General features: G+C 43.2%; 2 protein-coding genes and 1 non-coding gene across 3 annotated transcripts; 1 reads left to right on the plus strand and 2 right to left on the minus strand.

Annotated features, from left to right (window-relative positions):
* Window positions 1-27,217: 27,217 nt before the first annotated feature.
* On the plus strand, window positions 27,218-27,352 carry LOC116899820. The gene has a single exon (XR_004387820.1). It is a non-coding gene; the product is annotated as a small nucleolar RNA SNORA13 (small nucleolar RNA).
* A 4,355-nt stretch (window positions 27,353-31,707) lies between these two features.
* On the minus strand, window positions 31,708-56,462 carry Parl (presenilin associated rhomboid like). Its single transcript, XM_032899947.1, has 10 exons — window positions 56,292-56,462; window positions 52,148-52,343; window positions 51,616-51,756; window positions 47,499-47,547; window positions 42,200-42,295; window positions 41,240-41,389; window positions 40,279-40,349; window positions 36,957-37,058; window positions 36,756-36,853; window positions 31,708-31,969 (listed from the first exon to the last, which is right to left on the minus strand). The coding sequence occupies exons 1-10, from the start codon at window positions 56,408-56,410 to the stop codon at window positions 31,858-31,860; spliced, it is 1,134 nt and encodes a 377-aa protein (XP_032755838.1). The 5' UTR covers window positions 56,411-56,462; the 3' UTR covers window positions 31,708-31,857.
* Window positions 56,463-60,486: 4,024 nt separating this feature from the next.
* Window positions 60,487-65,044, minus strand: LOC116897799 (cytochrome P450 2J2-like). Its single transcript, XM_032899218.1, has 5 exons — window positions 64,880-65,044; window positions 64,397-64,538; window positions 63,528-63,718; window positions 60,787-60,928; window positions 60,487-60,692 (listed from the first exon to the last, which is right to left on the minus strand). The coding sequence occupies exons 1-5, from the start codon at window positions 65,042-65,044 to the stop codon at window positions 60,487-60,489; spliced, it is 846 nt and encodes a 281-aa protein (XP_032755109.1).
* Window positions 65,045-71,742: the final 6,698 nt, after the last annotated feature.

Here is a 71,742-nt window from a genome sequence, read left to right on the forward strand (position 1 = left end):
CGCGTAGCCCATTTTTGCCATCATATCCTTGACTTGCAGGGAGTACTCATTAGTCAGTCTCATGTCTAGACTTATCAAAACATCTCTGCCCCACAGTGTCACAGGAATGTCTATAACATAGGGAGTAATCTTTCCTGATCTCCCTTCTGTATCCTTCCATGTCAATTCTTTGGAGCTTATTAAAGGAGCCATTGCATTACCCTAGACCACGTGGGGCCTGAGATGATGTTTGCGTAGGGCCACCTAGGGTGGCCAGTCATGAACAGAGATGATACTACGATCTGCTCTAGTGTCCAATAGGCCAAGGAATGATTGTCCCTCCACAGTCAATGTTAACATTGGACGATCACCCAGTTCCAATGAGATAAAGGCAAATCGGGAGCTTGTAGATCCTAAGCCCCTGTCCCCTCTGATTCTATTTTCAGCAGGAAAGCGCTTATGCAAGCTAGGCAGAAGCAGCATTTGAGCGATTCTGTCTCCAGGGGAAATGGCAGTGATTCCCTGGGGAGAGGCTACCAGGACTTTTACTGTGCCTAAATAATCAGGGTCAATTACTCTGGGCACAATCTGTAAACCTTTCAGAGCAGAGGAGGAGCGTCCCAACAATAGCCCAACTGTATTTTTAGGGAGGGGTCCTCTAAAATCTGTGTCTACAGGCTGCACTCCCATTTGAGGGGTCAGTACAAGTCTGGTGGTGGAGTGAAGGTCCAGTTCTGCAGAGCCTTTAGTGGCTCTCCTCAGTCCTTTGGGTGGCAAAGGAAAGGCCAAGGCCTCTGTCCTGTCCCTGTCTGTCGCCCTGCAGAGCCCCATATATTTGAGGGCCCTGGGGATGTGGGCCCCGTTGTCCATTTTTTGGCCGTGCACCACCATATCCTGTCGATAGGGGTCGGCCATCCAAGTCCTTCACAGATCGACACTCATTTGCCCAGTGGTTTCCCTTCTTACACCGTGGACATAGTCCAGGCTGCTTGGGTCTATCGCTAATTTCCCCCTTACTCCTTTCAGGACACTGTCTTTGATAATGTCGGTTACGGCCACATTTGAAACAGGTATCCAAGGTGGCAGTTTTCCCTAATGGCACCACAGCTGCCACTAGGCCAGCATTAGTCAATGGCCCTCCCATTTTCCTGCAGACTTTCATCCAAATTTCTAAACCTTTATGTTTGTATGGTGTTATAGCAGTCCTACATTCTTTTGTACATTGCTCATACACTAGCTGTTTAATGAGAGGCATGGCTGTATCAGGATCTCTGAAGATCTTGGTAGCAGCCTCTACCATGCGGGCTACAAACTCTGAAAAAAGGCTCTGTGGGCCCTTGAAGAACCTTGGTAAGGTTCCCGGAGACTGCGCCCCTATTAGGCAGTGCTTTCCATGCCTTGATGGCTATTTCATTAATTTGGCTATAGACTTGTTCTGGATAACCAGTCTGGCCCAGAGTGAATCTCCCTAGACCCAATAGCATGTCCACGTCCCAATGTCTCTGAGGGTCTACTCCTGAGTCCAAATTAATGGCGGCCTGAGTATTAGCATATTCATAAAGGTAAGATTTCCAATCCAAGTATTGACCTGAGGAGAGGCAGGCTTTAGCCAGACTCCCCCAATCCCCAGGGGTGAGGCAATATCTAGCAATAGCCTCAACTTGAGCCACAACAAAAGCTGCAGTGACCCCATAGGTTCTGACAGATTCTGCCAATTGCTTTATAGTCTTAAAATCAACGGGTTCATGATATCGATGCCCATTAGCATCCAGAAATACTGGAAAACTTAATCCCATTTCTTTCCACACCTCTGGGCAAAACGAAGTACCTTTTGCAGGCTTCACCATGCTTTTATGTTGAGCGTTATACGGAGGTGCTGTTGGTATAACCGCTTTCTTGCCTAATTGTCTCGTTGCCACGTGGCGTTAGCATGTGGCCAGTCTGGATCATATCTCTCTCTCTCTCTCTCTCATACTGAGCAGCCTCTTCCTCGAGATTAGCCTCCTCATCCTCACCAAGCTCTGAATCATCTGACATTCCTAAGGTCAAGGCTTTTAAAGAGGGATATATCTTATTTGTTTCCTGGTCCTGATTATCCCCCCCCCTTTTTTTTTTTATCTCTGCCTTCTCTCTGTTCCTTTTGTCTCCTTTTCTTTTCTTTCTTCGGGATGTTTTCTCCCTCCGACATACTTTCTTATTGCTCTGCAAGGATTTTCTGACCTATCCTAATGGCTTCCTCACATCGTCTATCCTCTAAGCAGGCACAGACCATTCGCCAAAGAGGTTTTGATCCAGGCTTAAGCTTGCCCTCTGTGGCTTCTTTATCCAGATATTTTCCCAATTTGTCCCATGCTCGCAAGATAAGAGATCCAGATACTATAAACCACGGAGCACAACGGTCGCATTCATCAAGAAAGCTTGACAGGATTTTCCTTTCGATTTTGAGCTTACGCTGACTGAGAAGTTCCTGGAGAGCTGTCAGGACTTGGCTGGAATGCGAGTTTCCCATACTCAATGCACTTATTTACGAGCAGTTTTACGAGCAGGGTGGGCTGGCCTGTTTGTTTACACACGACTTCGTAGCCTGGCACTAGCTGGCTATTCCCAGCAAATGCACTCATGTCCGGGACGGTGGCAATTCAAAAGAAAACAAATCCACCACACAAAGAAGAAAAGAAACAAAATTATAAGTCCTACCCACAAGGGATCAATTGGAGAAAACAACATTGCTGTAGTTCACAGACTTTATAGCCTCTATACCAAGGCTTTCATAGTCTCTGCTTACCTCCAAAGAACTTTATCTTCCCTTACCCGGGAACTTACCGCCATCGCTGTCCTGGATCTAAAGAGTTCTGAATCCACGAGGATGTCCTCGGGACTCCGTACGTGCCACCAGTTGTCCCGCCCACCTCGGCCAGCAAGGAAGACACAACACGGTCGGATTCTTCTCAACAGCCTTTATTGCAGGACCACCTCATTGCTGATACCAGGGACATCGAGCGGCAAAGGCGCACGCCTCTTTTTTTTTTTTTTTTTTCGGAGCTGGGGACCGAACCCAGGGCCTTGCGCTTCCTAGGCAAGCGCTCTACCACTGAGCTAAATCCCCAACCCCTAGGCGCACGCCTCATATATACAACAGGCTGTGGTCATGCTACTTGTCCTTCAGGGATTGGCGGAGCACGAATCACATCATTAGCATGGTACCACCCCGGCCAGATTGGCACCAGGGGCAAACCCCCACATGCACATTGGCGCCAGGGGCAAACCCGCACGTGCGCAGTACTGTTGTTTACCACCAGACGGGACCGGATGTCGGCGCCATCTTTGTTTTACCGTGCCGCTCCCTACAAATGTATATTTTTGGCTTGTCAAAGATCAAGTGTCCATAAGTGTATGGTTTTATTTCTCGGTCTTCAATTCTATTACATTGATCTACTTGTCAGTCTCTATACCAAGACCATGCAGTTTTTATCACTATTTCTCTGTAATACAGCTTGAGGTCTGGGATGGTGATTCCCCCAGAAGTTTTTTCATTGTGAAGAATTGTTTTCCCTATCCTGGGTTTTTTGTTTTTACACATAAAATTAATAATTGTTCTTTCCATGTCTTTGAAGAATTGTGTTGGAATTTTGATGGGGATTGCATTGAATCTGTAGATTATTTTTGGTAGGATGGCCATTTTTACTATGTTAGTCCTGCCAATCTATGAGCATGAAACATCTCTCCATTTTCTGAGGTCTTTGATTTTGATTTCTTTCTTAAGAGACTTGAAGTTCTTGTCGTATAGATCTTCCACTTATTTGGTGAGAGTTACCCCAAGGTATTTTATATTATTTATAACTATTGTAAAGGGTGTTGTTTCCCTATTTTCTTTCTCACCATTTATCATTTGTATACTGATTTGAGTTAATTTCATATCTGGCCACTTCGTTGAAGTTGTTTATCAGCTGTAGAATTTTGAAGTTGTTTGTCAGCTGTAGAATTCTCTGTGAAATTTTGGGGTTGTGTATATATATATATATATATATATATATATATATATATATATATATATATATAATCTGCCCTGGCTAGAATCTTGAGTAGTATATTGACTAGATGTGGGGAGAGTGGGCATCCTTGTCTTGTCCGCTTGGGATTGTTTCAAATATCTCTCCATTTAATTTGATATTGGGTATTGGTTTGCAGTATATTGCTTTTATTATGTTTAGGTATGGGTCTTGGATTCCTGATCTCTCCAAAACTTTTAACATTTGCTGTCACCTGAGTTTTTGACCTTAGCCATTCTCACTGGTGTGAGGTGAAATCTCGGGGTTGTTTTGATTTGCATTTCCCTTATGACTAAAGATGTTGAACATTTCTTTAGGTGTTTCTCAGCCATTCAGCATTCCTCAGCTGTGAATTCTTTGTTTAGTTCTGAACCCCATTTTTTAGTAGGGTTATTTGTCTCCCTGCAGTCAAACTTCTTGAGTTCTTTGTATATTTTGGATATAAGGCCTCTATCTGTTGTAGGATTGGTAAAGATCTTTTCCCAATCTGTGGTTGCCGTTTTGTCCTAACAACAGTGTCCTTTCCCTTACAGAAGCTTTGTAGTTTTATGAGGTCCCATTTGTCGATTCTTGATCTTAGAGCATAAGCCATTGGTGTTTTGTTCAGGAAATTTTCTCCAGTGCCCATGTGTTTGAGATTCTTCCCCACTTTTCTTCTATTAGTCTGAGTGTATCTGGTTTGATGTGGAGGTCCTTGATCCACTTGAACTTAAGCTTTGTACAGGGTGATAAGAATGGGTCAATCTGCGTTCCTCTACATGCTGACCTCCAGTTGAACCAGCACCATTTGCTGAAAATGCTGTCTTTTTTCCATTGGGTGGTTTTAGCTCCTTTGTCAAAAATCAAGTGACCATAGGTGTGTGGGTTCGTTTTTGGCTCTTCAATTCTATTCCACTGTCTGTCTCTGTACCAATACCAGCAGTTTTTATCACTATTGCTCGGTAATACTGCTTGAATTCAGAGATAGTGATTCCCCTGGAAGTCCTTTTATTGTTGAGGATAGTTTTAGGTATACTGGGTTTTTTGTTATTCCAGATGAATTTGCAAATTGTTCTGTCTACCTCTCTGAAGAATTGGATTGGAATTTTGATGGGGATTGCATTGAATCTGTAGATCGCTTTTGGTAAAATGGCCATTTGTACTATATAATCCTGCCAATCCATGAGTATGGGAGTGTTGCAGTTTTCTCTCCAACCCGAATCGGCCTGTACAAAGAAAACTGGCTCAACTGTCGCCAACTGTCTTCTCACTCTGCTCAATCTCTTTTGTCCACCAACTGCCCTCTCTTCTTTCCTCCTGCGCCAACTGTCTGCTCTAACCCTATTCTCTGAATCTAATCCCCCTCTCAGGAACTTCTCCTGAGTTTTTCTATCTTCCCCTCTCGCTCCCGACTCCTCCCTCTGCCCAAATCTCGCGCTCTTGCCTTTATTTTACAAATTCAGAGAGAACTCCAAGGCAAACCACAACTCCTCCTTTTTGTCCAGTTAAAAAACCTTTTCCCTATACATATGTGAACTAAGTATTATTATTACCATTCTGCAATTTATAAAACCAACAATACACTCATCACCCAGTCCATCAATTTTGTTCATTAACCATGTCATCTATACTGAACTATACCTGACTATATCCTGGTTCTAGATCCTATGCCACCTGAAAACCACCCTAACAGATTTATCTTTCTCAATACTAAACCGCTTGGGTTGTCTATGAGACTACCAGTCTCCAACCACATCAAAAATCCAAGAATGATTAATATTACCTGAAAATATTGGAAGCACAAAACATGGCTTCCAAGCTTAGCCAATTTATAGAGACTGCTGATCACCTGGACAGTCCCCCTATTCCTTAATATGTCGGAGCATCAGTCTTCAGCCTTCTGGCCCAGGATCATCTGACAGACCTTTGTAATGCAGATTTTGAAGGGCTGATCACCCTGCCTTGGCAGAGATTATCAGTCGACTATTCTGCATAATTTGTCCTTTTCTGGACAGTGTTTTGTCTGTAGATGAATTGAAGCAATTTTGCTCAGTGGCTGTGTCACCACGATTTGAGCAACTCCATTGATGCTCAATTTCTTCTTCGAGTCTAAGGGGTCCTGTCAGGGGCAGACAGGTCTCTAGTCAAATGATCTAGACGAAGAAATGTCCATAAACGGGTTATTTTGTGGACTTCTGACGCCCTTGAAAATTTCCTATCTACATAGGCGTTTCTGAACTGTTAAGCATAGAATACCGTTGGCCTTCTCTAATCGAAGTATTTCCAAAACCCATCTAAACTGACTCAGAACCATGACTTTGCTATCTGGCCTTTAGCTGGTACTGGTTAATCAACTAAAAATAATGTATAATAGCAGTTATAGGACTGGGTCTAAGACTTGTATTCTTAGATGCATAGTGGAGGCACAATGCTTATGTTAAAGTAGCAATATCAATCTCAATTATAAATCAATAAAGTATACCAATGAAAACCTTGCATTTGTGTAAAATGCATTCTATACCAATGAAAAGATTGCAGCTTCAACTTTGTACCAATTACAAACATTTCTATCAATGTAAGATATAGCTGTAAAATTTTAAGAGTAAGTTTGCTAATCTATCCCTGTTTGTCTATTTCTCTAACTTCTATGTATTACTATATCACCCCCCCTTTTTTTTAACTAAGAAGGATAGAAAAGAGGAAAGGAAAGGTAGCAATCCCTGAGTTTAAATTCTCTAGTTCCCCCTGCCCAAAGCTACATTTGTATAGTATCCCTTAAAAGAAAACATATCTACAGTTCTTAGAATAACCAGAACCATCCACCCCAACAAAAGGAACTGGGATGATCTTCCTCATCTGCTTCCAGCTGAATTGGGGCGAAGAATTCCCTTCTGGGGCCCAAGGGGAATTAGGAAAAGTTGGCTTTGTCGAAGTAGAGCTAGCTGGGATTTGCCTGCCAGTCACTCTGTGCTGAGAAAGTTCATCACTTAGCTGACATCTTGACTATGACAGTCTGAAGGGCTGGATAAGTAAGCTGGCCATTCTGGAAAAGTTCTGAAAGCAAGACTTTAAATGAAGCAGCTTCAGTGTATTTGAGGGAGAATCAAACACGAAGTTGGACTGGAAGGTCCTGGAATCTCAGCATCCCAGAGTGTGGATCATTTCAGGGCTGTCTTTCTCTTCTTTCATCCTGCAGCACACAAAACTTTACAAGCATCATATAGTTCTGTAAGCACATTCACATGGAGTAAGCAGGGTGCACAGCTTAGTTAATAAAGATCAACAAAGAAAGGTGACTGTCTTTTTTCAGGTTAGTTTGATCATATAATCAAACCGTAACACAATTTTGTAATACATGTCATTTTACAGGATGCATGTAATAACAAGTTATGAGAAATTCGTACTCAAAATGTTACTGTTTATAGACATTTTAGTCCCAGCCAGTTCATACACGGAGACCTAAACATCCTCATATATACATTACCTATTTGTTGATTGTCTTAGTCTCCCTTTTCTTCTGTGTTGCCAAGGACTTCAGGAGGTCTCCCCTTGTCATGTCTGATCTTTATCAGCTTGGAAGGAACCCACAGCTTTTCTTTTCCTGAAGAAACATAGGCATAACCCCTTCCCCAGCGTAACACATTTCCCATTTTCCATTCTGACGTCAGAATATCCTTAATATAAGCAGGCTGGTTTAGTTCAGTAGTCTTTTCCACAATCCAATGTCTTTCAGCAGCTGTGCTGTTTTGTTCATCAGCATTTAAAAAAATTTAAGGTTAATAAAGCACTATGTAGCCTATCTCTGGCAGTTTTTGTTGCCCCTTTTTGCCTGTTAAGCATCTCCTTTAGACTTCGATTAGATCTCTCCACAATCGCTTGTCCTGTAGGATTGTGTGGTATGCCTGTAACATGTTTTATATTATAATATTCAAAGAAGCGCTTAATCTTGTTAGAGATATATGCTGGACCATTGTCTGTTTTAATTTGTATGGGTATTCCCATTATAGCCATAACTTCTAACAAATGTGTAATTACAGAATCGGCCTTTTCTGACGCTAAGGCAGTTGCCCATTGAAATCCTGAATATGTATCTATAGTATGGTGTATGTATTTCAACTTACCAAACTCTGTAAAATGGAGAACATCCATTTGCCAAATTTCATTTCTTTGGGTGCCCTTAGGGTTAGTTCCTGTAGGCAATGGAGTTTGATTATATAACGAGCAAGTAGGACATTGCCTCACAATCTCCTTGGCTTGTTGCCAAGTGATAGAGAATTCTTTCTTTAAGCCTTTGCTGTTAACATGGTGTTTTTCATGGAATTCTGAAGCCTCTAGTACACTTCCTATCAGTAGCTGGTTATTTCATTATTACCTTGTGCCAGAGGGCCTGGCAGACCTGTATGGGATCTTATGTGTGGGTAACTCCTATTTCTGATCTTTTGTTGTAGCTGAATAAATAGTGATGTCAATTCAGAATAATCCTAAATAAGTTCAGCAGTCTCTATGTGTAAAACAACCCTTTCTGCATATTGAGAGTCAGTTATTATATTAAGAGGCTCTTGAAAATCTCACAACACCATGAGTATTGCATACAATTCAGATTTTTGAACTGACTCATAGGGACTCTCAGTCACCTTGCTTACATTTTCTGATTTATATCCTGCCTTTCCTGACTTACTGGCATCAGTGTAAAATGTAGGGGCTCCAGATATTGGAGTTCCCTTTATTATACGAGGGAGGATCCAGTTAGTTCGTTTTATGAACTGAAGTTGTTTTTAGGGTATCTGTTGTTAATCTCTCCTAAGAAGTTACTGCATACTCTTTGCCAATGTTCATTTTGTACCCACAAAGAGGCAATTTGTGCATTAGTAAAAGGTACCACAATTTCAGCCGGATCCATTCCAACTAATTGTCGAAGTCTCAATTTTCCTTTAAGTATCAATTCAGAGACCTTCTCAATGTAGGTTTTCAGTTTCTTACTCTGTTTATGTGCTAAAAATATCCATTCTAAGATATAATCTTCCCTCTGCATGAGAATTCCTGTAGGGGAATGAGTAGAGGGTAAGATGACTAATATGCAGGCCATCTTTGGATCAATACGATCTAGATGTGTGTCCTGCAATTTCCTTTCTACCAAAGCTAGCTCTTTCTCAGCCTCAGCTGATAGTTTCCTTGGGCTATTTAAATCTTTATCGCCTTGTAACATTTGAAATAAATTGCTCAACTCTTGAGTGGTCAAGCCAATCACAGGCCTCAACCAGTTAATATCTCCCAGTAGTTTCTGAAAATCATTAAGTGTCCTTAATTGATTTCTTTTGATTTGCACCTTTTGTGGCCTAATCCTTTGTAGACTTAGTTTATACCCTAGATAATTAATAGAATTCCCTCTTTGTATTTTCTCAGGGGCGATTCGTAATCCCCAGCAAGGTAAGGTTTTTTTCACTTCATCAAACATTCTTTCCAGGATATTTATATCTGAATCAGACAATAAAATGTCATCCATGTAATGATAAATAATAGATTGGGGAAATTGTTTGCGAATCATCTCCAATGGCTGCTGTACAAAATATTGACACAAGGTAGGGCTATTCAACATTCCTTGTGGCAGGACTTTCCATTGATATCTTTTTATGGGGCGACCTCTATTGAGGGTAGGCACTGAAAAGGCAAACCTTTCCTTATCGCCTTCATGTAGAGGAATAGTGAAAAAACAATCTTTTAAGTCAATCACTATAATAGGCCACTCCTTAGGCAACAAAGAAGGCAGTGGGATCCCAGGCTGCAGGGAACCCATCGGCTGAATAATCTTATTAATTGCTCTGAGATCTGTCAACACCCTCCATTTGCCAGACCTTTTTTTAATGACAAATACTGGAGAATTCCAAGGGCTGGTGGACTCCTCTATATGCTGAGCCTCCAGCTGCTCCTGGACTAGCTGTTCTAATGCCTGTAGTTTTTCTTTTGTCATAGACCACTGATCAATCCAGATGGGTTGGTCAGTCAGCCACCTTAGTGGCAAGGCTGTTGTTGTCTTAACAGCAGTGGCTCCTTGGGGTAGCACTAAATTGTCAGCCTCTGCTGTATCTTGTTTATGGACAGCTTGGACATTCCCTGACTGATTTAAAGTTTTTATTAGGAGCCTGATGAATTTCAGGGCCAGACCCTGAAACTGAGGGGATATTAATTTGAGTTTTCCACTGCTGTAGTAGATCCCTTCCCCATAAGTTAATGACTATATCAGCCACGTATGGCCTTAATTTTCCTACCTGACCTTCTGGTCCTATACATTTAAGCCACCTGGTGCTTTGTTTTATTTGGGATAAAGTGCCAACACCTTGAAACTGCATATCCACTCCTTGAAGTGGTCAACTAGTGGGCCAAGATTTTGGAGAGATGATGGTAACATCTGCTCCAGTGTCAACCATTCCTTCAATTTCAATATTGTTTACCAGTATTTTTAGTTTTGGCCTTTGGTCCTCTATAGCTGTTTGCCAAAATATTCATTTTTCGCTCCCTTTGAGGCTTTTGGAATTGTCCATAGGACTTCCCTCAGCCTCCTCTGGTCCCAGAACATGTATTTTTGAAGTCGTGACGTTTAATTGTTCTGAGGAAGAGAACTCTCCCTGCCTGGCATTGGGGCCTGCAAGAGGCCCCCCTGGGGTTTTTGGCAGGATGCGGCCCCATCTGTCTGTTATTGCTCTACACATTCCTTAGTCAAATGTCCACCTCTGCCACATCTTTGACACATTCCAGGAGGCATAGTCCCCCTTTTGGTATTACTTTGGTTTTTCTTGCAGTAATATCGGAGATGACCCTGCTCACCACAATTAAAACATTTGAAATCTTGGGTCATCTCTAGCTGTCCAGTGGCAGCTTCTCCTATCACAGTCGTATCAGGAGAACAAGATCCAACATCAACTGTATATCTAATCCACTCATCTATTGGCGCGGACCTCGCCTTCAGTGGTCTGATTACTTCCCTGCATTCGGTATTTGCATTTTCAAAGGCTAAAGACTCAATTATCGCCTTTCTTGCTGCTGAATCTGATACACTCCTATCCACAGCTGAGGTAAGCCTTTGTAAAAAGTCAGGGAAGGTTTCTTTAGGACCTTGTATGACTTGAGTGAATGTTTCAAGTCTTTTCCCTGATTCTGCGACTTTGTCCCAGGCCTTTAAGGCTGACAATCGACACCATGCCAGAGTTTCTTCATCATATACAGCCTGCACCTCTACTTCAGCAAAGCGACCTTCACCAAGCAGTTGATCTGTGGAAATCTCTCTGCCCCCTAGCTCTATTTTGTCGTGCTATCTCCCTCACTTCTTCTCTCCACCACAAAATCCATTGTAAATTTTCAGCAGGCTCTAGAATTGCTCTTACCATATCTTTCCAGTCTTGGGGGATTACTCTATTTTTAATAGCCCAAGAAATCAAGATTTGTTTTACAAATGGTGAATGCATTCCAAAATTAGTTACGCTTTCCTTAAATTTCCTCAATTCTAACACATCCATGGGTTGCCATTCAAATTCTTCATAACCCTGTGGATGATCATCGTCTGGAGGCCTTTGTTGTACACTAACTGGATAGACTAAAGTTTGTTTCCTAATAACCTTAGGTTGGCTTTCCCTAATTTTATCTTCTGTCTCTACCTGAGTTTTTTCTTTAGTTGTAATTTTAAATTCCTCTCTTAAAGTCTGTACCCATGCTTCATATCTCTCCTTCTGTCTTTCCCCCTGTTCCTTGAGTTCCTGAATTCTCTGTTCAAGGCTTTGCTTCCACACTTTGAATTTTTCTTTATATTGTACTTCTAATAATCTGCTATCCATTATCTTTTGATTGATTAATTTTAAAAAGTTATTCTCCAAGTCTTGCTTCCAAACCTCATTACTTTCTCTCTGCTGTTCAGTATGACCTGTGAGCTGTTGTATGTTCTGTTCTAACATCCTTTCTAGTTCCTGTCTACCACCTTCATTTTCATCTTTCTGTCTCTTATTCTGATCTATAATTTCCTGTGTCTTCAATTCTAGTGTTCCTTCTAGGCTACATTGCCAGGACTTAATTTTCTCTTTCTGTTGTTCATGTTGTTCCATAATTACCTGTATCTTCTGTTCTAAGCCCTGCTTCCATAATCTTAGCTTCTTTTATGTTGTAATTCTGATATTGCAGCCTCTGCCTTATTTTGACTTGCTAGTTTTAGTAAGTTATCCTCTAGACTTTGCTTCCAGATTCTATCTCTATCTCCCTGCTGTTCAATTTGATCTATGAGTTGTCGAATTCTTTTTTCTAGCGTCTCTTCTAGCTCCTGTTGCCAAGACTTAAGCTTATCTCTCTGTTGTTCAGAGTCATCTATAAATTTCAGAAATTTCTGTTCTAGCATTACTTGTAATTTCTTTTCTAAGGCTAGAAATTTGCTATTTAGGGCCCTGTCTTTGGGAAGATATAGTAAATCAGAAGAATGAATATTGCAATACTGGTAAATGATAAAGTGTCTATTTCCTCAAAATTCACAACCGTCAGACCATTCAAAATATCATTCCATAAGGCCCAAAAGATATTCATTGTGTTTCTCATCTTTAAGTATCAAAAGGTTATATATCTCTCTCACATCAAAGTAGTACCTGATCCGAAGCCCTTTATACCTTTTTTTCCTCCTGCCTCAGAACACGTGCAGTCCCTCTCGATTCTAGATTCTTTGTTCCCAGGGAGGGAGGGGCCTCTTTGGGTTGTCTCCGGCTTTGCTTCTTGGTGGGAGGTGGTTATCTCAAGAATCCTGTTCAATGTGCCGCCAGAAAACTCCCCTCACAGGCAGTTGTGCTCTAGGTTCTCCTATCCCTTTCCTCGATTCTAGATGATGCCCTCGGCTGTAGCTCTCTGTCTGGGGTTTGGGGCAGGGAGCCTCTCTGCAGTTCTCCGGGCCTCTCTTCTTTTCCCCCTCAGACCCAGTCAACTCCCAATCCACCAGTACTCCTGCCTAGATCTCTATCAGACTTCTTCCTTTCAATCTTTCTCTATCCATTTTGATTTCTTCTCAACTTGTTTCTCTTTTTGTGTGTCTAATTTATTTGATTTTTTGAAGGTGTTTATCAGGGCTGGACTTTTGAGAACTCCCAAATAGTGATATTTTGATCCCTTTAAGTTTGGCTAGGACTTTGAGAAACTCTAAGAGAGGGCAGCCTTGTCTAGTCCCTGATTTTAGTGGGATTGCTTCAAGTTTCTCTCCATTTAGTTTAATATTAGCTACTGCTTTGCTGTATATGGCTTTTACTATGTTAGGTGTGGGCCTTGAATTCCTGTTCTTTCCAGGACTTTTATTATGAAGGGGTGCTGAATTTTGTCAAATGCTTTCTCAGCATCTAATGAAATGATCATGTGGTTTTTATCTTTCAGTTTGTTTATATAGTGGATTACATTGATGGTTTTCCGTATATTAAACCATCCCTGCATATCTGGGATGAAGCCTACTTGATCATGATGGATGATTGTTTTGATGTGCTCTTGGATTCAGTTTGCAAAAATTTTATTGAGTATTTTTGCATCGATATTCATAAGGGAAATTGGTCTGAAATTCTCTTTCTTTGTTGGGTCTTTGTGTGGTTTTGGTATAAGAGTAATTGTGGCTTCATAGAAGGAATTCGGCAGTGCTCTGTTTCTATGTTGTGGAATAGTTTGGATAGTATTGGTATGAGGTCTTCTATGAAGGTCTGATAGAATTTTGCACTGAACCCATCTGGACATGGGCTCTTTTTGGTTGGGAGACATTTAATGACTGCTTCTACTTCTTTAGGAGTTATGGGGTTGTTTAAATGGTTTATCTGTTCCTGATTTAACTTCAGTACCTGGTATCTATCTAGGAAATTATCCATTTCCTCCAGATTTTCAAGTTTTGTTGAATATAGGCTTTTGTATTAGGATCTGATGATCTTTTTCATTTCTTCAGATTCCATTGTTATATCTCCCTTTTCATTTCTGTTTTTGTTAATTTGGATACACTCTCTGTGACCTCTGGTTAGTCTAGCTAAGGGTTTATCTATCTTGTTGATTTTCTCAAAGAACCAGCTTTTGGTTCTGTTGATTCTTTGTATAGTCCTTTTTATTTCTACTTGATTTCAGCTCTGAGTTTGATTATTTCTTGCCTTCTACTCCTCTTGGGTTTATTTATTTCTTTTTGTTCTAGAGCTTTTAGGTGTGCTGTCAAGCTGGTGACATATGCTCTCTCCTGTTTCTTTTTGCAGGCACTCAGAGCTATGAGTTTTCCTCTTAGTACCGCTTTTGTTGTGTCCCATAAGTTTGGGAATGTTTTGTCCTAATTTTCATTAAATTCTAAGAAGTCTTTAATTTCTTTATTTCTTCCTTGACCAAGTTATCATTGAATAGAGCATTGTTTAACTTCCATGTATATGTGGGCTTTCTGTCATTGTTATTGAAGACCAATCTTAGTGTGTGGTGATCTGATAAGATGCATGGGGTTATTTCTATCTTCCTGTACCTGTTGAGGCCACCTTTGTGACCGATTATATGGTCAATTTTAGAGAAGGTTCTATGAGGTCCTGAGAAGGTATATCCTTTTGTTTTAGGATGGAATGTTCTATAAATATCTGTTAAATCCATTTGGTTCATAACTTCTGTTTCTCTACATCTCTGTTTCTGTTCCCATGATCTATTCATTGATGAGAGTGGAGTGTTGAAATTTCCTACTATTATCATATGAGGTGCAATGTGTCCTTTGAGCTTTAGTAAGGTTTCTTTTATCTATGTAGGTGCCCTTGCATTTGGAGCATAGATATTTAGGATTGAGAGTTCATCTTGGTGGATTTTTCCTTTGATGAATATGAAGTGTCCTTCCTTATTTTTAATGATTTTTGGTTGAAAGTCAATTTTATTTGATATTAGAATGGCAACTCCATCTTGTTTCTTCGGGCCATTTGCTTGGGAAGTTATTTTCCAGCCATTTACTCTGAGGTAGTGTCTGTCTTTGTCTTTGAGGTGTGTTCCCTGCATGCAGCAAAATGCTGGGTCCTCTTTACATATCCATTCTGTTAGTCTATGTCTTTTTATTGGGGAATTGAGTCCATTGATGTTGAGAGATATTAAGAAATAGTGATTGTAACTTCCTGTTATTTTTGTTGTTAGAGGTAGAATTATACTTCTCTCTTTTAGTTTCATTGCAAGGAAATTATATTCTTCCTTTCTATACGATGTAGTTTCTCTCCTTGTGTTGGAGTTTTCCATTTATTATCCTTTGTAGGGCTGGATTTGTAGAAAGATATTGCGGAAATTTGGTTTTGTCATGGAATATCTTGGTTTCTCCATCTATGTTAATTGAAAGTTTTGCCTGATACAGTAACTTGGGCTGGCACCTTTGTTCTCTTAGGGTTTGTATGACATCTGTCGAGGATCTTTTGGCTTTCCTAGTCTCTTGTGAGAAGTCTGGTGTAATTCTTATAGGTCGGCCTTTATATGTCACTTGACCTTTTTCCCTTAGTGCGTTTAATAGTCTTTCTATGTTTTGTGCATTTCTTGTTATAACTATTATGTGACAGGAAGAATTTCTCTTCTGGTCCAATCTATTTGGAGTTCTATAGTCTTCTTGTATGTTTATGGGCATCTCTTTTAGATTAGGGCAGTTTTCTATAATTTTGTTGAATATATTTACTGGTCCTTTAAGTTGAGAGTCTTCACTTTCTTCTATACCTTTTATTCTTAGGTTTGATCTTCTCATTGTGTCCTGGATTTCCTGTGTGCTTTGGGCTAGGAGCTTTTTTCGTTTTACATTATCTTTGACAGTTGTGTCGATGTTTTCTATGGAATCTTCTGCTCCTGAGATTCTCTCTTCTATCTCTTGTATTGTGTTGGTGATGCTTTTATCTACAGCTCCTTGTCTCTTCCTTTGGTTTTCTATATCCAGGGTTGTTTCCCTGTGTTCTTTCTTTATTGCTTCTATTTCCATTTTCAATTCCTTCACCTGTTTGGTTGTGTTTTCCTGTAATTCTTTCAGGGATTTTTGTGTTTCCACTCTAAGGGCTTCTACTTGTTTGTGTTTTCCTCCATTTCTCTAAGGGAGTTCTTTATGTCTTTCTTAAAGTCCTCCATCATTATCAAAAAATGTGATTTTAGGAGTGACTTCAGGCCCGAGACCAGAGGTAAGACCAACTTTTCTGCTCCAAGTAGCCTGTCTGGTGGACTCAGGACACACAAAGGCAAAATTCCTCTGGGATTGGACACTTCTGGTTTCTAGCTGGAGCCCGAATCTCGCTGATCCCTGCCCACAGCCCCCTGCTCCCAAAACCTGTGGGAGAGAGAGCTCATCGCCCAGACAGGTGGGCACTCCTGAGACTGCAGGGCAGGAGAGACTTCCAGTACTGCCCACCCTTGCCCACATTCCCTGGCCCAAGAGGAAACTGTATAGGGCCTCTGGGAAAAGGAAAATAGGGGCACTCAAGCTGCAGGTGCCCTGCGGTCCAGACTGCACTCGGATCTGAAGGGACCCGGTCAAACAGCTCCCTGCACCCAAATCCTATGGGAGGGAGAGCTAGCCCTTCAGAGGGGCAGCCATGCCTAGGAAGCCAGAGGAGTCTACTCTCTAACCACATTTCTGACTCTAGAGGAAAACGCCTAGCACCATCTGGGCCCCCTGTGCACAGGGACCCAAGAGAAGGCAGGGCAGGTTCATAACTTCTGTTTCTCTACATCTCTGTTTCTGTTCCCATGATCTATTCATTGATGAGAGTGGAGTGTTGAAATTTCCTACTATTATCATATGAGGTGATGAGAGGTCACGGAGAGCTCAAAAGCAGCCCCTCAGGAGCAACTTCAGTCATGGGACTACAGGTAAGACCAACTTTTCTGCTCCAAGTGATCTGCCTGGTGGACTCAGGACACACGCCCACAGGAACAGCTGAAGACAAGTAGATAGGAATGACTACACACCTGAAAGCAGAACACTCTGTTCCCAAAACTGGCTGAAAGAAAACAGGAAAACCGGTCTATAGCACTCCTGACACACAGGCATATAGGACAGTCTAGCCACTGTCAGAAATAGCAGAAAAAGGTAACACTAGAGACAACCTGATGGCGAGAGGTAAGTGCAGGAACCCAAGCAACAGAAACCAAGACTACATGGCATCATTGGAGCCCAATTCTCCCACCAAAGCAAACATTGAATATCCAAACACACCAGAAAAGCAAGATCTAGATTTTAAATCACATTTGATCATGATGATGGAGGACTTCAAGAAAGACATAAAGAACTCCTTTAGAGAAATGCAGGAAAACACAAACAAGTAGAAGTCTATAGAGAGGAAACACAAAATCCCTGGAAGAATTACAGGAAAACACAACCAAACAAGTGAAGGAATTAAAAATGGAAATGGAAGCAATAAAGAAAGCACAAAGGAGGACAACCCTGGATATAGAAAACCAAAGGAAGAGACAAGGAGCCGTAGATACAAGCATCACCAACAGAATACAAGAAATAGAAGAGAGAATCTAAGGAGCAGAAGATTTCATAGAAATGATCAACACAACTGTCAAAGATAATGTAAAATGCAAAAAGCTACTGGCCCAAAACATACAGGAAATCCAGGACACAATGAGAAGATCAAACCTAAGGATAATAGGTATAGAGGAGAGTGAAGACTCCCAGCTCAAAGGACCAGTAAATATTTTCAACAAAATTATAGAAAACTTCCCTAACCTAAAGAAAGAGATGTCCATAAACATACAAGAAGCCTACAGAACTCCAAATAGATTGGACCAGAAAAGAAACTCCTCCCATCACATAATAGTCAAAACACCCAATGCACAAAACAAAGAAAAATATTAAAAGCAGTAAGGGAAAAAAAGTCAAATAACATATAAAGGCAGACCTATCCGAATAACACCACACTTCTCACCAGAGACTATGAAAGCCAGAAGATGCTGGACAGATGTCATTCAGCCCCTAAGAGAACACAAATGCCAGCCCAGGTTACTGTATCCAGCAAAACTCTCAACATAGATGGAGAAACCAATATATTCCATGACAAATCCATACTTACACAATATCTTTCTACAAATCCAGCCCTACAAAGGTTAATAAATGGTAAAGCCCAACACAAAGAGGCAAGCTACACACTAGAAAAAGCAAGAAACTAATCGTTTTGCAACAAAACAAGACAAGCACACAGACACATTCAAATACGAAGATAACAGGAAGGAACAATCACTATAACTTAATAGCTCTTAACATCAATGGACTCAATTCCCCAATAAAAAGACACAGATTAACGAACTGGATCTGTAATGAGGACCCAGCATTTTGCTGCCTACAGGAAACACACCTCAGAGACAAAAACAAAATCATATCATCTGCAAATAGTGATATTTTGACTCCTTCCTTTCCAATTTATATCACTTTGATGTCTTTTTGTTGTCTAACTACTCTGCCTAAGACTTCAAGTACTGTATTGAATAGGTAGGGAGAGAGTGGGCAGCCTTGTCAAGTCCCTGATTTTAGTGGGATTGTTTAAGTTTCTCTCCATTTAGCTTCATGTTTGATAGTGGTCTCCTGTATATTGCTTTTACTATGTTTAGGTATTGGCTTTGAATTCCTGTTCTTTCCAAGACATTTAACATGTATTGAATTTTGTCAAATGCTATCTCAGCATCTAATGAGATGATCATGTGGGGTTTTTGTGTTTTTTTTGAGTTTATATAGTGGATTACGTTCATGAATTTCTATATATTGAACCATCATTGCATCCCTGGGATGAAGCCTTCTTGATCATGATGGGATGATCATTTTGGTGTGTTCTTGTTTTCAGTTTGTAAGAATTTTATTGAGTATTTTTGCACCGATATTCATGAGGAAAATTAGTCTGAAGTTCTCTTTCTTTGCAGGGACTTTGTGTGGTTTAGGTATAAGCATAATTGTGGCTTCATAGAATGAATTCGAATTGTTCCTTCTGTTTCTATTTTGTGGAATAGCTTGAAGAGTATTGGTATTAGGTGTTCTTTGAAGGTCTGAAAGAATTCTGCATTAAATCCATCTGGTCCTAGGCTGTTTTCAATTGGGAAACTTTTTAGCTGCTTCTATTTCTTTAGGGGTTATGAGACTGTTTAGATAGCTTATCTGATCCTAATTTAACTTTGATACCTGGTATCTATCTAGAAAATTGAAAATTTCATCCAGATTTTCCAGTATTGTCGAGAATAGGCTTTTGTAGTAGGATCTGATGATTTTTTTTAATTTCCTCGGTTTCTGTTATATCTCCCTTTCATTTCTGATTTTGTTAATTTGGATACTGTCTCTCTGTCCTCTGGCTAGTCTGGCTAAGGGTTTATCTATCTTGTTGACTTTCTCAAAGAACCAGCTCCTGGTTTTGTTTCTTTGTATAGTCCTTTTTGTTTCTATTTGGTTGATTTCAGCTCTGTGTTTGATTATTTCCTGCTGTCTACTCCTCTTGGGTGAATTTGCTTTTTGTTCTAGAGCTTTCAGGTGTGCTGCCAAGCTGCTAGTGTGTGCTCTCTTCAGTTTCTTTTTGGAGGCACTCAGTGCTATGAGTTTTCCTCTTAGTACCACTTTCATTGTGTCTCATAAGTTTGAGTATGTTGTGCCTTCATTCTCATTAAATTCTAAAAAGTCTTTAATTTCTTTCTTTACTTCTTCCTTGACCAAGTTGTCATTGAGTAGAGCATTTTTCAGCTTCCATGTATATGTGGGTTTTCTGTTGTCTTTGTTGTTATTGAAGACTAGCCTTGGTCCATCGTGATCTGTTAGAATGCATGAGATTATTTCAATCTCCTTGTATCTATTGAGGCCTGTTTTGTGACCAATTATATGGTCAATTTTTGAGAAGGTACCATGAAGTGCTGAGAAGAAGATATATTCTTTTGTTTTAGGATGAAATGTTTTATGGATATCTGTTATATTCATTTGGTTCACGACTTCTGTTAGTTTCACTGTGTCTTTGTTTAGTTTCTGTTTTCATGAACTGTCCATTGATGAGAGTGGGGTGTTGAAGTCTTCCACTATTATTGTGAGAGGTACTATGTGCTTTCGAGCTTTAGTAAATTTATGAATGTGGCTGCCTTTGCATTTGGAGTCTAGATGTTCACAACAGAGAGCTCATCTTGGTAGATTTGTCCTTTGATGAGTATGAAGTGTCCTTCTTTTTAATAACTTTTGGTTGAAAGTTGATTTTATTTGCTATTAGAATGGCTACTCTAGCATGTTTCTTGGGACCATTTGCTTGGAAAATTATTTTCCAGTCTTTTACTCTTAGGTAGTGTCTGTCTTTGTCACTGAGTTGTGTTTCCTGTATGCAGCAAAATGCTGGGTCTGTTTACATACCCAGTCTGTTAGTCTATGTCTTTTTATTGGGGAATTGAGTCTATTGATGTTAAGAGATATTAAGGAATAGTGATTGTTGTTTCCTGTTATTTTTATTGTTGGAGGTGGAATTATGTTTGTGTGGCTATTTTATTTTCAGTCTTTTGCAAGATTACTTTCTTCCTTTTCCTAGCATGTAGTTTCCCTCCTTGTGTTGGAGTTTTCCATCTGTTATCCTTTGTAGGGATGCATTTGTGGAAGGATAATGTGTAAATTTGGTTTTGTCATGGAATATCTTGATTTCTCCATCTACATTAATTGAGAGTTTTGCTGGATATAGTAGCCTCGGCTGGCATTTGTGTGCTATTAGGGTCTGTATGACATCTGTCCATGATTTTCTAGCTTTCATAGTCTCTGTTGAGAGTCTGGTATAATACTGGTAGATCTGGCCCCATATGTTACTTGACCTTTTTCCCTTACTGTTTTTTAATATTCTTTGTTTTATGTATTTGCTGTTTTGACTATAATGTGATGGGAGGAATTTCTTTTCTGGTCCAATCTGTTTGGAGTTCTGTAGGCTTTTTGTATGTTCATGGGCATCTCTTTCTTTAGGTTAGGGAAGTTTTCTTCTATAATTTTGCTGACGATATTTATTGGCCCTTTAAGTTGGGAGTCTTCATTCTCTTCTCTGTCTTTTCCTGTAATTTTTTAAGGGATTCTTTAAGGGATTTTTGTGTTTCCTCTTTAGGTGCTCCTACTTGTTTACCCGTGTTTTCCTGTAATTCTTTAAGGGAGCTATTTATGTCCTCCTTAATGTCCTCTATCATCATGAGATGTGGCTTTAAATCTAAATCTTGCTTTTCCAGTATGTTGGGATATCCAGTATTTGCTGTGGTGGGAGAACTGGGTTCTGACGATACTAAATAGTCTTTGTTTCTGTTGCTTAGGTTCTTGAGTTTGCCTCTTCCCATCTGGTTATCTCTGATGTTAGTTGGTCTTACTGTCTCTGACTGGAGCTTGTCCCTCTTGTGGACCCGTGAGCCTGTGAGCCTGTGATCTTAAGAGTGAGAGCTCTCCTGAGAGACCAGCTCTCTCAGGGCAGGTTTTGAGTCTGAGAGCTGTGGGACAGTCCCAGCTCTGGGTGCAGATGGAAACCGGAAGAGTCCCATCCAGGCTGCCCTGCAGCTCCCCTCATATACACCTTTTGAATGTGATTTGTTTTTTTGTTCTTTGGGTTTTTTGGTTGTTTTTTTTTTCTCTAGATCTTTCAGGTGATGTTAAATTACTAGTATCAGATGTTTCCAATTTTCTTTTTTAAATGTAGATACTCAGTGCTATTTGCCTCTTAGAACCACCTTATTGTGTCCCACAAGTTTCAGTATATTGTGTTTTCATTTTTATTCAGTTCTAGAAAGTTTTCAATTTTTTTCATAACTTTTGCTTTGCCCCACTGAGTTTTTTAGTTTCCAGGAGTTTTTAGGCTTTCTATTGTTTCTATTGTTGTTGACATGAAAATTTTATTTGGATGCTCTGATATGCTGCTGGACTTTATTTCAGTTTACTTATATCTGTTAAAGCTTACTTTGTGTCCAAGTATGTGGTCAGTATTGGAGAAAGTTCTATGAAGTGCTGAGAAAAAGGTATAGTCTTTTGTAATTGAGTGAGATGTTCTATAAATATCTGTTAAATCTATTTTGTTTATGATATCAGTTGACTCCAGCATTTCTCTGTTTTGTCTTTGTCTGAATAACCTGTCTATTAGTGAGAGTGGAGTATAGAATGCACCCACTATTGCTGTGTGAGGTCTATATGGAATTTATGCTGTAGTAGTGTTTATTTTATGAACTTAGGTGCCTTGTGCATAGATATTAAGAGTTCTGATAGCCTCCTGGTGGATCTTTCCTTTGATGAGTATGAAGTGTCCTTCCCATGTCTTCTGATTAGCTTTGGTGTGAAGTCTATTTTGCTAGATATTGATATGCTACCCCAGTTTACTTCTTAGGTCTGTTTTCTTGGACTATCTTTTTCTGTTCCTTTACTCTGAGGTAATGTCTATTCATGATTTCAAGGTTAGCTAAAGAAAGGATCCTGTTTTATAATCCATTCTGTTGGTCTGTGTCTTTTTATTGGGGAATTGAGACCATTGGTGTTGAGACTTTATCAATGAGCAATGTTTGTTGATTACTGTTATTTTGTTATGAGGTGAGTTATTTACCCTTTTTGGATTTGCTGAGCTAGAATTATCTTAGAAATGGGGACAGAAAGGAGGCATAGCTTGTGGCCTGCTACAGAAGTTTGGGAAACTGGATTGGGGGACAGGGGAAAGAGTGAAGGTCTCAATAACAAAACAGACAATCATTTCTCAGGTAATAAAAACAACCAATGGGCTTAGTAGCATCTGCTGCTCTCGGTATCAACTAATTCATTTTAAATAAAACTATGAATAAAGATTATTTCTGGTCATACAATTTTATATCTTCCTTAATCTCAGTGCAGAACCTTCCCAATGAATTCCTTCTTACAACTTTCAAAAGTAACAGGTAAGGTGGGAAATAAATAAAATAAATCCACTTAACATATTTTTATGTAAAAGGAAATGCTTGTCAGCATCAGTCCTGATAGAATTCCCACAAAATCTAATTCAGAACATCAGGAATATATATTGATATAAGTAAAACTGGACCAAAACCTAAGTGTCTTCAAAGAAAAATTTATCTTTACAGTTGTAGAGTCAAGAAATCTAAAATCCAGTGTAAACACAGAAAAGTTCTATTGGTGACACCTGTAAACATTTTCTTGTCTCTTCCAGCTTCTGGAGAACAACTTCTCTCTGATGATTTTAGTGCATCCACTCAGACCTTGTCTTTCCAGTCACATGTTGACTTCTGTGTGTCACTGTAAATGTTCCTCTTCTATAAAGATATCATTCACACAAGATCAGAGCCCATTCTATAGTTTTGTAAATGTGGAGATTTATTTCCAAATAAGTTCTAAGTAATGAATTTTCAGAGTGAGGACTTTAATGCACTTTTGAGGTAAAAAAATCAACCCAAAATGACTATCTTACAAATCTAGTGTTAGACAATAACAGCCATTCAAAGACACACACTGTGTAATAATTTAATGAGAAAGTAATAAGCATGTTAAATTATTTTTAATGAGGGGCTGGGGATTTAGCTCAGCGGTAGAGCGCTTACCTAGGAAGCGCAAGGCCCTGGGTTCGGTCCCCAGCTCCGAAAAAAAGAACCAAAAAAAAAATTATTTTTAATGAGCCAAGGATCATAAAATATATTTTAAATCATTAAAGGAAAATGCTACAAAATTAGAAATGGCTGCATTAATATCAATCCAGGGCTAGGCATGGCAGCTGAACCTGTAATCCTTGCATTTTGGCAGCATAGGCAGAAGGATAACTGTGAAACTGAGATATGCATGGTGAGTTTCAGGATGACCTAGCACACAATGTGAGATCATTTCTCCGTGTGTGGGTATCCTAAGCTTTTCTATGTTAGTCTTTCCATATTTTTTATGCTTTTTATCATCAATTCAGTGCTTTGCATATGGTTACAAGAACAGTGTGTCTCTAGAAGTTTACTCTTGACCACAAGTGTATTTGATGAGTGGATATAATCTATGAATCAGAGTTAAAATTATTTTATGTCCATGCCTGGCATAGTGATGTAGGTCTTTAATCCCTGTACATGGGAGGGAGAGATAGGCAGATCTCTGTGAATTTTAGGCCAGTCTGGTCTACATAGTGAATTCCAGGAGAGCTAAATCTATACAGTGAAACCTGTCTCAAAAACAAAGCAACATCAAAACAAATTTCTGTGCAAGGATAAGTTGATCACATATATCTGGTATTTTCAAATTAAGGCACATTAAGTTTCTATTAACTTACTGTAACTACCTACAATCTATATACAACACACACACACACACACACACACACAGAGGGATCTACCATGCATACAATGTTTCCATAGAGCCTTTGCTCAAGTTGAGCATAGCCAAGAAGCAATTGTCAGAAACAATACATTTTAAGTTAACTGAAATCATGCTTAGTTTTGTGGAATTAGGACAAATTAGAAAATAAAAACTAGAAAAAAATCTTCATAATATGGTGCCAAGAGCATATGACTTCTTACCATAGCTGTAACTCTAGATTGAGAATCCCTTGATCTATCATGCATCTGCAATATTGGTCTACTGTCCTTTTGTACATCACTAATACCACTCCCCAGATGTTTCTGTTAAAACTTATTGAAAAAATTCAGGTTCTGGATATTACATGATCACTCTGCATATAGTAAGCTAGCTCTATGTGTGTATACATATACATATACATATGAATGATAAACTGAAGAGCTGCATTCTAAATAAGGATCAAACATTCTAGAAATTGGTTTGAAACAGCAGTCATCATGCTGTGTGTTCCTGAGTAGAATTTCTCCATTATGAACACTAAAAGGCATCAGAATGACCTCAGGACATTAGATGGCATTGCTGAATGCTAGAGGAGCACTGGAGAGAACAGGAACCACTTCTTACAAAACACCATGTTTCAAGCATTATTACTTACAAAATAGAACATACCACCTTGCCATTTGAGTGCTAGCATTTAGCATATCACCCATGTTTTGTGTGTTTCCCGTTGGAATAATTAAAATTAGTTTGGTAAGCACTATGTCCATGTTGTCTATAAAAACAAAAGGACTTGCCATTCTAATTGGCAGTGCTCTAGGACTCTCAGAGCTGCAGTTTTCCCACATCCCTCAGACATCCTCATTACGCTGTTCTTTGTGTCTCTGTGGAACATAGTCTCTTGTGTCCTTAGGTTCCTAACGGCATAATTACACAGTGTGGAATCAAACATTAATGATAAACAAGTTTTGCAATCACATTACATTAGTTGCTTTTGTTTACGCTGTTAATACTATAGTTACCTATTTCTGAGTCTTTATAATAGTTACAATTAAAAGAAGTTATTCTAACTAAAATATAATTGTATCATAATCCCCTTTCCATTTCTTCCCTGTACCTCTTCCTGTCTACAGCTCCCCTCTCTTTCCCATGACTTCTGGCCTCTTTTAATTGTTGTTACACATATATGTATATGTTATATATCCAAATCTATTCCTATATAGTTATATATTTAAGAATTATATATAAAGATAACAGCTCATTCAGGATAGGGTTATTTGTAGGTAATCATTTCAGAGATGACCACTGGGTATTGTGTAGCCATTTGGGGAGCTCTTACCAGAGGAAGACTATTTTTTCCATAGTTGCTTTTATTTTTTGTCTAGAGTCCCTTACAAGTTAACATGGCTTTTAATGCCAGCATTGTCCTGTACTTTTTGAACAGTGACATCATGGATCTTGGAGGAGAAATCTACAAGTGCTACTCTATAATGAACATTTAAAGAATATTTTCTTGCTGTGAGATGAAAACACATGAATTAATAGTCATAAAATTTCTTCTTAAACCAATATTAGGAATAATCACTAATCAAAAATATCCCAGTAGAACTGTGAGTTCAAAGCCAGGCTGGTCTACAGAGTGAATTTCAGTACAGCCAGGGCTACACAGAGAAACCTGTCTGGGAAAGCAAACAAGCAAACAAACACACAAAAAAAGAATGATCATTAAATTGAATCTGATATTTCAATAGTATTTTGTCAGCTTTAAACTATTTTAGCCATGTTTACTCATTAGACCCCGTGCCATCTTGGTAGTGTTTACATGGGGAAGGAAGTTAAAGCTCATCAAGATGAATAATTTCCCACAGTTGACTCAGGTAAACATTGGATTTAAACTCCTCACTTAGAATCTTGGTCACTAGAAACATCCTGCAGCCCAGCTTATTGTGTCCTGTGCGTTTTTAGATGTTTTCGGGAGGCTGAGGAGATGAGGATGACATTCAGGACACTTGCGGTCCTCACAGAGGACACGGGTTCAGCTTCCAGCACATAGCAACTCACATCCATCTGTAACTCGGGCTCCATGGATCCAACACCATCTTCTGGCCTCTGTGGGCACCCAGCACTCACATGCTCCACATTCATCCATGCAGGTGAATAAAAATAAATATATCTTAATGTTCACAAGCTAAGAGCAGGCAGGATAGAGAGATGGCTCGGTGGTTAAGAGCACAGCAGCTCCTCCTGGAGGATCATGTTTGAGTCTCAGCACCCACACACAGGTATCTCACCCCACTGCCTGTAACTTTGGCTCCTGGGATCTTATGCACTCTTCTGCTGTCCAAGGGCACCTCTTTCTCTCCCCCTCGTGTGTGTGTGTGTGTGTGTGTGTGTGTGTGTGTGTGTGTCACAAAAATAAATTCACATATTGAAGAAGCGTGTGTATAGAACTAGTTAAGATTCTCAGTATTGAGTTTGGAAACTGTGGGCACAATTCTCATGATAACAGAAGAAATTCCCTCATTTCCTTCTATATAGTGTAATTTTGCTACATTCTTACCATATATCCCAACTTAATTTCTGTTAAAATTGATTTCAAACTAAAATTAATGAAAAAAGGTAAAGAAAAACACTTCAGTCAGTTCAAGGGAACAATTAAGAACACATGAGAGTCCTACTGATAAGCACCAAACACAGATGCTCCCAGTTTCATAAAAATTGTAATACGGGGCTTCAAGAAACAGATGAACCCAAATTAGTATGTGATTTCAGTACCCTTTTTTCCAATAAACAAGTGATCTGGACAAAAAATAACAAGCAGAGAAAACATAAGAATTAAATGAGATCATAAAAACTAATAGACAATTCCACACAAACACCGAAAAGCACACCTTCTATTCAGCAGTTCAAGTTTCTCTAAAACACAGCACATACTGGAATACAAAACAAATGTCAACAAGTAAAGAAACGAAATTGTAGCCTTTATGTTGCCTGTTCACTTTTGGTCACTAGAGAATATGGTGTCAAAGAAAAGGCATAAATTAATGCTTTGTAGCCTTTCCTTTCCCTGGAGTTTGGTATCTTGGGTGTAGGAGCTGCATAAGTAACAAAGTAAAAAAAAAAAAAAGAAAAAAGAAAGAAATGAAATAACCATTCTGTCTCCCTCAGTAAAACAGAGCTTACAATTAGCAGCACAGTGATACAAGTAATTGCGGGAGTCAAAAAGCCTGAACAATACTCAGTGGTCAAAGAAGACATTTAGAAAGACATGTGAAATGATCCAGAATTGAATTATATGAAAATACAACACCTATGAGGGAAACATATACCTTTAAGTAGACACACACACACACACACACACGCTCACACACATGCTCACACTCACACACTCAGACACACAAAGCACAGACAGAGCACAGATAAATGACTTAATTATATGAAAGACAAGAACACACCAAATCATAGCCAGCAGATGAGAAGAAGACACAAAGAAGGTAGAAAGAGAAAGAAGAGAGAGAGAGAGAGAGAGAGAGAGAGAGAGAGAGAGAGAGAGAGAGAGAGAGATCTCAAAGCAGAAACTAATGAACTGAAAACAATGCAGTGGCAGTGGGAAACTTGTAGTTAATCTGCTTAGCTACTATTCTCAATGTCAGTATGGAAACCATGAAAGAATGAGAAGGTTTGACTTGAGAGATGGCTCAGTGGTTAAGAGCACTTACTGCTCTTCCAGAGGTCCTGAGTTCAATTCCCAGCAACCACATGGTGACTCACAACCATCTGTAATGGGATCCGATGTCCCTTTCAGGTGTGTCTGAAGACAGCAACAGTGTACTTACAAGCATGGAATAAATAAAATAAATCTTTTTAAAAAATGAGGTTTACAAAGTGTGAAGAGCAATTACTAGACCAGGCAGAGTACAGTCAGGATTGAGAAGATGATTAGGTCACAGCTCCATATTGATCTGCACACAGTGGAGCACCAAGACCTCTATGGTTGGTCAGATAATGGGCAAAGCCACTAGGTCTATCTTTACATCTGTCACTGGGTTGAGTTTTTCAGTCTCCAGGAGTCTGTGCACTTACTGCAGATTGGTTTGCCATCAATGTTAAGTTGTACTGTGGTTAGGACAGGTGTCAGACAGGATGCAAAGAGTGATTTCCATCCTTTTGAATTTGTACAGATTTGTTTTGTGCCACAAGGTATGATCTGTTTTTAAAAAGCTTCTTTGGTCTGATGAGTAGAATGTGTCTTCTTTGGTGTTTGGGTGGAATATTCTGTAGATATGTTAAGCCTCTTGGATGCAATAAATCAATTACTTTACATGTTTCCCTGTTGGTTTTTTGTCCAGATGACCAACTTATTAGAGAAAGTGGGCTATTCACATTAAAGGGTTGATGTTGTCTTTACATCCACTTTCTTATGAGACTACTTGTGCCAAAGTTTGGTGCATATGTATGTAGGATAGTGATTTCTTCTTGGTTAACCAAGCTCTGATTAGAATGAACTGTCCCTATTTATCTCTTCTGATTAGTTTCAGTTTGAAGTCTATTTGTTGGGTATTAGAATGGCAACGCTCGTTGCTTCATGGTCTAATTGGAGTGCTTGCATTCATCCTTTCAGTGGAAGGTGGTACCTTTCTTTACCTAAATTGTATGTCTTGTAGACAACAGGTGGCTTTTATTCCTTGGTCTATTCAGTCAGCATGTGTCTTGGAGTATTGAAGCCATTGATGTTTAAGGTGATTATAGAAATGCATGTGTAAGTCACAATCATCTTGATGTTGATCTCATGTTGTTGTTTATGTTCTCAGTCATATTTTGCTGGGTTTTTTTGGTTTTGTTTTTTTGTTTTTTTGTTTTTTTAGTAGTTATTGGTTTATATGTCTTGCCACACTTTCTCTGCTATGCTTACTCTCTTCAGAACAAACTTTTACTTCCTGTATTTTCTTTTCGATTGTTGTCTGTAATTTCATTTAGGCAGTTTATATTGTGGGAAGTTTCTCTTTCTCCTTCAATTATGGTGCATCATTTTGTTGGATAAATTAATCTAGGCTGTATCTGTATGGGTGCATCTTTGCTTAGCTTGGGGAAATTTTCTATTATCTTGAAGATGTGGTGTATGCCATTGATTTGGGATTATTGTTATCTATGTCAATAATTTCAAAGTATGTTTTTTTCCCTTAGGATCTCCCAATTCTCTTTTGTTCCTTTTTTGTGTTCTAAATTTTTCATAATCTTTATTTGGCCTAGATCTAGTCCTTTATCTTCAAATCCTGAGAGTCTTTCTTCTTGATTCATTCTTCTTATAAAGTGTTGAGTTTTCTAGTTGAGTTATTGCATTTGTCAATTCCATTTTCATTTCAGCATCCATCTTCCTTAATGTTTCAATCTCCTTACTAAACTCTGAAACTTGAAATAAGCATCATTTGAGTTCAACACTGAGAACCATGAACTGTCCCCTGAAACACCTTTTTTCTGAGCATACAGTTGGGGTGGTGGGATGTGTGAATGGAAATTCTTAGAAGCTGTGTCTGCAAAAGATGATGCTTTAATTAGAACACATACCTTTAGGCATAAGGCTGAAACAGAATTTTGTATCTATATTTATCCAAGTCATTTCCTTTGGGTTTTCTGGGGGTAAAAATACATTTTTTTCCTTTTTTCTTATGGGGTTGCAAACTTCAGTCCTTTCTCTAACGCTCCCATTGGGGACCCATTCTCAGTTCAATGGTTGGCTTCAAGCATCTGCCTCTGTATTTGTCAAGCTCTGGCAGAGCCTCTCAGGAGACCGCTTACTTCAGGCTCCTGTCAGCATGTACTTCTTAGCATTCCCAATATTGTCTGGGTTTGGTGTCTGTATATGGGATGGATCCCCAGGTAGGACAGTCTCTGATGGCCTTTTCTTCAGTCTCTGCTCAACACTTTGTCTCCATATTTCCTCCTGTATTTTTGTTCCCCCTTCTAAGAACTGAAGCATCCACATTTTGGTCTTCCTTCTTGAGCTTCATGTGGTCTGTGAATTATATCTTGGGCATTCCGAGCTTTTGGGCTAATATCTACTTATCAGTGAGTGCATACCATTTATGTTCTTAAATAAAACTTCTATTCGCCTGACATAATTGTTGACTCTGAGGTTTATTGTCTCTGTTAACCTAGGCCTACTCTTACAAGCATCTAGCTTCTGTAAAATATTATCCAGGCCTAGAAAGTTTTCAGCCTCTGAGACTTACTACCAAATAAGCTCACCCTTTCTTATTCTTTCTGAACTCTGGCTGGCTGATCAACTCAGCTGTTCTGGCTCCAACTCCTCTCCAGGATGATGGACAATCTGGCTTCTCTCTTGGCCTCATGCTACTTTAGCATTATGTTCCAATCTTCTGGTACATTCTCTGGCTAGTTCTCTCTTTAACCTGTCTCTGTACAACTGGCCTGGTAAAACTGCCTCCTTCCTCTCTGCCCTGCCCATCAAGGGGCTTCCATTTACTCTCTCTTCTCATTAGAGTTGGGCATATCTTATTCTGTCAAATCTTTCTCTGGTTTGTCACTTTTTCTGCCTTCTACAAACTAACTTTACCTTCATTGTTTGGGATCAAAGGTGTGTAGTAAAGGTGTCTGTATTACAGCCAAAGGAATTAAAAATGTGTGTTAAGGGCTGAACCACACAACCAAAAACAGGTTTTCTCAGTAAATGACAAAATTTTTGAGATTCAGTGTTGTGATCAAATATCCTGCAACAGGCACATGTATGTGCATATATGTGGAGACCAGAGGTAGAAGCCAGGTGTTTTCAATTGTTCCCCATCTTATTTTGTGTGGTGGTGTGTTCACACCCAAGGACGTTCCTATACATGTGCAGAAGACAGAGAAGGATACTTAAATGTCTGCTCTATCATTTTATGCTTATTCCTTTGAGACAGGGTCTCAAACTGAAACTGCAGCTCATCAACTGGCTAATCCTTACAGCCAATGAGCCCCAGGGATTCCTCTCTCCACCACCAGCCACTTCTGATCCACACACTGGGGTTGCAGGTGTATGCCACTAGCATGGGTGTTTACATGGGGGCGAGGCTCCAACCTCAGAATCTCGTGCCTTCATGGCAGGCACTCTTCTGACTGAGCCATCTTCCAAGCCACCTCTTCTCCTCTTACCTTAGCTGCAACTTTGACCTAGAAAGTAAATCCTAAGAGTAGTTTCTGGATGTGTTGCTCATTGCCAGAAAAGCCAGTTAGGGAAATGTTTGGGAGTGTGGCAGCTGTTAATTCCGACTACTTCAGAGAGAAGGTGCCCTCAACGTTTTCCTGTGGGCCGGTTGAAGAGGAGTGTCAGAAACAATGCTAAGCAGATGGCAGGTCAGGAATAAAACCAAGGCTCCTCCAAAGTCCCTTATCAGGTTCCTGACTTGAAGAATGACATATTTAACAAAATAAGCACCAGAGAACAGCACAACTCTGAAGGAGCAAACACTGTTTACAAACTAGAGATATAAACATTTATTTCACAACTCTGCCATAATTTTTGAAGGAGACTACTGAGGACATTTAAATCACCGGGGCGACCAATGCTGAGACTTCCGAGCAACAAGGATCAGATGCACCACCAGACAGGCCAGCTTTGCTTCACTTAGAGCCACCTCCTTTCTTGGGGCCATTAGTCCTTATTTCGTGCCAGATTTTCACTAGAGGCTCCCTGTTCTTCCAAATGAGTTCATGTCCATACGTGATATACCATCTGGAGAAAGACAGATATGTTCAATCTTCAAACAGTGAGAGCTCACTCATGCAAACCTCATACCATTAGAGTACCAAGCTGACCCTTCGGCTGCTTTCATTAAGAAGAATGTTTGCTTTAAGTGAATGGGTGTCTTGCCTTTATGAATGTCTGTATGTCCTGTGTGTGCAGTGACAGTGGGATGCAAAGAGGGCATTGGATCCCCAGGGACTGGCGTTAGAGACAGTTGTGAGCTGCTCTGCTGGTGCTGGCTGGAAACTTGGGTCCTGGAAGAGCTGCCAGTGCTCTTAACTGCTGAGTCATCTCTCCAGTACCAAGCTGACACTTCAAATAAAATGCCACAGTCACTCCATGCAACTAAATAAAACAGGAAATTTGATATGAAGCTTTGGTATTTGTGATATATGAAGGATAAAAGCAAGTGGATCCCAAGTGGGCATTTGGAACTACATGGCAACTTTACAGAGTTACTTAAACATTTTTCTTTACATTTTATTTGTGTCTTGGAGAGGAGGCACAGTATGTCGAGGTCTGAGGACATCAAGTAGGTTCCAGGAATGGAACTAAGTTTGTGAGACTTTGTGGAAAATGCCTTTACCCAAAGACCCACGCCAGCAACCCTACACTGTAAGATTTTCATTCACTGCAAGTTAATCATCACCTTGCCTTGTTTACTTGTTTATTTGTGAGACAAGTTCTCACAGTGTAGCCCAAGTATGCTGGACACTCAGGACAGTTCTGCCTCCAAAGAGCTAGGAGCAAAGGGACTAAGCCACTACCCAAAGACTATACATGGACTGACCCTGGGCTCCAACCTCATAGGTAGCAATGAATATCCTAGTAAGGGCACCAGTGGAAGGGGAAGCCCTTGGTCCTGCCAAGACTGAACCCCCAGTGAACAGGATTGTTGGGGGAGGGTGGTAATGGGGGGAGGATGGGGAAGGGAACACCCATTAATAGAAGGGGAGGGGTAGGGGTTAGGGGGGATGTTGGCCCGGAAATCGGGAAAGGGAACAACAATTTAAATGTAAATAACAAATACCCAATTTAATAAAGATGGAGGAAAAAAAATCCTTTGAAAAAGAAAAACAAAAACAAAAACAAAACCACATCTACCTGATTTGAGAAAAACAAGTATGAAGCACATAATTTGCTCAACATGCTAATAGTCAGCCAAGGTCTGAAGAGACGGGTGTGGAACTTGCTAACAAGGACTGCACTGGTATATACTTCCTGCCATGTCCACCTGCCTACAGGCACTGAATGGGCAGTGAGGGTGAGAAGTTTAACACATACATTTGCTCAGACCTTTCATTAGGAATCACCAAATCAAGACTGGAACCCAAACTTGAGATCCCCGTACTTAACTGCGGCACACAAAGCAGCGTGCAGGAGCAGCCCCGGTGTTGAGTGGCACTGCCCTGCCGACTGGAAGCGTAGACTTCACCACCACAGCAAGGCTGTGCAGTTAACTTAGGGCCTCTCCAGCTCTTCCAGGGAAAGAGCACTGGCTCCTGGAGGTCTACGGCTGATGGAGAATGGTAGCCTAGGAAAGCACCTACTCTTGAAACCTTGATTTGTATACTCATTTCCCCAAACAGCCTTCACGTTCCCAGAAGTACATACCAGGCCTGATTGACCTCGTCTTTTCCCAGCACCTAATTTTAATATTAATAGTGTAGGTATGACGACCATGATTTAACTCCCAACAGAGGCGTAAAGCAGGGCAGGAGCAGGTGAGTGTGAGTTTGAGGCCAGCTTGATATCTACATATTGAGATCCAGGCCAGCCAGGGTCACAGAGTGAACTGTCTCAAAAACAAACAAACAAACAAAAGGTATGAAAAATTCAAGAGGCTGGAGGTGGCTCAGAGACTAAGCACACTTGGTGCTCTTTAAGGACCCCAGGGCTCCATTCTTAGCAATGTGGCAGCCCACAACAATATGAAACTCCAGTTCCAGGGGATCTGCTGCCCTCCTGTGGCCTCTGTGGGCACCGGTAATAAATGTGGTACACAGACACACATGAAGGTAAAAGAGTAATAATCATAAAAACAAATATACCTAGAAAAGTACAGTATCTTACATTGGTACCAAAAGAGCAATATAATGCTTTAACACTACAAAAATATACAAATGTGCATTTTTAAAGGGTTGGACTTATACCAGAATTCTAATGCCTGAATACAGATAAACTCTGCTCATGAAGGCTGGACACAATGATGCACCTCTATAATCCTAACACTCGGGAAGCTGAGGCATGAGAATGGCCATAAGTAAAAGGACAGCCTGGGCCGAATACTGAATAAGAGGTCAGGAAGGAGCTACATAGAAAGACCTAATCTTGGGGCTGCAGAGATGGCTCAGTGGTTAAGAGCACTGACTGCTCTTCCAGAGGACCTGAGTTCAATTCCCAGCCACCACATGGTGGCTCACAACCATCTATTATATGATCTAATGCCCTCTTCTGGTGTGTCTGAAGACAGCGACAGTGTACTCACATAAAACAAATACATAAACCTAAAAAAAGACCTAATCTTAAAAACAAACAAAAGACACCAATTAATGAGCAAGTAATGCAATTCTTTGGCCCCCAATATTCAAATAAAACGTATCACTTGTCAAGAACTCTCCATGAATGGAGAGCTTTACAAATCTGCGCCTTCTAACTTGAAGTGGAACCCAGCATTCAGTGTGACACTCACAAATACGGATGCACTGCTGATATGGCTAAGCCCAAGTGAGGAAGGCACTGCTTTGCTTCAAGGACTGAATCCAGGCCCCCATGTGCTAGGCTGAGCATTGCCACTGAGCTACACTAGCATTTAAGGTGCTCTTTCCTCTACCACAGCGTAACCAGTGCTGTGCAGTGCGTGCCCTTCGACAAACCCACTCCTCCCTCCCTCTCTCCCTCCCTCCCCTCTCTCTCTTCTTTGGTGGGGAAGGAATGGGGGTTGAAACAGAGTTTCTCTCTATAGCCCTAGCTGGCCTCAAACTCCCAGAGATCCACCTGCCTCTGCCTCCTGAGATTTAACATGTGCAATACCACACCCACTCCAAACTATCCATTGTTTATGCACATTCCTTATCTGTAGAACAGAGTATCTCAGACAGTTTAAGAAGTTAAATTAGGGGTTGGGGATTTAGCTCAGTGGTAGAGCGCTTGCCTAGCAAGTGCAAGGCCCTGGGTTCGGTCCCCAGCTCCAAAAAAAAAAAGTTAAATTAGCCCTTGCTCATAGAGGTCTATGAGAACCAGCAGAATTAGCACCCCACACAGCAGAGTTCAATAGCTCTACTGTATTCCACAGTACAGTGTGAGGGTGTACACGAGTGTGGGGGAATGCGTGAGAGGTGTGCATGTGTGGTGGTCAGATGACAATCTATAGGACCCAGGACTCAACCTCCACCATTGGCTACTAGGCTTAGCAGCAAGCTCCTTACGCACTGAGCCCTCTCGGCAGCCCAAGAAAGATAAGTCCTGGACATGACTGAGATCCAGCACATGGAAAAGTGTTGAAATTAGAACAGCAAAGAAAAAGAATTACTCCGCTTTTCAGTGTTTTGATCCCATTTTTGTCAGAATTAAAACAGGCGATGTTTAGAATAATAAAATCTTATCACAGAAAAGAGGCTATGAAAATACACAATGAGTACAGATAAATTTAGAATTCACAAAGCACAACTGCTTTTCTAGGTCGTAGTGTCTCAGACTGCTTATAACGTGCTGTGTAACTAGAGCTAGAGCACCACATGCTAGTCTTTACTCATGGGAGTATAAACACGGCAGCACTAGGTCGGCTCCACCTATGTGGGGCGGAGGGCTGTGAAAGGTATCCTGGTTCCTGGTTAAGATAAGGTCAAAACCCCAGTGACCCTAAGGGATGGTAGGCTTTTCCCTAAATTCCCAGGAGGCCAGGCCCCTCTCACATAGCTACAGACCTCCCACAACTCCCCGTGGCCAACAGTCACGTAGAAGGACCAATCCCTCCCACATGTAAATAAGGTCCTCCCAAGCTCTCGGCCAAGCCAATAGGAAGTACCTGCTGTCAGACCCTGACCCACCCAGCAACTGTAGTTAAGAACCCTATCCAGAAGGACTGAAGGTGTGTGAGAACTACCCCATCGTCCGAGCGCTTCTGTCGTAAGAGCTGTAACACTGCTGCTTGGGGAAGAGATCTGCTGTCCCAAAATGGCCACCAGAGCTCCCCTGCATCCCTCACTGGCTAGTCAGTCCTCGCTGGCTCAGCCCAGAGAGGTCCTGGAGCAGCTGAAGCGGCAGCAGTGGAGGCTGAGGAGATCCCCTCCCTCCCTGAGTTCTCTCCCCTTAGCCTGAACGCTCACACCTGGCCAGGCCAGAGGTGTCTGTGGAGAGCCCCCACCCAGTACGAAGGCCGACATACCAGGGCGGCACTGCCTCCCGCAGAGCGACTTTCTATTGTTTAAATTTCGTTTCCTGAAGCACACGGGTGCCCCTAGTGTGCTGCACAAAGGGCTGTGGGTTTGTATTTAAATTTCTGTTCTACTTCATCAGAGTCTTCAGTCATTCCCAAGACTCAGTTTCCATCACCAAACACAAGTACCTAAGGTACCTATCCTGGTACTTGCAGGCAATAGATACCCAGTAAGCATGGGTCTGGAACATGGGCCTACACCAGTCTCTACCCAGGCCTACTGTGTTCTCCCACAGTCCAGGGATGGCTGCACCAGCTCAGTACAACAGCAGTCAGCTGGGAGCAGCGGGCGGGAGCGAGGGCAAACGCTTGGCTTTTGATCACACTCACACTTACATTCCAAAGAGGGCTCCCCCAAGATGTGCTGCATGATCAAAAAACTTCCATCCCAGGATCATCCCAGCTGTATCCATGGCAATGATGGCTTTTAAGGCCTAGAAGCCAGGAAGGGAAAAGAGAAATGGTACGACTTCAATCCTCTACGTCCAATTTAAGGGCAATATTTCAGTCACTGTGTGAACTTAGCCAGGTACTCACATTGCCTGCAGTGAAGGTGAAAACAGGGAGGAAGATGATGGCGAGCCTCCCCTCCGGGATCTTGGTACAGACGGCTGCAAGCACAGTCATGATTGCGCCTGACTGCAGGGGAATAAACAGGAATAAGGACAGCAGGTGACCAAGGGCTGCCTAGGCTCCAAGCACGCTGATGCACTCCACATCTGGAGGGGAGCACCAATCTTAAAACTTTCCAGTGAGAATATACACAGTATCCGGGAAGGGGACCCAGGTGTCGCACAATGCTGCAAATACTCCCTGGAAACAGACTGTGCTCTTGCTACATCACAATGAGCACACGAACACTTAAACATGATAAACACTGGCTGCTCTTACAGAGGGACCCAGGGCCATTCCCAGCACCCACATGGCAACTTTGGGTGTCTGAAACTCCAGTTCCAGGAAATCTGACACCTTCACACACATACACAAGCAGGCAAAACAGCAATGCACATAAAATAAAAATGATAATAGTAAAAAAAAAAAGAGAGAAAAACAAACAAATAAGCATTGTCTCTAGCAGCTCCCTAACCAGTAGCAATAAACTATGAGCAGTTTTTCTTCCTATTTAAATTTATAATAGCTATGAGATAATTTTTTCTGGAATACACCAATTTAACAAACCTCTCAATGCTAATCACATTTCTAATTCATCTGAATAATGAAAATATATCGAAAACTCAAACCATATTGAGTCCTATTTGACATTAACTCTAATGATACACATTCATCGAAATATTTGAATTCTAACATAGCAGGCATGGTATTATATACTAGGGGTGCAGAAACAGTTCCCAACTTCTTGGAGCAAGGCAGGAAAGAATCTAAGCAATTCTCAGATCAGAAGCAGAAATGCTGTGTGTCAAGAAAGCACAAGAAAACCCAGGGTCGGTCGGGGCCACCGGTTGCAGTGAGCTCAGGTCAGACTCCAGCCGAGGAGAACAGGAGGCAGAAGAGCAGCCTGGAGAGCACTGCAGAACCAGGGCTGTGGTGAGCAGCACAGCTGGCAGAGGACGACAGGGAGTGCAGCACAGTGCAGAGAGCAGGGTGAGAACAGCACACAGGCACCTGCACTGAGGTTTTCTAAGGACGGTCACAGCAGAGACAAAGCTGTCTACTGAAGGAATAGAGTACAAGGGACACTCTGCAAAGTGTTTTCCTGCCACTCATCTCAAGTATCAGGTCAGGAAAGATGGCGATCGTGGAAGAGCCTGCAGGGTAATGTCTCAGCACAAAACAAAGACAGCATGGTAGAAATCCACTTGTGGTCTAGAGCCAACACTGGCCAGTGCTAATCTGTGATAAGTTACTGAAGATACAGGCTATGGTCTACATTACCCTGCCACCAGCATCACAGTACAAACCAACAAGCTAGAATAATCAAGAGCGCATGGCCGAGGGAGGTTAAGGAACATGGTATTTTCACAATCTAAAAAAATCTTCTCACATATTATATTCTAATAGAAAAACATAGTATAAAAGTCGGACAAGAGTTGAGACATTTCACCACAAAAAAGAACAGACACCATGTACCCATCCTAGCATTAAGAACACCATCTAACACTTCCACTCAAGACAGACAAACTGACTGAATCTTGAGGAAAAAAATAAACCCATAGTAGCTTTCCTGTTTTGTTCAAAAACCACTGGTGGCATGAAAAACAAAGATGACCTATGGGAATGTGGCAGTTTTTAAAAGCCAAGGAAAACTGAACAATTAAATGTAATACTTGAGCTCAAGGGAAACATACCAGACAACTTCCATAATTGAAATAAAGATTATAAACTAAGCTGAATGATGCTATGGGATATGTGAAGATATTTGTGTTTCTACAAAGAAATATATCGAAGTATTTAGAAACAACACAATGGAAAGAAAGGTATTCTCAAGGGTGCCCAAGTACACACACACATATTTTGCAGGTCAGAATCTAGATAAAAGCCAGGCAAGGTAGCACATGCCTGCAATCTAGCACTGGGGAGGGGGAGGGAATGGGATGAGGAGTTCAAGGTAGGTACACATCTCTCAATCAACACCCTGACAAAGCACTTGGACCCAGAATGTATCAAAATACATCAGCAAAGTCAAGTAAAAATGTAATGAGCACAATATATTCCAAAGATGCATGAGGAACCAGCACAAAATCATCAACATCAGCTATTGAAAAGACAAAAATGCCAACCACTGCAGAACTGTGAATGGGTGAAGACACGGAGACTGGGGCTCTCGAACTCTGCTGGCAGAAAGTACAGAACACTACTATCGCATGCTACCTACCAGTCTGTAGGTTCTTAAACACTGACACAGGCACCACATGGTCTGGCCATTCAACTCTGAGAAACCAAAGTATATGTCCATACGAGGGTCTGTACACGAAATGTCCACAGCATTTGTTGGCTGCTTTGGTCGGTTGAGACAGAGTCTCACTGAGCAGATGTGGCCCTCACTGACCTGGAACTCACTATGTAGACCAGGCTGGCCTAGAGTCCACAGAGATCTACTTCTTCTGCCTCCCAGGACTGGTGTTAACAGCAGGTGCCACCATGTCTAGCACAATTCATGTTGCCTTTTTTAAATAATGGCCAACCCAAGTGTCCATCATTTACTGAGTGGATCACCACCCACAGAACGGACTTAACACCCACAGGAGAAAGTTACTTTGGGATGACGTCTCACTAAGTAGCTCAGCCTGGCCTCAAATTCAGTCTTCTCACTTTATTCTCTGAGTGTTAGGATTATAGGATCCACAACACCCATATTGGGATAAATGATTGGTACACACAGCAACAGACAAATCTCAAGATTTCAAGGCATGCATCTTGTCAGGTGGTGGTGACACAGACCTTTAATCCCAGCAGTTGGGAGGCAGAGGCAGGAGGTTCTCTGTGAGTTCCCAGCCTGCCAGGAATATACAGTCAGACCCTATTTCAAAAGGACAAACAACAAAACAAAGTAAAAAATAAGAAAAAATAAAAAAAAAGGAAAGACCTGGTTCCAGCAGGTTAGACGCCGTTCTACACACACACACACACACACACACACACACACACACACACACACACACAAAATGGTGCACCTACACATGCACGCACACCAACAAACATAAAATAAACCGCTAACGTCTAAAATTTTCAGTGTCATAAATGTATAAGTTTATTGTTGCACTGACCTTGTAAGACAAAAGGTAACAACAGGGTGAGAGTATTATGCGATCTGTATTCATTTGAAACTGTCTTATAAGCATAATCAATTACAATGAAATTTAAAATTAAATCAGAAAATAATTTCATTAGAGATACTTACCGCACCAAGTGAAGGTCCGTATCTTCCTGTGGCAACTTTACACACATAACTGACAAAATTGGAAATAACACCTATGAAATAAGCCACATTTCAATAATTTAAGTATAGAAGGTTGTTTTTCCTTCACATGAACTAGGGACTGAGCCCAGGACTCCAAGCACACCAGGCAAGCCCTCTTCCACTGTGCTATACCCCAGCCTGAGTTTCTGTATTTCACTCTCCACTCCACAGAGCTTAACAGTAGCTGGTTTGCTTCTCTTTTTTAGATAGGGTCTTACTTTATACCTCAGGCTGGCCTCAAGTTTGCTAACCTCCTGCCTCAGCCTCCTGAGTGTTCATTCAGCTTAAAGGCTATGCTCAGCAATAGTGTAAGATTTTACTGGGATCAATCTAAGGGCACCAGCATGAACCCAGCATGAACCAAACCCTATTAGCCCTTCAGCTAGTTTACAGGGCAATGTCCTGGATGGCATGCCCTCTCCAAGACCCCACCCGCATTACTGAGTGACACCGGGTATTCACTTTACCTTCAGTTATCATTCTCCTAATCACAACATCAGAGGTCTATTAGGTCCTTTGGCTTTCATCTGTCATCAGAACTAATCTTTTGGTGCTAGTGATCCACCCCAAAATCTTGTGCATGATAGGTAAGGCCTTCACACCATTCAGCTGTGTCTTCAGCCCAATGTGAATTAGCCTTAGCACTCACTCTAACAGCTACTCTAGAGCATTCTATCAACTGAACACACTGAGGAAATGAGCCAGATGGCTAGGCCAGCTGGGAGGCTGGAAGCCATCACTCTGTAGGATGGTTTATATCAGGTTTATACCAACTAACGCCAAGGTCCAGTGAGACTAATGTGGTTTAAGCAGTACTCTATTCCTGAGTATGATCCATCCTCTGTCCCTTCTCAGAGAAGCGAGCCTTACACTGCCTCCATTTCCCAGGTAAAGCTATTACCTGCAGACAGGTACACGGCCACAAACTGCTCCTGACCCAGAATGTTCACGATGCTAGTTGAGAAGCTCCACAAAACATACATGTTAGCTGCCATGTGGAATAAGGAGAAATGACTGAACGTGGAAAGCAGCATTGGGGAACAAAGAACCTCTGCGAGAGAAGAAAACACTGGTAAACACGCAACTCATGGCCACTCCACTCGATTGGCATTTAAACTTGTCTGAGTATTGTTATTAAATGGAACATTAAGAATCAAAAACCGTTGGTTAAAGCTTAAATAACATGGCTTAGCGGAGCACACTCAACTTTGTTAAGGATAAAAACTACCTTAACAAATGTTTCTACTTAGTAAGCAGCCAATTATTCAACTACGGACACAAAATTACATGTAATACTCTCCTCAACGAATAGGTTTGCAATGATTATAGATTTTAACTAAAAATATTTTGTTTTAATCTAATGGGTGCTTTGCTTGCCTGCTTGTATGTCTGAGTTTGCCTGGTACCCAAGGAGGTCAAAGAGGACAACGGATATGTTGGAACTGAGATTAGAGGCAGTTATCAGCCACCATGTGCTGCTGGGAATAAACCTGGGTCCTTCCGAAAAGCTGCCAATAATCTTAATTGCTGAGCCATCTGTCCTGGAATGCCCTAACCCTACCCCTAACGTAGACCAGGCTGGCCTCCCACTGTTTCCCAAGTACTGAGATTAAAGGTTACACCACCACGCCCTGCCCAGATCTTAATTTATTAAAAAAGAATAATACTATGTGCAAAGTACCTTTCATGCATCTGGGGCTAGCAACAGAGGAGAGACAAGGATCTTGACTTGTAGGCTTCACCTCTGTACTCTGTTCATAATTACTGACCAACAACTTACTTTTGTAGCATTTTAACTAATGGAAAGCTTATTTTTCACATTATCTGTATATCAAAATAAGTTCACATAACTCAGACTTACTTGATGCTGGGTTGGATGTAAAGTATCTGATCATGGTTCGATGCAGGGACGGCACTCTCCATAAGCAGAATACGAGGGCATTCGCAGCTATGATACCTACAAAACAGAATTGAAGGGCACTAAAATAAGAGCCAAGAAAGTCAAGTCTACTTGACCTTCCCCTGCCACAGTTACATGAATGCACTACCTATCTGTAAGGGATAGGAGGCTGACAAAGGCAAATGCTAGCAGCTCTGAGTGTTAAAACTGCCCCCTGGCAGGAAGTCGGAGGATCTGTGGACAGTTGCAAATACTGTAAAAGAGCTCGCTCTCTTTTTAAAGGTTATTTATAGTGCCTGTGACGGTTTGTATATGCTCGGCAAACGGAGTGGCACTATTAGAAAGTGTGGTCTTCACCCAGAGCTCCCAGGGACTAAACCACCAACTAAAGAGTACACGTGGAGGGAGGCAGGACTCTAGATACATCTGTAGCAGAGGACGGCCTTATCTGACATCAATGGGAGGGGAGGGAGGTTTGATGCCCCAGCCTAGGGAGATGCTAGAGGGGTGAGGTAGGAGTGGGTGAATGAGTAGAGGATCACCCTCACAGAGGCAAAAGGGAGGGAGAGAAGGGAGCATGGGGTGGAGGGTTTGGTGGAGGGGTAACCAGGAATGGGGATATCATTTGAAATGTAAATTAATACAATGATAAATTTTAAAAAAGTGTGGCCTTGTTGGAGTAGGTGTGTCACTGTAGGTGTGGGCTTTAAAACCCTCATCCTAGCTGCCTGGAAGCCAGTCTTCTGCTAGCAGCCTTCAGATGAAGACATGGAACTCTCAGCTCCTCCTGCACCAGGCCTGCCTGGATGCTGCCATTCTCTCACCTTAATGATAATGGACCGAACCTCTGAAACTGTAAGCCAGTGCAAATTAAACATTGTCCTTTATGAGAGCTGCCTTGGTCACGGTGTCTGTTCACAGCAGTAAAACCCTAAGACAGTGCCACATACACAACTTTGAGTCATTCTTGCCTTCCTTGCTATTGCTGTTGGGTTGTGTGTTCTAGGCACATAAACTTTTGGGGGACAGGGCCACTATATCCAACCTGATCTTTTATGTATCCAACCTTTTATGTATAGTAAAAACCACTAAAATTTATACTTTTAAATGGTGAACTAAAGATACACAGACTAAACCTTGTAAGGCAGAGACAGGTGGATCTCTTGAGTTCCAGGCCAGACTGGTCTACAAAGAGAACCCTGGTCTTGAAAAACAAAACAAAAAAGGCATAAGTTGGGGCTGGAGCGATGGCTCAGTGGTTGCGAGCACTGGCTGAGTCAATTCCCAGCACCCACATGGTGGCCATCTAACAGGGTCTGATGCTTTCTTCTGGTGTCTCTGAGGACAGCTACAGTTAGCAACGTGAAATAGATAAATAAATCTTTTTTTAAAAAGGCATAAATTGATTCAGACATCTTGCTTTTTTCCTTTCCTTAAGACTACGGTCCTACTTCAACAGCTAAGCACAGACCCCATTTTGGGGGTGGCCTTATCTACCCAGTCCATCTTCTCTGTCTGAAGGCGCTGTCAACGAACTCCATACAGCAATCCGGTTAGTGGCAAACACGAACGTCTACAGCGGCCAAAGAACTGAACTCAGGTTTGGCAAGAAGGCAGGTTTAGGAGTCACCTGCTGAAGTCACATAGTGGCTAAGTGATAGGGGACTCAAGAGGAAACCCAGAGAAATCCATCTTCCACCCCACAATGGAGATGAAGAAAAAGTGTTAAATTAAGATGAGAAAATAGAAAAACACAAGGGAACAAACCCACAGTAGGGAGGCAAAGCCCAGCCCAAGTGACAACTTCCTCTAGCAGGGCTCCTCCTTGGAGGTTCCGTACTCTCCCTAACAGCAGCACCACCTGTGCGGGGCCAAACCGGAAGCCCATGAGTGATACTCCACACTCAGCCTCCACCCGGAAAAGCCTATCAGGCTCCTGGAAAGCCAAAGAACAGGAGAAATAGTCTACGTGGCGCTAATTTGGGGTCCCTCCCCCAACACAGGCTGAAAAGTCCGAGCAGAATGAGAAAGTAGCCAATATGAAACAGCAGCAGGGTCAAGTCTAATGAAGAACAACAGAAGAGTACACAATGAACACCCTTTTGCCTGGCTCAGAAACAGCTCAGTCAGTAAAGTACAAGCACGAGAACCTGAGTCAAAGCCTTAGCACTGTTTAAAAGAAAACAGCACAAGAAAGCAGTGGTGCCCACCTATGATCCCACGTGGATAGACAGAGACAGAAGCCAGGACAGTGAGCTCCAGTGAGAGAACCTGCCTTCAGGTGAGGTGAAGAACAGCTGAGCAAGAGGCTCGATGTCAACCTCTGTCGCGCGTGTGTGTGTGTATACATACATATATGTGTGCATATACATATATGTGTGTATGTATTTGTATATATGTATATATGTATTTGTGTGTATATACATACATATAATGTGTATATGTGTATGTATACATATACGTGTGTGTGTGTGTGTGTGTGTGTGTGTGTATGCACACAAGTACACACATCTTTTCTCCCTAAGCAACTTGAAGTTTAGGGAGATATTTCTGAGTAAAAACAAGAAAACTTCTGAAGCCAGGTATGGTATTTCACACACATAATCCCAGCTCTTGGGAGTCAGAGGCAAGACAATAGCTGCAAGTTCAAGGCCAGCCTGTACTGTACCATAAGACCATATTTAAAATAATAACATTGACAACAACAACAAGTTCCAAAACAAACAAAGAAAAATGCAAAAGGAGTTTTCTTTCTCTACCCTAACCTTAAAAAGTGACTTTTCAAGAACAGCCTGAGACAGAACAGCCACGTGGGAACGCAAATGGAACATCAGCTACAAGGAACTTGTCCTTCCCCAGCAGACTCTCTTTCTACCTTTACAGAGGGGACACAGGGCAGGTTCTTCACCATCTGCTCCTATCTACACCTAGAGCTAAAGAAACACATAAACTTCACTGAATTCAGAAGGCAAACACTTGCAAACACTCCGCTGCAGACTTGCTTTATCTGCAGTCCTGCCGGCTGAAGAGCTTGCGTTCAGTCAGAAACCTTTAGCGTAGCTGCTTGTAGGCTTGTGCTCCGTACGTGTGAATAACACAAACCAAAGGTCTCAGGCAGCTTAAAAATCTCTAGGTCAGAATTTGTCAAGTTCTTTAAGAACACAAAAATGAAAATAAATATCACACATATATTCATCAGAACATTAATAATCCCAGGAAGGAAAGTAAATCTACAAGCTCTGGGCTTGGCTCCTGGCACTTACATGGCGGCTCATAACTGCTGCAACTGCCCTCTCCTGGCTGACATTTAAGAGCTCGTGCACATACATGGTGCTCACACATACACTCAAGATACACATAAGTATGTATTTTTTAATTCTGGGTACAAAGTTAACTGATTAACAGTCCAGATAGTGTAAAGCTAGAAACACTATTAAGTAAGTATCGGGTGATATCAAACAGCTCAAAGACCGTTTCCTCCGTTCTTCCAAAATCTTGTAGCTAACCCAGTGATCTGATGACCATCCCCTTTATGTTATTCAAAGTGCTTTATGTTTAAGCTGTGCTGAGTATGTCATAACCACTTCTCTACTGCTATATTCTTCATGACAAATCACCCATTGAGGGGCAGAGGGGACCACTTAACTAGTAAACTGTCTGTGCATCAGAGAACTGAGTTCAGATCAACACCCGTAAGAAAACAGATGTGACAGTACACACTGTAATCCTCATGCTGAGAGAGGTGTAAGGATGAAATAAAACACATAAAAAAGTACAAGGGCCCTTAGTGTAGACTCCTGTTAGTTAATTAGTGTGTGCATTTGTCCTCAAGGCACTAGGTGTTATGAGGAATTGGCAATGAATTCAGAAGAACAAAAGCACTTTCTATAAAGAACAAGGTTAACCACAAGCTTGAAGGCAGCGTCTGGTTCCAATAAGTGAGGAAGACTCAAGCCTTCATAAAGAATAAACGATCCAAATTAAAAAAAAAAAAAAAAACATAAACACCCGTTATCTACCAAGGACGTCTAAGGAAACTGCACCAATAATTCTGCCCTGTTTGAGAGCATCTGGCTACTCTCTAGGAATCGTGTTTACTATTTATGTAACCGTACAGAACCTACGAATCCATTCCCTTGAGTTTTTAAGTCTACCAAATACTATGACACTATTACTTTGAGAACTCTTATTAACAAGAGGCAAGCATGTGGTGCACACCTTTAGCCCAGACCTCAGGAGGCAGGGGAAGCAGATCTCCACTCCAGGCCAGCCTGGGCTACAGAGTCTGTCTCTTTTCCCCTCAAATTGGGGGAGAAAAAAGAAGTAAAATCACCATGGTGGCGTGGATTATGTGACTCACATTCACGGGAACCTCCTGAACATGGTCTAGCAGGCAGGACTGTGGACTTGGGTTAAAACTCCCTCCAGTCTACCAGCGTCTGACTTCAGACGGTTCCTTTTCACCCATTATATACGTGAACACAATTCTCAAACAAGAAAAGGAAAAAAAAAAGTTCTTTCTCTGGAAGCCATCTACAAAATAGGGGCAAATTCCCTGCACCCAGCCTGGAAGTATAGAGGCCCTAGTGCACAGAAAGCACTTCCTAGTGCACAGAAAGCACTCCCTAGTGCATAGAAAGCACTTCCTAGAGCAATGTCTCCTTTGGCTTGTTTAGTTTCTGTATTCCAGGCTGTCACACACCAACTCCGGATTCAGCTGCCTCTACCCCTGTGCTAGGATTACAGGTATATGCACTTTGCTGGGTTTGTGCGTGCTGCAGTTGAACCCAGGGCATTCTGAGGCAGTACTCTATCAAACTAAACTGTACCCAGCATTCCTTCATCTTCTTAAATGGGATAAATATCAATGACCCATCAACTATTTATTTGGCAATAATGTGTTCTATGCAAACTAGAAATCTGATCCAGGACGTTGTGAAACCATTTATACCACACTCCTTTTGTGTTGGTCTTGGCGAGACCTCTGCTTGGCCTTGCTGTAACACCGACTGGCCTTAAATCCTTCATGTTCCCATCACAGAGTGGGCCGTCTTGCCCATCTGCACACTATATACTATACTATCATGGAGGCATCTCCACACTATATACTATACTATCATGGAGGCATGTAGGTACAAAGACTCCCTGTCTTCTAAGCCACCAGTAAGCACGGTATGAAAGCCATTGCCTGTGACATACTGTACCTTTTGGTTTGATTTCTCTTCCCTTGAATGGCTAAAACGTGTAAGCTAACACAAACCTGTCACAGTCCGCTGGCCATCACTTAGGCTATTCCACCACTTGTTAATCTACAACAGAAGGAAAATTGCATATGACTCTACGGCAATAGTTCAGACTCGGGGGGAAGCTTGTCCTTTATTTTTTTTTTAAGGACTGAAACTATTTAATAAAAAGAATTATCTATCAAACAAAATATTTTTCTTGTATTACATAATCTTCATAATTCTTTAAAGTAATTGTGACTGTGAACAAAAAACCTATCAACCCAAATTTAACAACCACTATCATGACTTTTGTCACAGCATTTCTCAGTTTTAATCTGAGGGACTGGGAACTTCTTTAACAATGTTAATTTCATGTTCCCTGAGCACCATGATCCTTTATGATTTTGAGAAAAAGTTTACTGTCCTTGATCAGTAACAACCGCATCCAATTGTCATCTCCCTTTTTGTTCACACGTAATTTTCAGTTTAACATTACTTCTACTGAAAAAGGCTTGGGACAATTCCCTAGTTCTAAGTGTGCATATAAATGAGTAACTCAGGGAAAAGGAGCTAAATACTGAAAAAGGCCCAAACAACATACATAGCAGAGAGAACAGCCTGTCAACACATAAAACTGAGAATTGAATGACAGAATGTGCTAAAAGGCATAAAACTACAAAACCTTAATGAATGGAATCAAGAGTTTACTGCCTGCTGCCTGCTGTCTTCTAACAGCTGGGGCTTCTGTGCTGTGTTCATGTGGAAATGTTTAGGTCAGCATTGCTGTCTCTATTTCTACAAAGCATGCTTTATACTCAGACGCTCTCCACAGAACCACTGCTCAGACATTTATTTCTAAACTCCAGGTTCTGCTAGAACGAGATACTAAAGGATAGCTAGCAGTACTGTCATGAGACCGACCAACAGTGAAGCAAAGCTGTCATGCTACATGGAGCAGGTACCAAGGGGCAGTCACACTGAGTTTAAAATTCTAAGGACAGGGTGTGGTGGCACGGGCTTTAATCCCAGCACTGGAGAAGCAGACACAAGTGGGTCTCCAAGAGTTCAGATCAGTGTGGTTTATATAGCACATTGCAGGACAACCTGAACTACACAGAGACACCCTATCTAAAACAAAACAAAACTTAATTTAAAAAATAAAGAACTCTGACAAGGAAGCTGGAGACACAGCTCTGAGGGCTAAGAGCAGTTGCTTCCCAGTTATGAAGACTGGAGCTCTGATCCCAGTATCTTCACAGGAAGATTCAGCGATCCAACACCTACTTTTGGCCTGTCACACATACACGTGAACATACACTCACAGTCTCTTCATGTGTGCTCATGCGCACACCCAACAAGATAGGTATCTTTATTTTAAGATAGGATAAAGAACAGGAAAATTTACAACTGGAGTGCTAGGCGTGGTGGCAGGCTGAGGTCCCAGTTATTCAAGAGGCCACGGCAAGACAGGCTTGGGCCCGAGAGTTGGTCATAGAACTGAGCAACATGTCAAAGCCCATCTCAGAACAAAGAAGGGGCTAAACACTGCTTGTTGGTGAGCAGCACTGGCTGCTCTTCAGAGGACCTGGGTTCAATTCCCAGCAATCACATGGTGGCTCACAAGCATCTGTAACTCAGGTTCAAGAGGCTCCAGTGACCTGACTTCTGTGGGTGTCAGGCATGCGTATGACACATACACATGCATATGACACATACACATCAATCTTGAAAAGTGAAATTCTAATTATTCTTTCACTAAACCTGCACCTTTTCCTTTTTCTTCTTTCTTTCTTTTTAGAGGAGTGGAGTGGGGTGTGGGATGGGAGGAGTATCATATAAAGCCCTGAAACGCACAGGTCGCCTGCCTCTGCCACTGTGCCTGGAGCCATGTTTTCAATGCAGTAATAGTACTCAGTCCAGAATATCTTTCATCTTCAGAATGCACTTTGAAATATTTAGGGATCAGACATGTCTGTGGCTTACTTTGCAAAAATATAGTAAGGGATACAAAAAATAAAATTGGCCATGTGCTGGGAACTGCTCAGTGTGCACGACAGCAGGCTTCACTACACTGCCCTCTCTACTGCTCATTCCCCAGCTCTCCACATTTAAGATGTTTAGGTAAAACTAATCTAGGGCTCCTGACACACAGAATCCAGAGTTCCACCCGACAGAAGGAAACCAGTGTGCTGTAAGCCCAGCTCTTGGGAAGTAGAGACAGAAGGATTAGAAGTTAAAGGTTACCCTTGTCTATACTACAAAGTATCAAAAACAATTCCAGTTATGAACTTGAACATGGCCTTCATATGGAAAGGCATTCAAGACTAACAAGCAAGGCCACCTTAGTATGAGATGCACCTGTCCCTGTGAGTTCTCTGCACTGCACGTACAGTGGTATGAGCTGGTTTCTAAGAACCTGCTTTCTAACTCACATTAACTACGAGACTGCTGCTGAGGCTTTCCTAGAATTCCTGCACTCAGAAATCTCCAGGTAGTAGAGACAAAGGCCCATGCCCCCAAGCCAGGCTAGGACACCATCTTCCACACTGTACTCATGATTGCTTCAATTTTCTTTAATGGACGCGGACTTTAAATACCATAACCTACCACTTTCTTAACTATTACTTAAAAGAAATCTGCTTTTGGATTAAGGTTTTATATAAATATTACAACACGTTCAGCATTTTAAAGTCTGACGTGTGGCTCAGCGGTTAAGTATCTTGCTGGATTCCCAGCACTCATGTCAAGGGTGGCTCACAATCCCCTGTAACTCCAGCCCCAGAGAGGGCAGTGCCCTCCGAAGACTCCTCGGGCACCTGCACATGTGTCACACACAGAGAAATAAAAATAAGTCTTGAGAGCTGGACAGATGGCTCAGCGTTTAGAAGCACTGCTCTTCCAGACGGCCAGGTCTCAAGTCCCAGCATCTACGTGGTGGGTCAGAACCATCTGCAACCCCAGTTCCAGGGAAATCCAATACTTTTCTGACCTCTGAGGCACCACATATACATGGTGCACAGATACACATGCAGGCAAAACAACCACATTAAAAAAAGAAAAATTTAAGAGCTTAAGAAACAAAAAACAGAAGCTCTGCTGAACCTGTACAGAGCCCTGAGTTCAAGCCCTAGCACCAGGGAGGGGCCTGTTAAAACAAATGGATGTGGAACTGAGTATGCTAACCCGTGGCCTCAGTACTCAGTATGTATTGATAGGTAAAAACATTGTGAGTCTAGGAACTCCAGAGAAAAGAAAGTATTCAGTTTGTATACAAAGTAAGTGTAACTGTATGAGCTCTGATGGTCTCTTTCTCTTTGAATCCTATTCCTGAACAGTTAGAGCAGACTGCAATGGGGCTTTACCAGTCCGAAACCAAAACCTGTGCCACTGGGCAGTCGCAGTCACACACACACACACACACACACACATGCACACACATACACTCACACGCACACACACTCACACACTCACTCACACACACACACACACACACACACACACACACACACACACACACACACACACGGGGGGGGGCAGAGAGAGAGATCTTTTAATCTCTGTGATCCTGTTCTAAACTAACTCAGTAAGGTAAAGAAAGTGAACGCTGACTCCTATAGTAGGACTGACTATAAAGGGCCCCCAAACCTTTTTTAACAACTCTCTATGGTAGCTCTGGCACTTTTGAGTAGAAGGACATAATTCTCATTGACTCGGTTCAGCACTGCCAAATACCCATTGTGCTTACAGGACACAAATGAGAATGCCGTCAACTTCACATCTATGGATGGGATGCTGCCATTAAGTAAGGACACTTTCTAAGGCCAGACCTCAGCAAGACATTTGCTGTGTATGCCAGTCGACCCACAAAACCCACTATAAAATCTGTTCTTCAGCTGGGCATGGTGGCACATGCCTTTATTCACAGCACTTGGATCTCTGAGTTCCAAGCCAGTCAGGACTTCAGAATGAGGCCCTGTATTTAAAAGAAAAAAGTCCTCTGAGCTGCACTTGAATGTGATGGTATTCAACCCACCCCCACTTCTCTAACATACATAATAATAAAAGTTTTAAAACAAATAAAAAGAATACTTTCTAATTAATCAAACAGAAACTGTGGTTAGCTGGGACACAGGAAACAGTGTTCACTCTTACCTCCTTTCTGAGGTTTCCTTCCTTTTGTGGCCGTATGCTATCCAACCAATCAGCTTTTATGCCATCAAAATAACTCTGAACCCTGGACTTGAGTGATTCATACTGCCAAATAGCAGCTGAACCAAATGCACAGCCTGTGAACTGGAGAAGACATTTAAATGATGTGAAAGGGAAATACGTTTCCCAGGTAATATTTCACCTAGCACAGTAAAACCTACTGTGTTGCTTTATTACTGTTAAATATTCAGAGGCCTATTTCCGGCAACAAATCTCGAGAGAAAACGAAAATATCAATTTCGTACCACTTGAAATGCTCTATGAAAAAGGAAGCCCATAAATGCCATCCTCAGGACTTAAGCAATGGGGCCAAATTCAGAAAGCAATTGTCCAATTTACTCTTTAATCTGAACTCATGCAGCCAGCTCCCCAGGTCCCACTGAACCCCACCTTGTTCTTCCACAACCAGAACCTGCCCAGGGCACTACTTGACGGCAGTGCTAGCAGAAAGCTGGGAAACAGCCTGAGCTCTTACCCCAACGGTGAAGAAGAAGGGCTTCAGGAGTGTTCTTATAGGGTAGGGGGAAGGGTAAAAGACGGTTTCCTCCAGGGGTGGGATCAAGGCACTTCTCTTGTACGCTTCTCCACTTGACCCTGTGTCTGACCTTCGAGGCTCCACCTTCCTCGGTGCTTTTCTAAATCCACATTTTTGCTGAAGAAGTAGGTTAAACCTGTGAAGGGTGAGTAGCATCTGGTTAGAAACAGTACATCCTATACACAGAAGCCCAGCACTTGGCCAGAGTCGTCATGTCACTTGATTTCCTAACAATCCAACAAAAGTCACGACTTCTAATCTCAAGTAGGCATCCCTAACCCTCCCGGGAAAAACAAGGCACAAACTATGTAGTCCAGAGAGTGTAACACTGGGCTTTTACTTTGTATCAATCAGTAAAAGAATTCCTCCATCCTCCACAGGAGTTCTGCTCTCAGAAAAAAAAGCTACATAAATAGTAAACTATTTCTTTTTGTTTCAATTTATTTATTGTGTGTGATTCAAACTAACACTCCAGACTGTGGCAGTCCCTCCTACCTAATGGATCCCTGCACTATCAGCTTCCGTAATAAAATAACCTTGTTTTCTCTAAATTTTGGCCACTTTCCAAAAGAAATATTTAAATGTGTTGTCCTTGCAACCCTGTTTCCTTTGATAAGTACTGTTATTAAGTGATGGCCTCCTCCTTGGCATCCCAGCCCCCGTCCCAGCTCTATGAGTACGCTCTTCAATCTGACCTTTCATTCTGATGCTCTGTTCCTGAACTCCTTAGTAGTAGAAACTCACTCAAAGGCTTTCATTCCTTTATCTCCTAACCTCAATCCATGCAAATTCTTGAAGTACACTTTCCCTTTGTGATATTCTCATTATACCCTAAATAGGAGCCCAAAATAGTGAGCCTGGACTACACAGGAAGGTCCTCTTTAAAAAAGAAATAAAAAGAAAAAGTAAGGTGAGAGAACTGAGATTTAAGTCAATGGAACACTGGACTAAATGCAAGCAGCCCTGTGCTCAATCCCGGCTCAGTGCAAACCAGGTACAGTAGCACACAGCTGTAATCCCAGCACTCAAGAGGAGGGGGCAGGACACTGTCAGGTTTGAAGTTAGACTGACCTTGGTAAGCCCCTCTCAAAACATGCCTCCTTTCTAGTCCAGTCCCTCCCTTCATAACTGCATTACAGTTAAGAGCCTGGTTTCAGAAGATCATCACTTATTCAATCAATGCAAGGGCTGCCGTAAATAGCACTGAACTCCCTTCAATGACATCAGTCTGATATGCAAACACCACTGAACAGCCAATCACAAATGCTATTAATCTTTTCCCCTTGCCTTTTTCCTAGTGACTAGGAAATACCCTTGTTTTCTAGATTTCTGTACGGTGATGTCTCATTTCACTGGCCTGCCTCTCTACCACACCCCATCTCACTCAGACAGACACACACTTACCTACCTGGTTGGCTTGAATAGGATGTAATATCTAAAGCTAAAACAGTTATCTTTAAAGCCAAGAGAAAGGTCAAGGAATTTATACTTAAACCGTAACATTTTGGGACTGCAGAACAAAGATAGCAGTCACTTCCTTCCCTCAAAATATCTTAGAAAAATAACTCCCATTTATCTGAACAATCATGAGTTTTATTAGTCAAATGCATTCCTAAGCAATTTTCTTTTTTAAAGTTTTATTGTTTAAATTAAATTAAATTCAATTACTTATGTGTATGGATGTTTTGTCTGCATGCATGTCTGTGCAACTCATGTGCCTGATGTCTTGGAGGCCCAAAGAGGGTAACAGATTTCTAGAACTGGAATTACAAGCAATTGTGAACCATCACGTGCGTGCTGTGTATTGAACCCCGGTCCTCTAGAAGAGCAGAGTGCTCTTAACCACTGAGCCATCTCTCCAGCCCCAAAGCTTTTCATTTTTTGTTTATGGATGCTTTGCCTATAAGTATGTTTGTGTACTACATGTGTACCTGGTGCCAGCAGAGGCCTGAAAAATGTTTTATCCCCTGGAACTGGAATTCCAGACAGTTGTAAGCAACCATGTGGGAACTGGGCATCAAACCCAGGTCCTCTGTAAGGGCAGTCAGTGACTGCTCTGAGTGCTAAGCTAAGAGCTCATGAAGCCCAGGAAGAGTTTAAGGTAGCAAAAGTACTAATAAAGGGATAAACAATCAAAACAAGTAATGCCAGCTGGAACCAAACCACAGACAGGATCATTATCAGAACACATTCATTATAAGAATTAAGTCTGTAACTCAGTACTACTGACTTCTCTTACTAGAACAAGAATCATGAAGGCTATGAGTACAGCAGCCTAACCTAACCAGTCCTCTGTCACACAGTAGCATAAAATCTTATAACTGCTATAAAAGTAGAAACACGCTTTGGCTGGCAGGTGCCTTGACTGTGTGTTTCTATAAGCCTTTGCATCACCACTAGTGTTTATGCAAAGTAAATGCAAAATGTTGGGCCCACTCTAGAGCCACATGGCCTGACTCATTCTGCATGCTAATTTTAGAACCACAGCAACTCAAAACTAGTGATCCCAAAGAAAGCAACTTCCATTCCCTATTAAGTTCATACGTGAGGAGACAAGAGCAAAGCCAGTACTTCAAGTTCACCCACATTCTCACCTAATGCATTCGCCCATAACCACAAGACAAGAATGTCCGCTTCAAAGTTTCCATAAAAATCTTTAGTACCACATGTATATGGGAGGGACGGTTAGACAGGGTCTCAAGTTATCCATGATGGCCTTACAGTCTGGCTCCTACTCCACCTCCCAAGGGTTGGCTGGGATTACTGGCCTGAGCCACGACGATAGACTAAACTGTTTTGACAAGTTCTGTGTGTGTGGCATTACTAGAGACTGTGTATGAGAGACAAGCACTCTACCAATGGACTGTTCCCAGCTTTTACTAGAAGCTCCTCGTAAATGAAGTGTCCGGTTCTTTTGCTGCCTTTTTCCAAAACTAGTAGAGCAAATCAACAGGCTCACTGAAATCTTTAGTTACCTCCAAGTAACCTCCTCAGTTCTACCTGTTTAATAAGACTTTTTTCTTTCTTTTTTTTTTCAAACAGTCTTCTGCTGCCCTGGCAGACCTCGAACTCCTAATCATGCTTACAAACAAGTCTGACCGAGCCAAGCTGTTTTAAGAAGAACCACAGTGCCCTGTAAGCCACACAGTATGCAACTTTTTCACCGATGCTAATAAGCTTCACTCGGGGAGCAGGTTCTTCCACTTTTACGGTCTTCCAGATCCTGACTTGGGGGTGGAACCTGGGAAATGACTCTACAAACAGTCCAGGTGCTATTTATTTATAATTCAGGGTCTTCCGCGCGTTACCTCCAAATCACCATCCTCCTGCTTCAGACTACTGAGAGTTGAGATTACACACCTGTGCCCACCTCAGGTGAATGTTAGGATCAGGGGTGCCTGCACCATGTTCAATCTTAATTATTTATCTCTGGCTAGCTTGCTCGTTGATAAGGACTCAGGCTCCTTGATGTATCGCACCATCAATTTGGTAGAAACTGCAAAGTTGACATCTTCAGATGAAGTTTCAAAGTCAGAATTAATTCCTCAACTGTTGTGGAATTTCTCTTCTATTACACTAAATGTAAAACCCGGCCGACCTGAAAGGCCACGTGCTTCCTACGGCAGTATAACGATGACATCCTTTCCAAAGCTAAGAAGGCAACGCTGTGGTGGCATAAGGGCTTTACAATGACCAGCCACAGAGAATGAAACCATACTCTACCAGCTCTGCAAACTGCTTCACTAAAAGCCGGGGTCAGACCTTTCAAGAACAGGAACCTGGGAAGCAATTAACGCCCAGAAGTTAGTTCTCCTTTCCATCACCTCCCTCGCAATTACTAGGAGAGACACCCCGGGTTTGGAGAACAGGGCAGGGCTCGGCCAGACACCGCTCGGGCAGGAGCGACACCTCCAGAAGCCAAGGGGAACGAAGAACTAAGGAAAAGCGCGGCGGGAATGAGGCAGCTTTAGGAAAGACCTCGTAAACAATGGAGAGCGGGAGCCCAAGGCGGCTGCCTCCTCCGGAGGATGCGCGCGACTCCAGTTCAAGGAAAAACAGGGAAGCCGGAAGCAGCAGCCATTACCTGCGTCCAAGCAGCTGCCGGGCCTGGGTCGCAGAGAGCTCCCGGTAGCCGCCACCCAAGGGAGGCGCCCACGTCTGACCGCAGCGCCAGCCTCGCTGTACCCAACTATACAACGCCATCTTAACAACCTCTGCCCCACCATGGCCCGACCTCACCAACCCCGGTCTATAAATCACTTCCGGGGCGAAGGAAGAGCATAGAGCGCGGAGGAGCGGCCTAGAGCACCACCTGGAGGCCGAACAGTTCCGGTCTTCCTCTCTCTGACCAGCACCAGCGTGGAAGCCAATGGTGAGAGTGGCTGGGAAAACTTGAGGCTTGGAGTAACGCTGTGTTAGCAGACACAAGACACCGTTTCATAGTGCTTCATAGCCTCAGAGAGGTGAAATGGCCACTGGCAACCTTTACACGCCAGGGTTGGACACCTGTCTTCAAACTGAGAGTGAAAAGCAGAAAAAGATTTATTCAGTGGGGCCACACTGGAGGAAGAGACCCAGGGACTCCCCCACGTTCATCTTCTAAATCTAACATGAGGGAAGGCAAGAGGTATGCAGTTTAAGGAAACTGTGACCCGTCACCTCAGATCCAACTTGCTTCTCCACGTCCGCCTCCCTTGACAAGTTGCAAATCTTTCTGTAGTTTCTGGCTGCCCCCAGAAACTCAGGCACTTTTTTTTCTTCCAGCAAGAGATTTCTGGAGTGATTCTTAGGGTGCATTACTTCAGTATGGTAGCCAAAGACGGCCACAAATGTCTCTATTCTCACTTCTACTGGTTATGTGGAATCAGGATAGAAAGACCACACACGAGAAAGTTAAAGAAGCAAGGGAAGGGAGAAGGGTTGCCTACACCGGAGTCTGGTTGATCTCTAGCCAACTGAGAGTCGAGTATCCAATTAACACAATTAAGATTTGCTTTGAGGGGACTGGAGAGATGGCTCAGTGGTTAAGAGCCCCGACTGCTCTTCCAGAAGTCCTGAGTTCAATTCCCAGCAACCACATGGTGGCTCACAACCATCTGTAAAGAGATCCAATGCCCTCTTCTGGTGTGTCTGAAGAAAGCTACAGTGTACTTATATATAATAAATGAATAAATCTTTAAAAAAAAAAAAAAAAGGACTTGCTTTGAGAACAATGTTCCCTTTTTTTTTTTTTTTTTTTTTTTTTTCTTTTTTTTTTTTTTCGAGCTGGGGACCGAACCTAGGGCCTTGTGCTTGCTAGGCAAGCGCTCTACCACTGAGCTAAATCCCCAACCCCAATGTTCCCTTTCTATAGGGATGTTTCAAGTAAGAATGTTACAGTGGTAGCAAATCGTGTTTAATGCCTAAGCATGGCATGTTTGCTCTCCTAGCTATAAATCTGCAGTTTTATGGAACTCACAGGAAACCTGATTTATAGTAAAAGAGACTTTTTAACTCCCTCAGCTACTTTATGGCCCTTGGTTTATATTATTAGATTGGAGTCTATCAGAAGCTCCTTCGGGACTATCCTGTCAGCTCATTTATTTCAAGAGGGGAAAAGATGATGGGGTGGGGTTGGGGTCCCTCAGAAAGTCTTCTGGTACTGGTGCTAAAGTCTGGGCTGGGTGTTTCCAGACTTCAAGAATGAATAACGGTCTATACAGAATGTGAAGCTTGGGGAAAGACCCTGATTCAAAACAAGTCAGAACACACTGCGGAACTGTGATCGGCAGCACCCGTGAAGATGCTTAAGGGACCCCAGTCATTGTTTGTGGTTTCCAGATATGGGATGCAGAGGAGTTCAGTTGCTAAGAGATACCAGCTTTGTGTGGCTCTACTTTTCATTCACAGATTGAAATATACAATTGTGTCTTATTGTACACGTTCCCAAAGTCAGCCTAGACCAAGTGAGCCAACATAAAGATGGATGGCTGAGCCAACTGAGACCAGAACCAGTGTGGGGCAGCCTGTGTGCATCCTGTATATCTCCACCCCTTCTCACGTTCTACTCCTTTATTACTACCCTAGGTCATTTTAGCAGGCCAACTCTGACCGGCTCCATCTTGTAGCTCCTCTCCCTCATCCCCTAACCCCTTCTTTCTGTTTTGATTTTCCTCATGGGTTTGCCAGACATCACAGGCTGGCCCGATTCACAGTCTGTGAAGAGTCTGCAGAGTTCGGCTTGTTTTAGGCTATTTGGTTGCATTCCTTTACCTCCCTTCATTCTACCTTTAGCCATGACTTCGCCACCCACCTTGTCCCTACTGTTACCCTCCTATTTACTTTCCCTCTGTTTTTTCAGTATCAATCTAGTCCAGCCACTTGCTTTCTATTCTCTTCCCATTCATGAAGTGCTATCTGTATTTCATTTTTTCTTTTAGGTTGGGGGAGGGGTTGTTTGTTTGTTTGTTTGTTTTTGAGACAGGGCTTTACTGTGTAGCCCAGGCTATCCTGGAACTCACTCTTTAGAGCAGACTGGCCTTGACCTCACAGATATCCACCTGCATCTTTGTCCCAAGTGCTGGGAGTAAAGGCTTTTTTTTTTTTTTTAAAGTAAGGTTTTTTGTTGTTTTTGTCTTTTTGGTTTTTGTTTTGTTTTGTTATGTTTTGTTTTTAATGAAAGCTGGAGAAATAGCTCATGGGTTAAGAATACTAACTTCATTTCCAGGGGACCCCAGTTCAATTCCCAGCACTCATGTTGGGTAACTCACAACTGCCTGAAATTCCATCTCCAAATGATCCATGCCCTCTTCAGGTCCCTGAACACACACACACACACACACACACACACACACACACACACACACACACACACACACACACACACCAAACCAGGCATGATAATCCCAATGCTTGGGAGAGAGGCAAACAGATCTCTGAGACATTGAAGCTAGCCTAGGTCTACATAATAAGACTGAAACAAACAAACAAACAAACAAAAACTACCACAAAATAGCAGGGGCAAAACCTTATAGAAACCCACTATTTTGGAAGCTAATTTAAAAATATAATTTAAAAAGGAGCTTGAACACAGGTACCCCCCCTCCCAAAAGACATAAGGCATTAAATGAACATCTCAGCCCTATGTGTGTTTACATCCTTTGAGTTATTGGCTGGGAGCCCTGCCCCACCCCACCCCCAAACTGCAATATAGCCTATTGCATTGTTCTGGGCTTCCTGTCCTAACCTATGGTAAGATTCTGTGTTGAGGACAGATTTTGGTTGCAGGACAGAGAAATCAAGCTGGAAGTAACCTGAGGACTTCCTTCCTTCCTGCAGGCCAGCTTTCATCATACCAGAAAATGCAATGCAGGCCACTGGAGGGGAAGGGGGTTATCTAGGATGAGTGCGGATGAGGAATGTTGACCTACCCTCTGGGCCCATCATGACAGGAAGTGTATGAAGAAAGCCATTGACTTTCAGATTTTCGGCCTACTCCCCTGGAGGAACTTCATGCCTTGTACCACAAACATGATGTAATGCCACAGCTGCAAGGGCCTAATGGGAACCTGCCTCTGCCATTTTCCTAAATGGACACGCTATCAAAACGCCTTCTAAATGTCTCATCAATAGCCACAGATTGGCGCAGTCCTCCTCAGCCAGAGAAATTTCTCACTGCGGTGGACGGGTACGTGGCGGCCTCTCGTTTTTATTTTAATTTCTGCTTAATACAAGTAATTCTCTTTTTAGTAAGATCTGTTTGAAGACACTATTTCAAAGCATCGCAGCTGTTATAGGGAAAGTAGAGCTAGGGTCCTTGATGGAAATGTGTGTGGGGACAACAGATTTAGGGACTTCTTCCCTCTGGTCTGAGGAGGGCGGGGAGGAGACAGAAAATGGTGTGCACGTACTCCCGCCCTCACCCCCGCCGCTGCCCACCAGTTATCAGTCCCCAGCATTTGCATGCACTACTGTTTATAGTATTATGGGAAAGCATTTCCCTTTAAACTTACTTGGCTACTACATTGTGACATTTGATTTTCCCCCCAAATGAACCATGTGAACCGAGTCAAACTTTACCAAATGTTACAAAATCCTCCTCCGCCAAAGCATAGTTATCCTGCTCTAAGAAAGAAACAGCCAGAACCCAGTCAGGTACGGTTGCGTTTTCTGGGATTACCATCAGAGCTAGTGTGAGAACTGTGGGCAGCTGGGCTAGGAAGATCTACTTCTTCCTGGCTGCCGATACTGAGGGGCTGACAAGTGGAAACCTCGTGTGTTGGGGGACTGCAGTGGCAGGCCTAGGGCTCCCTAGGGCTGAGGCTGCTCAGACGAGGCACGGCACAAATCTTCTGGGGCTGAGGCTGCAGTGTACTACCAAAGACATATTCCAGCCTGAGGCCCTGGCTCCCTTCTGGTAGTTGAAACCGAAAGGTCCTGAGGAGGGTGGCAAACATCAGGAAGAGCTCCATTCGGGCAAGCTGTTCCCCAGGACACACCCGATGCCCTGGAAGCAGAGGGAAAGGTCAAAGGAAAACAGGACTCTGTCCCAATCATCTTCCCACGTATACCATTCCAGGACCCAGCACTGTTCCTGATACCTGCAGAGAAGGGCAGGAAGGCCTCATTGGTCACAAAGTTTCCATCTTTGTCTAGGAAGTGGCCAGGGTTGAACTGATGAGGGGTCTCCCAGCACTCGGGGTCATACAGCACAGAGGCCAGATTGGGCAAGATGATGGTTCCCTGCAAAGAAGAGCTAATGTAGCTTGTGGAGGCTCAGACTGCTCAGTACCCAGCCTTGGCCTGAGGCTAAAGCAACTCCAGTATATGGGTGGGGGTGGCAGGAATGCCCAGAACCCAGGGAGATCCTCAATGGCCCTCCCTCCATGCTCACACTCATTAAGGAGCTGAGTTCTACCTCTGGATTCAAGGCAGCCCACGATGGGGGAAGGGAAGAATGGAGAGAATAAAAAGGGGGAAAGAAAGATCAAGCATTGGGAAGACAGAAAACATAGAGCCAGAGATGGACACTTGACTAGTTAGTGGTGGGGGGAGGAGACCGTGACCTATGTCCTCACCTTCCCACTCTTAACCCCTACTCTTAACCCTTACCTACCTTGCAGCTCTAACCCCAGCGTCCACTTTGTTTCACAAGTGAGTGAGTGACTAAAAAGAAAGTCACACTGAGCAAGTAGGACCAGGAAGGGACAAAGGCTTCAGCCCAAATAAACTATGCTCCTTTCCATGCGGACCCAGGGCTGAAGAGGAACAGTGTTAGCAGCTAGGAATAGAGCTCAGTGGTCTAGCACTTGCCTATCATGCAAGGGCCTGAGTTTAACCCAGCAGTCCTGGCACAGGAAGGAGGGAGAGCAGGTGGATGGGAGAGAAGGGGGGGTAATAAAAAGTCCCAAGCAAAGAAGAATAAGGATTAGTTATGGTCCTAGGTCTTAGGACACTCAGCCTCAGGATTCTGATGTCCAGAATTCAGAATTCCTACTGGATGGGAAGGAATAGAATTGAGCCAAACAGCCCATGGCACATCCAGGAGACTGAGTGCAAGGTTCTCAGTTTCAACAAAGAAAGAGAGCTTTATGGAGAGATGGCTCAGCGGTTAAGAGCACTGACTGCTCTACCAGAGATCCTGAGTTCAATTCCCAGCAACCACATGGTGACTCACAACCATCTGTAATGGGATCTATTGCCCTCTTCTGGTGTGTCTGAAGACAGCTACAGTGTACTCCTATATATTAAATAAAATAAATCTTTAAAAAAAAAAGAAAAAAGAAAAAAAAGAAAGAGAGCTTTAAGTTTAAAACCAAACCGAAACAAAGACTTCTGAAGAGTTTGAAGTCTGCATCCCAAGCAAAAACTGAAGATCGGGAACAGAAGCTGACCCAAAGGCTTCTGTGCCACTGTTGTGGGTGCTACACCACCTGGGCTGAAGGCGCAGACCAAGCTGCAGCCAGCTGGCACGGTAAGACACCAAGATCTGTGGTTTTACACAGAGGTGTTGGGAAGGCACGCGTTTCTGCTCGTGACTGAGTAAGCTGCACGTTTTCCCATTACAGTGCAGAGAATCCCCCCGGGTCTTAGCCTGAGATTAACAGCCGCGTGCATTGTGACAGCCCTTTCTGTGGTGCTGGGGATAAGCCCAGGGCTTCGCTTACATGTGCTCTACCACTAAGCCACACCTCAACCAAATCGTCAGTTCTTGTTCTTTTGAGTGTGAGCCTTCGTCGTGGACAGCTGAATTATCTCTCTGAGCCAGCTCAACAATTCTTACTAATCCCCTTCAGATAAAGAGACATTTGCAAAGAGGCCATAGTCGCTCATGTATCCCATTCCAGACGGCGTCTGGTATCTTGGGAAGCACAGGCTGATCTTAGTTCGTGGAGCAGATTCAGAACACCCCATATTCACTCATAAAAGCTAAGCATGCCTTTCCCCCCAGGTTACAGAACCATCTGGCTCCTGGGGACTCTATTCTAGCTTGTCCTCGGGAAACAGCAGTTTGAATTTCACCAGCATGTAGAATACCTGAGCCGAGACAGCTTGAAGAGGACCCATTCTGGTGGGTCCGTTGCCGTTACTGTCTCTCAGTGGCTAAAATGGTGCGATCAATGTCGACTCACCTGAGAGACGGGCCTCGAGCTTGGCTGTGGGGTATTATTTTGATCACGTTAATTGAGGCGGTAAGGCCTACCCATAATAGATAAGGCCTTGTGTAAGAACACAGAAAGCAAAGTGGGCGCTAACATGCATTAATGCCACTCTCTGCTCCTGGCCGTGATAAAATGTATCAACTCTCCGACACCTGCTGCCTTGACTTTCCTTCCGAGAAGACCAGGGCAAGAGCAAGTGCTCTTAGCCACTGAGCCATCTCTCCAGCCCTAGTTTTGGTTTTTGAGACAAGTTCTCTTGTAGTCTAGCCTGACCTTGACTATGTGGCTGAAAATGACCTTGACCTGATGTTTCTGCCTCTACTTCCCACGTTGTGGGATGCACTAGTAGCCTGACTTGTATTTGCGGGTTTACTTTTGTATTTTGGGGATTAAACCTAGGGCCTTGCGCATGGTAGAACTCCATAAAATATGTGTCAACGATAAATACTGGAAAGAAGTTTCTTAAAGCACCTCTCAAACACAGGAAACCTTAAGGTTATCAATCAAGGGCCGTATTCTGTCATAACCATGTCCCCCAATAACCACAGGTGACTGACTGACTGACTGACTGACTGACTGACAGCTGCCAGGTGGGCAGAATCTGGAGCAAGGGCCTGTGCTGGGCAGGAATGCTTTCTGCAGGTGCTGGGTCTGGCATGGGCCTATTCCAGGCTACTTACCTTAGGCACATAGTAACCATGCATCCAGGTGGGAGTCACACACTGACGTACAGCGCCCACGGACACAACGCTGCTATGGCGTTGTACCTCGTGGAGGACAGCACGGGTGTAGGGCAGTCGTTCTCGATCCTCATAGCAGACAGCCTGTGCAGTAGTACCCAGCACCTCATCCAGTTCCTGCTGCACTCTCTCTGCGGACAGCTCAGTGAGGGTCTTGGGAAGATGCCTGTGGCCCAGCCTCCCCCACACCACCCGGCCCCACGAACCAGCTATTCCGTTTCCTACCTAGAGACCGCTGCTAAAGTTCCCAGACCTAGGTCATACCTCCGCCCCACCACCAGCTGTTTCACAGGAGAGAGAATTTGCCTCTCTGTAAGGTTCACTCCTATATGGAGAGGTTATGGGAAGGGAAAAGACCTCGTCGTGTGTCTCACCAGCCTGGGGACTACCGTCTTCGTTTGATGTATGAGAAAACGAAGGCTCTACAGAAAATGTACTTCGGGCCTCACAGAACTGGAGCTGGTTGTAGCCATTTTGTCCCTTTGAGAACTCCAGATACTTTTGTTCCTCACAACTGTGTTCTTATCGTTGTCCCAGGGCCTGGCACTTAGTAGGGGCTGAGTCATTACGAATGAGTGGAGTCACACCTCCCAGCTCCTAGTTCTGAGAGGAGGAATGATTTCCTACGGTCATGTAGCGAGTCACAGGCTGGGAGCTTAAAATCCCTCCTTTCTAACTCAAATCCGCCAGGTTCCTGAGCTGCGATAAGAACAGGTCCTCCTCCATGCTCATAGTACAGAGTGATGTATGCACAGTACCTGAAGCCCCCTCGGGACTAACAGACTAGGGACTAACTGAGGGTCCCGTACCTTGGATGGCTCTGTGATGGACCAGGTATATGATTGCCCAGTGCAGAGTGGTGGCCGTGGTGTCTGTGCCTCCCAGAAATAGGTCAATCACCACTTGGATAAGGTTCTCCTCTCTGAATGTGGAGACAGGGTCATCCATGGCCTGGTGAGGGTGAGGGTGAGGGTGAGGGAAGGAACAGCTCTGGCTCTAAAGGTTTCTTGTGGCACACACCTGGTATCTTCCTACGGTCTGATTTGTCCCAAGACTTGTAGGATCAGAGCTTTCTTAGGTGTGAGGCCCTCAGGGGAGGACCTCAGTCCCGGGACTGGATTGCTTTCAACAGCCCCCGGCACCTATACCCTCTTCTTTCCAGCCTACCAGAGAAACCAGCTCTGGCCTAGAAAGACCCTTTCTTAGCACAAGTTTCAAGGTGCCCATAAGTTTGCAGAATGAGGCAAACATGGGAAACGGCTCATGGTTAGAAATGAGTGCCCCAGACTAACCTTGGTGATTTGTGCCAGGTAGCAGCTGATGAAATCCTTGGGGGCCTCAGGTGTCCTGAGCTTATGCCTGATGATTTCATGGTGGATGAAGCCCCTCACAGCCTGGTGGTACTGAAATATCTTCTGGTGGGGTCCTGAGAGGTAGCGGAGGGCCCAGGGAAACATGTCGTACAGCTGTAGAGAGAATGACCCACTCAGGGCTTACTCCTGCACCAGTCCTGAGTCAAGACAGCTGAGCACTGTACCAGGGGACTCCAAAATAGGCTGGGCCTCCGATTTCAGAAGCTCAGGGCTGCTTTTGTGTGGAGAGCCCAAAACTGTAGACAAAAATGCGAGCCTAAGAAATTCAGAATCAGACCCAGCCACACCTCCTGCCTACTTTTTACCATTCCAGCCAGACCCCGGTGGAGGCTCCTGTCTGAATCGAGTCCAAACAGTCCCCCGGCCTGCATGCCGGCCTCCCCAAGAGCCGATTACCCGGCGCCAAGTAGTGCTGGCAAAGGCGAGGCCAAGGTTGATGGCTCGAATTAGTTCCAGGAAGATGGGCTCCTCGGAGAGGAAGTGATGACCAAACACCAGGGCCCCAATAACTCTCGTTGTGGATCGAATGATAGGAACCTGAGGATCAAAAGCTCTCCCTGTGAGGAGAGGGGAGAGCTGAGTATGAGGAGGCACAAAAAGCCGTGTCTCGGGATCCATCCAGCCTCAGACACCACCGCCCACCTACGCAATTCATTCCCATTCCTCATCCAAGCCCCTGTCAGGTGATGCTGCTGGGAAGAACTAGATACACCTAGGATTGGGAGAACTTAAGACTGCTTAGGCCTAAAAGGATGAGTGTTGGTTCCCCACAGGGAAGGAAGACTTGGTGGGGGGGGGCTATGAAAGTCTAGAGGGAAAGAAACCTGTGCACAAGGCAAGAAATATAAAAGACCCTAGGTATTGACTGAGAACACATCCAGAACTATAAAGTAGACTTTCTACTTACTTAGGCATTTTTAGGTCTGCATTCACTCACCTTGGGGAAACTCCTAGTCAAAACCACTGGTACTGTTAACTAGGTTTCAGTGACACCTCTCTCTCTCTCTCTCTCTCTCTCTCTCTCACACACACACACACACACACACACACACACACACACACACACACAGAGGTTTATACTCCTCTGCAGAGACATGCACGAGTGTAGAGGACACAGGGATAGGGCATGCTTGCCCTGGCCCACTTCCTCTCACCCTGTTCCTGGTGAAACACCTCAGCCAGCTCGGCTGCCTCGTGCTGCAGCTGCAACTCTAACGCTTGCTTGCCAAGGCCCAGCACTCGAAGAGTTGTCAGACAGAAGCGTCTCTGTTGTCGCCATGTAAGCCCATTGCTGCAGATAACACCTGAGACCAAGGGCAGAATGAGCACCTGCCCCATCCCCACCCCTTGGATACCTCCGCCAGGCCCAGAGAGCAGACTCCACGTGACTGTCCCCACCCACTCTGAACTGCAACTCTGACCAGGAGAAGAGGGCCATTGTGGGGTGGAGATCTAGGGTCCTTAGGGTGGGTTCAGACATGCCTGTCCTTAAGCTCCAGTTTGATTCTGCAATTCCCCACAAAGATAGAGGAGGAAAGAGACAAAGGGGTCTAAAAGGAGGGCAGGAAGGACAAGGCCCTTTCTGAGCTGGCACAGACATGGGCCTCTCAGGTGTTCTCCAACACCCAGGGAAGGGAGAGCAGTTTCCCATCTAAAGATGAGTACACTGGAAGTTGGAATATGAAGCTGGCTCATTCAAGGCCAGGAAGCCAGGAAGGGGCTGATCCGGGCTTTTATGCGGGTCTTTTTTTTAACATCTCCCTGCCTCACATGGAGGGGTTTGAGAATGTCTTCTTGGTCCAGCCCTGTTTGTTCCCACTTCTTAACAATCCTTGTCCTCTTGAGTATACTGATGTACACCCGGCCACCTTCCCTCCCTCATAGCAAGGGCAGACTCACCTTTTTCTCCAAATAGGTCTCGGAAGAATGGGGTGAGGGGCCTCCCCGAGAACTGTTCTGAGTTGGAGACCAGGGCTTCCTTCACCGCCCGGAAGCCGTGCAGCACCACAATGGGTGTAGAGCCCAGCCACACAGTAAACACATTGCCATGAGTCTGAGCTAGCTGTGGAGACACCAGGCAGCCCATAGCCCCATTTGCTATGATGGCCCTCTGGGTGTGACTGCCTACCTTCCTTTTGGCGTACATCTTCAGAGTACCTACCAACTCCTTGAATCCAGCCCAGGGTCACAGAGTCCGTGGGCATTTAGAGGAAATCAGGTCTGAGCATTCACACCCCGTCCGTCCTGGGCATGGGTATGTTCTAGTGTTGTGTGTGATATAAACAGCCACACTTTCTTGAATGGGCTTCTCGTGCATCGCCTGAACACCCCACACCCCCATCCTTCCACCCAACTTCCTGCCCGGTCTTTATACTCCCTTTCACAAGCCCTGTGTGCCCTGCATTTGGCAGGTGTGCTAACTGAGGCACAAAGCTTCCAAGCTGGCAAGCGACAAGACCAGGACCTCCCCGTTGCTTCAACTTCCAAGGTCCCTAGGCTGGGAGGATAGAGTTCTTCTATCTATCCCTTTAGGGAATCACAGTTGAGGCCCCCTCCATACCTGGAACAGCATATTTGGGTGTAGCTGAAAGTTTAGTTGCCATAAGTTCCCAAGAAGGGGGAAAGGGAACGGGCCCGGAGGGAGGTGACTCCTTCTCCAGCACAAGGTGGCAAGCTTCAGGAGCAGGAAGGAGCCGGCCAGGAAAGCCATCCCACTGAATAGAGAGAACATCCCTGCTGTCCTCCCTTTGCTCCCAGTCACAATCTGGCACCTTACTGCTGGCCACTCTGCCTTTTATGCTCTCCGGCTGCTTTCTGAGGGGAGGCGAACCAGCAGCGTCACGCTACTCACACGGGGGCCACGTCACTCAGCATGGCCTCGGGGCTCGAGTAGGGGACAAGTTGCAACAGCCTCCTAAATGAACGCCAGCCTTGCTGCTGGCCCATGCAGCTCCATCTTGGGGAGGCTCCTCTCAGCCTGTGCCCAAGTTGACTGAATATGCTAGCCAGAAGGACAGAAGCAATACCGGTTAATGGCAGTGTCTCCTCTGGGACAGACTGTCCCACTGGGATCTGGAGTTAAGCTGAGCTCCTGGGCCGTCCTCTCCACCCAGACCCACAGCAGCTTCTGAATTTCTCCAGCCTGCTGGTCTCCATGTTGTATTCAGCATGGCCTCTTCACCTGTCCTGGATCCTCGCTTCTGTCTGAAGTCATGTCTGGAGCCTTTTGTTTATGTTTTAACTGCCTTGGGAGTAGAGTTGCATGGTCCCCTTGCCTCAGTTTCCCATGCGTGATGGAGACGTATACACTCGGTTTAGTCAATCCCTCTCAGAACCCTGATACTCAAGCCTGACAGCAGAGCAATGCCACTCTCCAGCTGAGGAAACTGAATATCTTAGTTAAGAGACTCCTGGCAAGGGAGCATGGACGGGGTAGGGCATCCACAGATAGAAGGCCAGCCACAGCGGGAGCCACTGCCACCCCAGGCTTCCGTCTGAGAAGACAGAAGAGTTCTGGAGGCGGACAGCGGTGACAGCACTACAGTACAAACATACTTCCTGCATTGAGTCACACATCGAAGTTCGCTAAACTGTCTGGTCTGCATTGTGGTTTACTATACTCTAGTGATTTTATATTTCCTTCAGAATGTCATACATGCATACTTTTTAAAGCCTATCTACCCCTACTCTCGACTTCTAATTCTTACTGGTACTCCAAACACAGCACCAAACTACTTCATGTCCTTTTAAAAGAATTTTTTTGACCAGACTATGTCCAATTAGTGATGCTCATACAAGTGTGGATGTGGGACAGCCACTGGGGCACAGGCAACCTGTCAGTGGTCATAGTCACATGAAACTGGTGCTCCTTCCCCAGCAGCCAGCAGCTAGTGATGGCTCCTCAAGAGGAGGTGAGACTTCATAAACCTGTAGCCCCTCTGTGCTGGAGTAGCTTGACCTTTCGCAGGTAACCACAGCTGTGGGGAGTTCATGGGTGCAAGAACCATGCATGTCTACAAGACGGCCTTTCACAGCACTCTGGCTCTTAAAACCTCTCTGCCCTCTCTTCTACAACGTTCCCTGAGTCCTGAGTGGGAAGGCACTGATACAGATGTTCCTTCAGGGCTGGGCACTCAGTAGTCACTTGCTCTCAGCACTCTGACCAGTTACGAGCCTTTACTAACCTGGGGCTGGGAGAAGCTGATCTGACTAATCCGGGTTTGTTTTGTTTTGAGAAGGGATCTCAAATAGTTCAGACGGCCCTCAAATTTGCTACACAGTGGTGGATGACCTCCTCCACCCAAGTGCTGGAGTTAGAAGTGTCCACCCTGTCCAGCTTTTACTACTATTTTTTTTTTCTTTTTGAGACAGTGTAAGTAGCCTAAACTGGTCTTAAGCTCTAAATAGATGAACCTGGCCTTGAACCCCTGATCTACTTAACTGTACCTCCCGAGTGCTGGATTACATGTAGTGCTACCATGGCCGGCTTTGTAAAAGTGTCATGTAGGGTACTGATGGAGGACATCAGAGTTTCATCAGAGGCGTTAGTGTAGGTGATGGTGTCCATGTAGCAGTTGAGGTGACGACTGGTAGAGAGAGAGAGAGAGAGAGAGAGAGAGAGAGAGAGAGAGAGAGAGAGAGAGAGAGAGAGGAGGTGAAAGAAAATGGCTCTGTCCTGTGCCTGCATGTCCCACCTGGGCACCACTGATCCAGCTACATGGGGCAGGCATGTTCCTCAGAGCCTTCTGAACAGACATTTAAAGACTTTTCTTTATGACGGAGAACCTATTGCCCTACTGGGAAAGGTGTGCTGGCCTTTGACAGGCTTCCTCCCTCCCTTGCCCGAGGATTACAACATTCTGCCTGCTGGGAAACATGTCAGTCCAAACCTCCCAAGTGTGTTAACCTTTGACAGGCTTCTACCCTCTCTTTCCCAAGCGTTACAGCATTCTGGCTGCTTAGGACGGGATGCCGTTTCCAAAACAGACACTCCCAGCACACTGGGCCACTCTATTTCAAAGACGGAAGGTGACAGGAACATGGATACCCCCAGGAACAAAAGTCTCTATTTCTCAGCCTCAGTGACTAAGCAGTGGTCACAAGGCTCTTTTTAGGGGACTTCCCACGTAGCATATGGTTGACCTCGGTCTAGCCGCCAACAACTTATTCCAGGCCCTTGATGGACTCCTTAAAGTCTGTTATCACTGCAACCCAGGCCATGTGGCTCTTTTCTCTTTAAAATTCTGGAACAAGAATGGACAAAGCAGACCACCTCCCATGCCATTATTACTCTAACAATTGTGGTAAACCAATAAGCCCTTTCTGAGGCATGCACACATATTTTTTAATTGCATTTTTATTTACATTTTCAATGTTATCCCATTTCCTGTTTCGGCTCCAAAAACCTGCTCCCCCACCCCCACTTGTATAAGGGTGCTCCCTTACCCACCCACCTACTCCCTCCCACCTCCCCGCCCTGACATTGGGGACATCAAGCCTTGACACGACCAAGAGCCTCTCCTCCCATGGATGCCCGAAAAGGTCATCCTCTACTGCATGTGAGGATGGAGCCATAAGTCCATTCCTGTGTTCATCCCTGGGAGCTCTGGGGGGGGTGGGGTCTGGTTGGTTGATAATGTGTTCTCCTTATGGGATTGCGAACTCCTTCAGCTACTTCAGTCCTTTCGCTAACTCCTCCATTGGGAATCCTGTTCTCAGTTCAATGGTTGGCTGCTAGCATCCGTCTCTGTATTAGTAAGACTCTGGCAGAGCCTCTCTGGAGACAGCTATAGTCGTCTCCTGTCAGCATGCACTTCTTGGCATCTACAATATCGTCTGGGTTTGGTGTCTGTATACGAGATCCCATGTGAGGCAGTCTCTGATTGGCCTTTCAGTCTCTACTCCATACTTTGTCTCCATATTTTCTCCTATGAGTAGTTTTGTTCCCCTTCTAAGAAGGAATGAAGCACCCACACTTTGGTCTTTCTTCTTCTTGAGCTTCATGTGGTTTGTGAATTGTATCTTGGGTAATTCAAGCTTTTAGGTTAATATCCACTTACCAGTGAGTGCATACCATGTGTGTTATTTTGTGATTGGGTTACCTCACTCTGGATGATATTTTCTAGTTCAATCCATTTGCCCATGAGTTTCATGAAGTCATTGTCTTTGATAGCTGAGTAGTAGTCCATTGTGTAGATGTACCACACATTCTGTATCCATTCCTCTGTTGAAGGGCATCTGGGTTCCTTCCAGCTTCTGGCTATTATAAGTAAAGCTGCTATGAACATAGTGGAGCACGTGTCCTTGTTATATGTTGGAGCATCTTTTGGGTACATGCCCTGGAGTGGTATAGCTGGGTCCTCAGGTAGTACTATGTCTGAAGAACTACCAGACTGATTTCCAGAATGGTTGTACCAGTCTGCAATCCCACCAACAATGGAGGAGTGTTCCTCTTTCTCCACATCCTCACCAGCATCTGCTGTCACCTGAGATTTTGATCTTAGCCATTCTCACTGGTGTGAGGAGGAATCTCAGGGTTGTTTTGATTTGTATTTCTATGATGACCAAGGATGTTGAACATTTCTTTAGGAACTTCTCAGCCATTCGGCATTCCTCAGCTGAGAATTCTTTTTTTTTTTTTAAGATTTATTTATTTATTTATTTATTTATTTATTTATTTATTTATTTATTTATTTATTATAAGTGCACTGTAGCTGTCTTCAGACACACCAGGAGAGGACATCAGATCTCATTACAAATGGTTGTGAGCCACCATGTGGGTG

This window comes from Rattus rattus, chromosome 4 (genome assembly GCF_011064425.1).
Source record: "Rattus rattus isolate New Zealand chromosome 4, Rrattus_CSIRO_v1, whole genome shotgun sequence".
Lineage (NCBI taxonomy): Eukaryota > Metazoa > Chordata > Mammalia > Rodentia > Muridae > Rattus > Rattus rattus.

What these genes read in the sequence shown, in the direction of transcription:
- Parl (XM_032899947.1), bottom strand. Translation starts at nt 56,410, where the DNA reads ATGGCGTTGTATAGTTGGGTACAGCGAGGCTGGCGCTGCGGTCAGACG. An exon ending in AAGGAAACCTCAGAAAGGAG is followed by an intron (nt 47,548 to 51,615) that starts GTAAGAGTGAAC and finishes CTTCTGTTGTAG; the next exon opens with ATTAACAAGTGGTGGAATAG. An exon ending in ACGGACCTTCACTTGGTGCG is followed by an intron (nt 37,059 to 40,278) that starts GTAAGTATCTCT and finishes ATTCCCCTGCAG; the next exon opens with TCAGGCGCAATCATGACTGT.
- LOC116897799 (XM_032899218.1), bottom strand. Translation starts at nt 65,044, where the DNA reads ATGTTTCCCTGGGCCCTCCGCTACCTCTCAGGACCCCACCAGAAGATA. An exon ending in CCATCACAGAGCCATCCAAG is followed by an intron (nt 63,719 to 64,396) that starts GTACGGGACCCT and finishes AGCTGTCCGCAG; the next exon opens with AGAGAGTGCAGCAGGAACTG. An exon ending in ATGGTTACTATGTGCCTAAG is followed by an intron (nt 60,929 to 63,527) that starts GTAAGTAGCCTG and finishes TCTTCTTTGCAG; the next exon opens with GGAACCATCATCTTGCCCAA.